Raw genomic sequence first — 72089 nt, 5'->3', positions numbered from 1 at the left:
TGGAAAGGTAGCAGTGCGGTGTTGGGGTGCAAATTCCAGCATCCGTTTCCAGCGAATAGCAGTCAGCATGAGTGCATAAACCAGGCACCGCTGCGGAGCCTCATACACACTAACGTTCGCTGAACAGTCACTGTGGAGACTTGATTCATCTGGGTGGTCTGTTGCTCAACGGTTGCATGTTTATTAGCCCGTACACATCTCCACAGCTGTCGTTCACCCCTGTCATCTATGGCCCGTGGTGCCCCACAGTCGCCTTTGCGCCAGTTTCGGATAGCATTTTGCTATGCATAGTACACTCCTGGAAATTGAAATAAGAACACCGTGAATTCATTGTCCCAGGAAGGGGAAACTTTATTGACACATTCCTGGGGTCAGATACATCACATGATCACACTGACAGAACCACAGGCACATAGACACAGGCAACAGAGCATGCACAATGTCGGCACTAGTACAGTGTATATCCACCTTTCGCAGCAATGCAGGCTGCTATTCTCATCAACTAACATCTTCAATTTATCATTAAATTGAACTAGAACATTCTTAGGATTATTATTAATCGTACGACTGTGTATCGTAGAGATGCTGGATGTAGTCCTGTGGAACGGCTTGCCATGTCATTTCCACCTGGCGCCTCAGTTGGACCAGCGTTCGTGCTGGACGTGCAGACCGCGTGAGACGACGCTGCATCCAGTCCCAAACATGCTCAATGGGGGACAGATCCGGAGATCTTGCTGGCCATGGTAGTTGACTTACACCTTCTAGAGCACGTTGGCACGGGATACATGCGGACGTGCATTGTCCTGTTGGAACAGCAAGTTCCCTTGCCGGTCTAGGAATGGTAGAACGATGGGTTAGATGACGGTTTGGATGTATCGTGCAGTATTCAGTGCCCCTCGACGATCACCAGTGGTGTACGGCCAGTGTAGGAGATCGCTCCCCACACCATGATGCCGGGTGTTGGCCCTGTGTGCCTCGGTCGTATGCAGTCCTGATTGTGGCGCTCACCTGCACGGCGCCAAACACGCATACGACCATCATTGGCACCAAGGCAGAAGCGACTCTCATCGCTGAAGACGACACGTCTCCATTCGTCCCTCCATTCACGCCTGTCGCGACACCACTGGAGGCGGGCTGCACGATGTCGGGGCGTGAGCGGAAGACGGCCTAACGGTGTGCGGGACCGTAGCCCAGCTTCATGGAGACGGTTGCGAATGGTCCTCGCCGATACCCCAGGAGCAACAGTGTCCCTAATTTGCTGGGAAGTGGCGGTGCGGTCCCCTACGGCACTGCGTAGGATCCTACGGTCTTGGCGTGCATCCGTGCGTCGCTGCGGTCCGGTCCCAGGTCGACGGGCACGTGCACCTTCCGCCGACCACTGGCGACAACATCGATGTACTGTGGAGACCTCACGCCCCACGTGTTGAGCAATTCGGCGGTACGTCCACCCGGCCTCCCGCATGCCCACTATACGCCCTCGCTCAAAGTCCGTCAACTGCACATACGGTTCACGTCCACGCTGTCGCGGCATGCTACCAGTGTTAAAGACTGCGATGGAGCTCCGTATGCCACGGCAAACTGGCTGACACTGACGGCGGCGGTGCACAAATGCTGCGCAGCTAGCGCCATTCGACGGCCAACACCGCGGTTCCTGGTGTGTCCGCTGTGCCGTGCGTGTGATCATTGCCTGTACAGCCCTCTCGCAGTGTCCGGAGCAAGTATGGTGGGTCTGACACACCGGTGTCAATGTGTTCTTTTTTCCATTTCCAGGAGTGTATATTTTAACCACGACGACACACGAACAGTTCAGAAGTTTAGCTGCTTCGAAAATGCTTCCAGTGATCGTGCCGTTTTGGAAGTTAGATAAGTAGCTGTGTTTTCGCTTCACAACAACGCATCCACCTCGACACGTTTTATATACCCTCAAATGCTAGTGTTACCACCTGCAGTCTGTGAGTGGTTACTGCTCATTGACATCGATCATAGGCGGTGCTCACATCAATGTGACTGGACTGTGTAATACGGCCATCAGTTTCATTACGTTGTAATTTTATTCTGCAAGTGCTCAGAACAACGTATTGCTGAATGTACGATATTATACAAAAGTAACCGAACGATCCTGAATTGCTTTTCACCTGAATAACATGCAGCCCACGTAACGCAGCTGTCTTGAGGGTCCTCGAACCTCTCTGCAGTGCAGTCGTTAAACTATACAAAGTGGATACCACAAGAGATCACTAGAGAATACTGTTTCTTCAGGTAATTAGTTCCGATGTAAATCAAAAAACAATGCTGCAAATAGTAGGAAACACATCATTAGAGATGAGACAGTACTTAACGCTTGTAAACTCACATCAGTCATTCCCGCTATCTTTAAGCAAAATTAAATATTCTTGTGAACAAGATATTTTGAGACTATATCTGGATTCAAAGTTCTCTGACAGTTCGAAGTATTTCTGCTCTTTAAAAGGTTTTCCCACACCTGCGTAACGTAATTTCTTATACGAGTCTTTTGCCATTAACTGTCGTTTGTCATAAAACTGGATGTTGAACTAACAAGTTACAAACAGTACGATTAACAGCGTACTGCGCTCTATGGAAACCTCAAAACTGACGTCATATCACGACTAATTATTTTTCCAAACGTCTGAAATTTAAACGACATGACGAACCTTTTTTGTTGTGGATCTCGATTGAAACCAACCACCTCTAGCCATTATCACTAAGCAAAGGTTTCGTGCGTGACCGAGACCTGATCACAGCAACGTTTGTCATTGGTGACTATACATAAAGAGTCGTGAAATATCGAAGTTTTTTACCAGTATCAGTTAGAAAATCTGAAATTGAAAACTTTTGTGCTGTGCCTGCAATTCTGTCACGACCCTTATCTTCCTCTTAACTAATCTCAAAAAACGTTTAGTACAATTTCAAGTAACAAAGTTTCCACGTGTTAAAAGCAAAATGCCATTACGTACAGTTTTGTGACAGGGAGTAAAACCCAGCACGTATTCAGATTGGGTCAAATGGCTCTGAGCACTATGGGACTTAACATCTAAGGTCATCAGTCCCCTAGAACTTAGAACTACTTAAACCTAACTAACCTAAGGACATCACACACATCCATGCCCGAGGCAGGATTCGAACCTGCGACCGTAGCGGTCGCTCGGTTCCAGACTGAAGGGCCTAGAACCGCTCGGCCACCAGGGGCCGACGTATTCAGATTGTTAGCTATGTAAGACCAGACATTAGAAATCTAACTTTTCCATCAGCAGCGAGATATTCGAATATGAAAGGAGGATACAATTTTCTTGTCTGAACGAGGATCGAACCTGGCACCTACGGCCGTTGTTTTCTGTCCACGAACTGTTTTCTCGCTAGCTGTGAGATGTGTGCATGTTTGACTACAATAACGCCACCAATCACTTTCGTTGACAACACATGAAGAGACATTAAAAATGAAAATTATTTATCACTTGCTGTTAAGTGAACATATGATAGGACTTGAAATGACGCCATGAATATTTTATTGCTGTTCATGATTTGAACCCACATACCTGCCGCGGAGACCTAGAGGAGTTTGCAGTCTTGGAGAAAACAACGAAATGATGAAACTATGTCTTTGTGTGTGGGTCGGATACCATGAAAGAGGAGATCCGAATTCGAATTCCAGTCTAGCACCAATTTTTTTAAATAAAATAAGAGCCCTATGACCTGACGTGACCATTAGCATGTTAAATAAAATAAAGTTTCTAGTGTAAGCAAGCTCACTGGCGACAGAGTTTGTGTTTGTCTTGACTTCCGCCTCTGCTTTGGCCCAACCTGAACCAGCTCTGCCCCAGTTGGTAGCGAACAGATGTGATTTTTATAATACGGATTCTAAACTACGGTGAAATCTGATGTCCTACACTTGTCTAGGACCTGAAGGAAATCTGTTTATATGTGTTTAAAGTACATGGCAGAAGTGGGAATCGAACTCATAACTTTAACTAAGAAACTAGGATCAGTCGGGGAGACTACTGGAACACAAATTTGATACATTTGCGATTCTGTCGTAACGGATGATGCGCTTATCTTGGAAATTAGACAACATAGAAGAAAATTATTTCTTTATTGACTGGTCAATTATCAGCAGGTTTCTGACTAGAGTCCTGCATGGCCGAGTAAGCGAGCACAAAATAAGAGATGGGGCGAGCACACCCTAACTGGATAGGTTGCCCGCACTAGTTCTAGTGACCGAGCATAGAAGCCGTGACCCAATACGTAGCACGTAACTTCAGACACATTACCCGTGTCATTATCCGTGTGAGACTGCAGCCAGTACGGGCTTCTCATTTGTGGTGTCTCTCTCTCTCTCTCTGTAATCATGCAGTGCGAGGAAGCCAGTGCAGTAAGACGTAAGACTGAAACCAATGTTTACACATTGAAGAGACGGGAAGGCCTAAAAAGCCAAGTATGGAGCACATTTTTGTTGGTTGTAGGCGAAAACAGTGCGTCTACAAGGTACGTATCGTGCATAAACTGCTCCACATTATTGTGTTTCCAATCGGGAACCAGTCATTTAAAGAAACACAGTTGCAAGAAACCTCACAAAGATACAACTCCTTCAGGAATACCGGCAGTAATAAAAAATAGTATTACAGCAAAGTGTGATGAAATGTGTGCTAAAGATATGAGATCTTTTAATGCTGTTTCCGGTGAAGGTTTCAGAGAACTGGGCCAAGAATTAATACATCTAGGTGCGCATTATGGAGAAGTTAACGTGGCAGATGTCATGCCACATCCCTCTACTATAAGCACACATGTCAAAGAACAAGCTGATGCAATACGAAACAGCATACTGCGTTCTGTTATTGCGGAAGTTATTAATAAAACATGTGCTGCGACAGTTGATATGTGGACTGATTCGCATAATCGGGTGCACTATTTGACGCTTACAACACATTACATTAGCACAGATTGGTCTCTTGTGAACGATGTTTTATTTACAACAAAATTCCCGGACGTTAAGAAGACGGAAGTAAATACTATAAAAGAAAGTGCTCTATGAATTTAGCTGTGTTACGTACCCGTTCTTGGAAACGTTACTTTTGTATTAAAAGAGAAAGAGAGACAGAGATAAATACATTGTGTGTGTGTGTGTGTGTGTGTGTGTGTGAGAGAGAGAGAGAGAGAGAGAGAGAGAAAGAGAGAGAGGCGTTGGATTTGCACAGTAGAGTGCAGCGAGCCGGGGCGAGGCGAGGTGAGACGTCAGCGGTGACCGGTCATGCTCGGTTACCCGCGTGTCCGGAATCCGGACAACAGACATGGCGCGAGTACGTGGTCTAGTCGAGTCGTATGGGGCCGGACACGAGCGGCTCGGTCCCCCTGTCAACAGGCGAGCAGTGACCGGTCAAACATTGAGCGTTGCAGCACTCTATTTCTGACACGGAAATCATGCTAGTCTCAAGTCAGTGGGATGTACAGACGCTTTTAAATGGTTCAAATGGCTCTAAGTACTATGGGACTTAACATCTAAGGTCATTAGTCCCCTAGACTTGAAACTACCTAAACCTAACTAACCGAAGGACATCACACACATCTATGCCCGAGGCAGGATTCGAACCTGCGACCGTAGCAGCCGCGTGGTTTCGGACTGATGCGCCTCGAATCGCTCGGTCACAGCGGCCGGCAAGACGCTTTTAGCGATCACAGCTTGCTCTGGAAGCTATCTCGAAATTTTCACTGTTTTATGAAATGTCATAGATCGAGGAACACCATTGCAGAGTATGAAGTTATCAGCGACTTCTATTACTGCTACCATCATCAATACTAGTACCTCATTCTGTTGTTGCTACATGCGTGCTCCAAGTAAGCATTTAATCCTTCTTGGTCATTTTTAGAATCAGTTGCCCAAAAACCGATAAATATTTATTTCGCAGCAAATGGTTGCGGCATTGTGTGTCAAATGTGCCATAACAAGTAGCTATTTAGTTATTTCCATGTCTATTGAATATTTTTCAGGTTAAATTAAAACTAAATTAACCTATGAAGACGTACTTCATTACAGAAATTGCACTGCATTGCTTTTTTTACTTGCTCTTAGCAACAACGCTTGTAAAATCCTAAAACGGGCGATAAACACCACTTTCAAAGCCAGACAATGATTATGACTGCTGTTAAATGTCAAGATCATTCTTTCTGTCTGCCCGCCTGGTTAGCTGGGTGTTAAAGTGCTTTCCTCGCACGCATTGGGCCCCGGTTCGATTCCCGGCAGGGTTGAGATTTACTCCGCTCGGGGACTGGGTGTTGTGTTCTTATCATCATCATTTCATCCTCATCATCGGCCGCAAGTCGTCCAATGTGGCGCCGACTGAAATAAGACTTGCACTAGGCGGCCGAACCCGGCCATCAATGTCATACAATCTTTTCATTCACTCTGGATGACTTGGTCAGCGTCACCTGTTTCGGGTATTACAAGTAAGAAAATATTGCAGAAGGGCAGACGCTTTCGATTGCAATAAACTCATTTTACGTGGTCCAAGTTCACATTTTCTTGGAATTACTCTAACTGTAGTATCCACTTCGACAACGTAGAAAAATATTTCAACGTTGCAAAACTGAAATCCAACTCAGAAGCTGTGAAATTAGTCGCCAACCAAAAATTCTAGGTCTGTGGATCACCAGTCTCAGTAAACTGATCTAGCGAAGACAATTTACCACTGCTCCTCTCACCAGAAATAGTCAATTGGTTTGTTGGGCTCTATAACTATAATGCAACAGTATTTGAATAAAACAAAGTATCCGCAACAGGAGTGTGCCTATATGAGCACGAATAAAATTTCCTTATTGATTTTCGATCTGACTGCCTGTAGTTCTGTTGCGAAATGACTGAAAATGTACGCTTAAGCGAGACTGCAACCCGGGACTAAAGCAGACCCCCTTTAAAGGTGACCAAGTTACTTCACAGGTAACGGGATACTGCAGCATTGTGCTCTTCCTTATTTCTCCAATACTAACTAGGACAGATAGGCTCACAGCGTAAAATACGAGATTAAGTGCAATTTCCACGTCGAATGATTTTCCTAGACTCAAAACCACCAGTTGATAATTTTATTTCACACCGCATGTGAAACACACTCAAATTAATTAATGGAAATGATATGAATATGTCAAATGAATTTTGTCGGCTAATTCTGTGTCGTACAGAAAGTAGCTCGTCGTTCACAGATTTGCCAAACTTATCCTGCATTGTTGCCAAGCTTCAGTTATATTTCTAGCAGGAAGAACACTAGCCTTGAGAGGTCAAGGAAGTGAGTACCGTTCGTGTCTGAAACACATGGCCGGCCGGAGTGGCCGAGCGGTTCTAGGCACTACAATCTGGAACCGCTCGGCCGCTACTGTCGCAGGTTCGAATCCTGCCTCGGGCATGGATGTGTGTGATGTCCTTAGGTTACTTAGGTTTAAGTAGTTCTTAGTTCAAGGGGACTAATGACCTCAGAAGTTGAATCCCATAGTGCTCAGAGCCATTTGAACCATTTGAAACACATGACGTCCGAGCGCCGAAATGCCCAATCTATATGTCAATCAGACTTACTTGTGTTTCTGTAACTGTGTTTAGGGACTAGAGCGTCATCATTAATAGTTCTCAGATGCTCCGACTGCAAATTAAAGAACACATATCATTAACTGTCGGAAGTATTTGTATGTCTCTGTTTGAAGCGTACTGGGTGTGTGTGTTCTTAGCATAAGTTAGTTTAAGTAGTGCGTAAATCTAGGGACGAATGGCCTCAGCAGTTTCGTCCCTTAGGAATTCACACACTCACACAACAGTTCACAAATGTGAGGCATTTCTCTTGTTGCGACTATATTAGCGCGTCAAATTTAAAAGAACGCAAAGTCCCCAAGACTGGCAAAGTTTTGCAGAAGCTCGAAATATAGCGCGTACTTCAATGCGAGATGCTTTTAATGATTACCACAACGAAATTCTGTCTCGAAATCTGGCAGAAAACCAAAAGTGATTCTGGTTATACATAAAGCACACCAGTGGCAAGACGCTATCAATACCTTCACTGCGCGATAACAACGGTGAAGTCACTGATGACAGTGCCACTGAAGCAGAGCTATTAAACACGGTTTCCCGAAACGTCTTCACCAAATAAGACGAAGTAAATATTCCTGAATTCCGATCAAGAACAACTGCCAAGATGAGAAACATAGAAGTAGTTATCCTCGGCGTAACAAAGCAGCTTAAATCACTTAATAAAGCCAAGGCCTCCGGTCCAGACTGTATAGCGGTCAGGTTCCTCTCAGAGTATGCTGATACAATAGCTCCATATTTAGCAATTATATACAACCGCTAGGTCACAGAAAAATCCGTATCTAAAGACTGGAAAATTGCTCAAGTCACACCAATACCCAAAAATGGAAGTAGGAGTAATCCGCTGAATTACAGGCTTTTGCAGTAGGGTTTTGGAACAATACTGTATTCGAACATTATGAAATACCTCGAAGAAAACGATTTATTGACACATAGCTCGGATTCAGAAAATATCATTTTGCGAAACACAACTAGCTCTTTACACTCATGAAGTAATGAGTGCTGTCTACAGGGGATGTCAAATTGATGCCATATTGTTGTATTTCCCAAAGGCTTTCGACACCGTTCCTCACAAGCGTCTTCGAACCAAACTGCGTGGCTACTGAATAACGCCTCAGTTGTGCGACTGGTTTTGTGATTTCCTGTCAGAAAGGGCACAGTTCGTAGTAATAGACGGAAAGTCATCGAGTAAAACAGAAGTAATATCCGGCGTTCCCTAAGGAAGTGTTCTAGGCCCTGTATTGTCGCTGATCTATATATTAACGACAATCTGAGTAGCCTGTTAGATTGCAGATGATGCTATCATTTACCGTCTTGTAAAGTCATCAGATGACAAAAACGAATTGCGGAACGATTTAGATAAGATATCTGTATGGTGCGAAAAGTGGCAGTTGACCCTAAATAAAGAAAAGTGTGAAGTTATTCACATGATTACTAAAAGAAATCAGCTAAATTTCGATTACGCGATAAGTCACACAAATCTGATGGCTGTAAATTCAACTAAATACTTAGGGATTACAATTACAGATAACCTAAACTGGAAGAAGCACTTAGATAATTTTGTGGGTAGAGCAGAACACTTAGTAGGTGCAACAGGTCTACTAAAGAGACTGCTTACACTACGCTTGTCCGCCCTATTCTGGAGTATTTCTGTGTGATGTGGGATCCGCATCAGGTGGGACTGAAGGACGACATCGAAAAAGTACAAAGAAGGGCAGCTTGTTTTGTATTATCGCGAAATAGGGGAGATAGTGCAACAGACATTATGCACCCGCCAGGGTAGCCGAGAGCGCTAACGCGCTGCTTCTTGAACTCGGGTAGGCGCGCCGGCCCGGATCGAACCGCCCGGCGGATTAACGACGAGGTCCGGTGTGCTGGCCAGCCTGGATGTGGTTTTTAGGCTGTTTTTCACGTCCCACTAGGGGAATACTGGGCTGGTCCCCACGATCCGCCTCAGTTACACGCGTCGCAGACATTTGAAACACGTTCGCACTATTTCACGATTTACACGAGATGCAGACAGCTGGGGTACACTGATTCCCTCCCTGGGGATACGGGGTGGCGGCAAGAAGGGCATCCGGCCACCCCTAAAACTAGCCTTGTCAAATCCGTTCTAACCACGCCAACCCTGCCCTCGCTACGGCACTATGGCGTAAGCAAAAGAAAGAAAGAAGTGCAACAGACATTATACGTGAATTGTAGTGGCAGCCATTGAAACAAAGGCGTTTTTCGTTGCCACGGGATCTTCTCATGAAATTTCAGTCACCATTTTTCTCCTCCGATTGCGAAAACATTTTGTTGGCACCCATGTACATAGGGGGAAACGATCATCACGATAAAATAAGAGAAATCAGGGTTAGCACAGAAAAATTTAAGGGCTCGTTTTTGCCGCGCGTCGCTCGAAAGTGGATCGGTAGAGAGAGACAGCTTGAAGGTGGTTCATTGAACCCTCTGCAAGGCACTTTATTGTGATTTGCAGGGTAGTCACGTAGATGTAGATGTATTTTATGACACTTGGACAATGTTCCTAAGTTTCAGGCAGGCAAAATCCATATCGTAACTGCGGGATAAATACGAGAACTTCAAATAAGAAAATGACTGTTGATAAATACACACATAGCGTCGCGACAAATTCAGCTGGTCGGAGGTGTCTCATGGTAGTGGAAGGCGTATGGTCGGTTGTTGGTAGCTGATGCGGGCTAAAGAAACCCCCCAGCGTAAATTGTTCTGATCTATACGCAAGCCGGCCGCGGTGGTCTAGCGGTTCTAGGCGCTCAGTCCGGAGCCGCGCGACTGCTACGGTCGCAGGTTCGAATCCTGCCTCGGGCATGGATGTGTGTGATGTCCTTAGGTTAGTTAGGTTTAAGTAATTCTTAAGTTCTAGGGGACTGATGACCATAGATGTTAAGTCCCATAGTGCTCAGAGCCATTTAAGACATCTATACGCAACCACGAGCTGTTTGGCAGAATTGTGTCTGTGACGATTTGCTACTACAGGTGGATCAGAAAATGAAACAAATTATGTTTGAGGCTCCATCGCACCGATAACATAAGCTGTACTTGATGTGAGAAACTAAGAAATGGAGTGGACTCAAACATAAGACTTTATGTTTACAGAGCGGTAAGCTTACCAGAACAGTTCAAATGTGTGTGAATTCGTAAGGGACCACATTGCTGAGCTCATCGGTCCCTAGACTTACACACTACTTAAACGTATGCTAAGGACAACATGCACCCACCCACCCACCCACCCACACACACACACACACACACACACACACACACACACACACTCATGCCCAAGGGAGGAATCGAATCTCCGCCGGGAGCGGCCGTGTAATCCGTGTCAAGGCGCCTCAAACCACGTGGCCAGTAAGTGCGCCAAAGCTTCCCATTTGACCACGAGCAGATACGTTTTCGTAACAGCTCGAGAATACTGACAGACCTTACATATTCTTCCACAGCCTACAGTGTTGCCAGATCATGCATATGGCCAGACAGAATTCTGAGCGGTGGTTGGGAATATTAGTCACCTTAAGTAACTGACTCGGACTTTGTCTCTGCGGCGGCTGGCCAGGGGCCAGTTTTATATACGATACAGTACCTTCTTGTCATTTCAGTGAAATATTCTGAATGACTTCCATTTAAGGTGTGACACCGAGCTAGTAGAATTCATCATTTGAACCCAGATTTGACGTTTGGCACCTGAGCTACGACTACTCTCTGTCACATTGAGAGTAACGTACATAAGGAAACACGGGCACAGTAAAAAAAGGTTTATCACAGCATGTGTCATGTTGGCTTTGCTTTACCACGCTCAATTTCCAATGCGCTGGTTGAATGCAAGTCGATTTGGATATCGCTGGAGAGACGCTTCCGTTTGCCAGTGCTTCTCTCGTTTCCTTTGCTCGATCTGAAAATGGCCAAAATAAAATTCAGTGACTAAATGATAAGACAAGCTGTGCATCATAAGCCATCTCACAACCTTCATTCAGTTCAAATGGTTCAAATGGTTCTGAGCACAATGGGACTTAACTGCTGTGGTCATCAGTCCCCTAGAACTTAGAACTACTTAAACCTAACTAACCTAAGGACATCACACACATCCATGCCCGAGGCAGGATTCGAACCTGCGACCGTAGTGGCCGCGCGGTTCCAGACTGTAGCGCCTAGAACCGCTCGGCCACTGCGGCCGGCTTCATTCAGTACATTGTAGGAGTGAGCAGAAGTGTCTGTTTTGAAAATACTGAGTTACTTCACAAGAAAAGCTCGGAAAAGGTTCAAAAGTACAATTAATTTGTGTGTAGCTTGTCATTTAATGAACCATCACCCGAGACAAACGTTACGGAAGCAGTGAAACTACTGAGATAAATCTGGGGATGAAACACGTATTGAATGGCAAAACTGCAAGCTTTTTCATGTCTTTCTTTTTGTATCAGAAGAGATACAGTTTCTTTGTAAATATACATTTTGATTGCAGGGTAATACACTTGAATCATTTCACAATTGTGACTGAAATAAACAATTTTCTTGCATTGCATCAAACTTGCATCCTAATATACATATGCTAAGTGTACAATTCAAGTGCATTTTCTGATACATTTCAATCATGGAGGTAGAATGTATGCTTCGAAATGTTTGAAGCCATTTACTACACGAGCAGTTGTCACGTGAGTAACTTTGCGATCACTGTGTAGAAATTTTATGACTCTTGCAGCTACTAAGTTCTCATACTCTCCCAGCCACGGCATCTTCAAAAGAAGCAAATTTGATAAAACCTAGCAGAATACTTACTGTATCACTTTCAATGAGCTCGCGTTCTTCATAACGCCTTTCATGGAGTTCAGAGTCAGATGGACTGTGCATTTTCGTCAAATCCTGCTACTTCTACGAATTTCAGTTCTTTGTGAGAGTTATTACTTTAGGAGGACAACGAGAATTATTAATTATTCATAACTTTAAAGAATTGATAAGTATATAACTGACGATGTAGTAGGCTCAAACGCTCGACTACATCAACGCCGCCGGCCTTGCATCACTTTTTCTCTTTTTTTTATTGAAAAAAAAGAAACAGGAAAAGAGAGAAGACAAATGATTTTTCCTCTTCTTCGAGGGGAAACGAAACGTTCATTAGTCATAAACAAATTTTTCTCTCTAACAACACAATAATTCAGTAAAGTATCCACTTCCGTTCTCCTTTACAACTGCATTTAGCCACCTGCACCTAGAAGCAACAAGATCGCGAATGGGTCTGTTGTTCCTTGACACCCCTTCCCATGCGCCATGAACTGCTTCGTACAGCGCTGGCTTAGTTCTCAATGCTGGTCTTCTACATCCAATAATTTTCTCCATCTCTGCCCATACATGCTCTATAGGACTGCGGTCAGCACTTTCGTGGGGCCAGTCGAACAGCTCAACGTCTCCGGTCATTTGAAACCAGTGTTTTACACAGTTCGCTGTGTGACAAGAGAACGATCATGTTGAAAAATTATTCTGCTCCCGAAAATCTCGAACGAAGAGAATGAAGTATTACCCTCAACAGTATTTCGCAGTAGTAATGACAAGAAAACCGACTGTCCAGTTGCCACAGGACGCCGACACTTGCTGATATCCATCCCCAAATCGTGACAGCAGTTCGGCCCCAACATTGCCTCTGATGGACACATTTGCTGTCGAATCTCGCTCCAATTAGTCGATATACGTGGACTGAAGTATTAGGTGCAGTAGAAAACCCCTTCTTGGTCGTAAATATAACTTGCTCTCAGCACGACAGCGGTTTCCTTCAGTACGCCTGCGAGAAGTTAAATCTGGCAGCATTAAGTAAGGCACTCTACATTTCCTTAACGGCTGATTTTCGTCCACACCTTCCTTTCTCGTTAAGACGACGACGAATGGTCGACCTGCTCACACTTACCTGGAGGATGTTCCTAATTTCTGTGCTAGTCTTGAAAAGGTCTTCACCACTGCAATGGAGTATACTATTGTCTTGATCCTCCCTGGTAGTCCGTGGACGTCCAAGGCAACGACGAGGGTAGACGTGGCCTCCCTCCACCATACTTTTCACCCAGATATATCGTAGATTTTCTGTATCCTAGGGTACGGAAAATGGCACTGATACAGTGGCCTTCCTCCGCCATACTTTTCACCCATATATATCGTAGATTTTCTGTATCCTAGGGTACGGAAAATGTCACTAATACAGTATCCATCTTCGTGAAGGGCAAGAATGTGGCTTTTATCAAATTACTTGACCTGTGACCTTTCTCAGGTAAGGACCTACTGACAAGTCAGGATGAAACTAAGTGCGATATACGGTGGAGAGTTCTCCCTTCGCCTCAGAAGTCAAATTCATTCCCGATTACACAATTAGAAAAAAGATTTAATAAATCAGTTCCTTGTAAGTACTGTTAAGAGTATTGTGTAAATTTATTTTGCCTCTAAACATCATGCATAGTAATAATAGTGACACAGTTTTCAGAGATTAAAGGTAAAATTTAGATTCAGTTTGTGATGCAGGTCATATTGCTCCGGTTATCGTACAGGCAAGTGTGTTACTTCACATATTCCACCACGGAACTCTGCAACAGCGTTTCACACAGTGGAAGGATAGTGGAGTAGATAAAACAACGAGTTTGTGATTCCTTGCTATAGCGTTCGAGTTCTGGCGCTTCTACAAATTTTAATTCGTCGTAAACAAAGAATTGTTAATTTACGAGGACAAATTCAACTGTAACGTTTAAAGTAATCGTAGTGTTGTAAACATTAGTATATATGACTTCCAGTGCTCATTGGAGGAAGGCTAAGTATACAATTTGCGTGCTGCTAAAACTCAGAAACGAGTCCCGGTACTATCAATGTTGGATAAAAAGGCCAGGTTTGACCCTAAAGTTATAGGCAACCAACTTACAAATTTTTGTAAAGCGTTCGGACATGTGACTACGATAAACTTTACAGCCTCCTTAGCAAAAGACCATTGTATTACCAGCTTTGGGACTGCAACATACAAATACAGAACGGTTCGCGTATTTGACCATATGGAAGACTGTTTAAGTCTTTTAGACTCTAGAAAACAGTATTTACAATGTGCTTCTCTCTAGTATTATCATCTTAAAGTTTCTCAGCATAGTGAGTGGATTAGAAAACTTGTAGAGTGAATGCATATCATGTGTTTGAAACATGTTTCCTGTATTGGAGTATTAACAGCGTTTCATTAAATGTAATGTATACTGCCACTACGAACATCATAGTGAACGCATTATTGTAGCAAAGATAGACACGAAGCCCAAGCCGGAAACGACACTCCTTTAACATTATAGCAAGTGCGGAACTGTGTAGCCTTAGGAGAGTATGTTTATGTTCTAAGACCCGATACCTTCTTGGTATGGAATCCAAACAATACAAGAGTTCTACAGAATTACTAGCACGAGTGATTTATACAAAATATTTCTAACTCCTTCTGTCTGAAGCTCTATTATGCATAAATAATATATTTCTTCCTCTTATTAACTGTCTGTTATATCACAACAATACTCTCAAATGTATCAGGCTCATATCTACTACACCCCAAGAAGAAGCACTAAACTCCTCAGCATGCAAACGTGTAGAGAGATCGTGTGTAATTGGAGGAGTGACGTGATTAGGACTGGTATGGAACAGTCTTCGCAGAACGGCTGTTGCAGTAGCGGAAAGAGAATACCACCCACATCACTGACGTCGGTCAGTACAAGTTTGCGAAAGCAAAATTTCGACGTGTATTAATTGTTGTATATAATGGAACTCAGCTCTTTCTGTTGTTTCACGAGATGTCTAATGCAGCGGGCATAGTACCCATTTACTTCTAGTCAGTGCCAAATTAAATCGAACATAATTATGCAAGGAGGGTTGGTTAAAGACAGGAATAGTTACGACATGCGTAGGGAGAGGCCAACTAGAAATTTGCTCAGGGTTAATAGTCGATAGGTTCAATGAAGGGGTAGCTCGTTACGAAATATAAGGCAGAGTGCTAGAACTTTGAATCTTTATCCTACGAACGTGAGAATAGTTTGTGATTACTATCCACCTAGGGACAGATGGTAAACCGTAATAAAATCTTACCGAGTCTATAAAATGTTTCGGCTAAGGAACAGTATTTGTGTCATATGCTGTAGGCAGTGTAGCAGAGTTCGTAGTATGTTCACATGTATATGACTTTCACAAAGTAATAGAGGCGGTGGTTTAGCAATGACACAGATATTCAGAACCGTGCTGCATTGTCATTGGATGATAGCATCACGAGATCGATGCGATGAGACGTTTTGTTGATGTGACAACTCACCTAGAGCGGTGGTTTGGACCTCGTGCAATTGAGTAAATCGCGTTGAGATTATGGAGAATGTGATAAAATTTCGAAAATTGATGGAAAATACCTAGAATTTATGAAAATATGACAAAAATATGGAGTGTTACGGGTATATACATGCTCGCCTAGGTGTATAAGAAACATTCCATTCCACCACCACTGGGATTGACAACTGATGGTGCATACTATTCATGCTCTATGGATCCAACTTCTGTATAATACCCCCTTGTTACACATGGAGTTATGCATTGTAACTCATGAAAATGAAAGACGCAGTGTCCACAGATTTGGGGGTTACAGCGACTACCACCTAGGACACCGAAAAAATCATCACATACCTTGGTGTAGTATGTACTTCCTACAGGAGGAATCAGTGCTCTGGGTCTCTTCGAAAACAGATCAGCAGGACGTCTGCTACCCCGTCACTGTGGATGATGGGATTAAATGTAGATGTTGTCACCTTTGGATAGCTGTTTAGAAACGCTCCAAAATGCCGCAAATTCTTCTTATTTCCACATACCGATGTGTCTTTGTCAATGAGAAGCATCCATTTGGTCTTTTATTTCTACCATTCTGTGTGTTGTGAGAGCAGCTTAGTCGTGACACAGACCTCAATGTCATGACTGAAAAAGAAAATATATGGATGCGTAGACATCTGCAGTCATACGCAGAAAAAAAGCAGTGTATCAAGCTCCTTATGAAACAAGAACACAAGAATCCTGAACTGTCATTGATAGTCTGTGGGATGTACACAGGTCCATGGCACTGGAAGCGACTTTGATTCCTGCCCACCTGCTCCTGTGGACCAATACTTACATATATAATGGGTTCACCACAAATAATCTAGGTGACGTTAAGAAAGTCTTATATTTTGTAGTTTTACTCCTGTCGCATTTCTGCTGAGGTAATCATGATAATACATGCGAATATGATACAAGAAATTATGATATGTACAGGAGGATATTTATAGACTGTCACTTGGTATCACCGAATTGTAGGTGTCATGCTTCTGAATTTTTTTGTGTAGTCCGTGCATACTCTACGTGGTTGCCAATTTCCTCCTGTACGTTAGCGTGCTATTTTTCTTGTTGTGATAGCTGTCTACCTAGTCAGTGACGGGCGGAGGGCTAGACAGTTATGCTATTGGAACATGATTAGGTGTGGTCTGTGGTTTGGCTGGGGGTATAATTTCTTCCTGCTATTTCAAATGTCAGATATCGTACAAGAACGTAACATAAATGAAAGATGTGAGGGCTTTTTAATTGTACTTGCGCCCTCTATTATTCGACAAATATGTGATAACGACGATGTGGCTGGAGGGTTTTGCTACCGGAAAGCTATGGTAGACCATGCGAAATGACATCCCGCTCGTGTGAGTGTAGCCTCCGTACCATAACTTTTCGAACGCTGTACACCTATAAATGATAATCACAATACTTGTCAGGAATTTTATGCTGTTGGAATGTAATGTTAATGTGATCAACGTTCTGGCATGTGCAAAGAAAATGACTATGTCCATTCGTAAGGGAGGTATAGATCTGATGTAAGAATTTGCGATTTTAATGCGTCGATAGTCGTAAGGATTATGAAAGATTTTACGCGGAAAATCATCTCCAGTCATAACGAGGATACAGGATTGCATGGGAAGTTGATATTTCCAGAGCCACAATCGTCGGGAGGAGGTATTTCCATTACTTTGCTCATTTTCGAATGGCACCAGATAGGTGCTGCAGTCATAATGTTTAATTGTAATTAAACTGATAAATATGTTGTTAGTTTCGTAGGACGACACAGCTTGGCATGCTGGGTGCGAGGCATGGGAAACTGGTGGCAGGAATGAGTGGACATTTCTGGCTTAAGGCAAGAGGCACCGCTAAGCCTCCTGAAGTAGTCAGGCAGAGAACAGGGAAGCAGTTGACCTAACAGTGTCTCCCTGTGGGTGGGCGAATAGCGAACTATTACTCACAAAGGAAACTCCCCGTCGCAAACCCCTCAGATTTAGTGGCCCTTTGGATAGCCCGTCAGAACTGAAAATAGATCAAGCATGAAAACAAGCGCCAGCCGTTGTGGCCGAGCGGTTCTAGGCGCTTCAGTTTGGAACCGCACTGCTGCTACGGTCGCAGGTTCGAATCCTGCCTCGGGCATGGATGTGTGTGATGTCCTTAGGTTAGTTAGGTTTAAGTAGTTCTAAGTCTAGGGGACTGATTACCTCAGATGTTAAGTCCCATAGTGCTTAGAGCCATTTGAACCATGAAAACAGGAAGAAAACGTACTGAACTGTGATATAAGGAAGCAAAATAGAAACAGTGACCGATGCAACTTTAATATGTGTAATATCTAGCAGTGTTAACAGCTGTCATGTCGTAGTTGTCTGGTCAGGGTGTTAGACTGCGACGCAGATGATTATGGTTCAGATCTCTATTATGCCCCCCCCCCTTTTTTTTTTTTTTTTTTTTTTACCAAATTGCGAACTGTCCATCCGCTCATTGACGTGTCTGTTCGCTGTATTCAAATTTGTGTATGTGTCATGGCATAATGTTCGTCTGCAACAGGGAAACCTAACGAAGGAACCTCCAGATGTACGTACCTGCTATATATTCTACACAGGTACCACATGTTGTGGCAGAGTTCACAGCCATTTATTTGTTACTTTTGAATGCATTACGGGAACAGCAGTGATCAATGTCTTATAAATAATTACTGTTAAAAACATTCTTGATCACGATTTATTTAACAAGGTGACCGGTTTCGACCACTACTGTGGTCATCTTCAGACCATTGAGTAGGAACCTCTTTCTGTTGGAGAATCATTTATTTGTTGTTCTCGTATCTGTGAGAGGCCTATGGGGCATCTTGCCTGCTCTCACAATTCATCACATTTAATTGTGACAGTAATATATTGTCACCACATGACTCATATTCTGTGATGAATACCGTTCCGGCCATCCGGTACACCCTCCACAGCCAGGCTGTCCTTCCGGAAGGTGAGGTCTGGCTACAGGCCTGGCGCAATCACTGAGATGTGAGTCCACTACAGCAACCAGCGCTGCAAGATTCTCTCGGTTGTGGTGTTGTGTGTGGACATTGAGACAGGAGCGCACGTGATGTACAAGTGTTTCAGTGATGTCCGACGTCTAACCGTGACAACTACTACTACAGAATCGAACATGGTTTAAGTGTCTGGTGTTTACTGGCTTTCAATACACTCTAGTGATGATGATGATGTTTGGTTTGTGGGGCGCTCAACAGCGTGGTTATCAGCGCCCGTACAATTACCCAATTTTTGCTCAGTCCAATTGCGCCACTTTCCTGGATGATAATGAAAATGATGAGGACAACACAAACACCCAGTCATCTCGAGGCAGGTGAAAATCCCTGACCCCGCCGGGAATCGAACCCGGGACCCCGTGCTCGGGAAGCGAGAACGCTACCGCGAGACCACGAGCGGCGGACAATAAACAATACACTCTAGTGGAGTCTGTCTAGCAGCAGAAAGGTGGGAGTGGTATTTGTATTATCATATCGCATGGCACAATCTTCCTCTTCCACCTTCTCAGTCTTCGTTCTGATGTAGAAGAGAAAACGAAATTAGGGTTGATATACTGCTTTAAAAACCAACAGAAAAGTCAAACTCCCGACTGACCAATTTATTGTTTCCAATAGTGGTGTTGTAAGCACACACTCCAGTCAAACCCCTGCCTCTGTCAACTGAAAACTGTTTAAGGACCTAGAACAACTGAGCAGAAATGTGAAACTTTCACCTACCTCCAACATACTGGACTTCCTGCAAAATTACCTACCTCTGCCAGTTTGCACCAACAGGGTGTAAGGAAAAAATCTGGAAGGGGGAAGAGTAGTGTTTGGAAGCCGGGGAGTTGTGGGATGAAATCCTGGAATTTCCCGCCAGTTCGTCCAGTCCTAGTATCCACCAATAGGAAGCAAGAGATAACTGTCCCACGTAGGTGGTATCGATTTTATTAAGTAGTGAATCAATTTGATAAAGTGGGGTATAGCAAATGGACAATTTCCAAGACATCCACAGACCAGCAGTTTTAGAGAGAGGGAGAGGGAGAGGGAGAGGGAGAGGGAGAGGGAGAGGGAGAGGGAGAGGGAGAGGGAGAGAGAGAGAGAGAGAGATAATATGTGTTTCGAATTTCTCAGGTATCAGCATCAAAGCGTCGCCGCCACCTGATGCATTGGTCGACAGAAAGTAACTGGAGAGGTGAGGAGGAGGCAAGGAGGAGATTGGATGGGTGGAGAGGTTGCTTAGCCCAGCGTTCTCTGCCAATGGTATTGTGAATAACTCAATCAGCATCTGCATGGCATGGCGAGCAATAGAGCAACTGCTTCCACGGACCTGGTATGGAAGGTGTGTGTTTGGGAGTATAACAAGAAGTGAATCTGGTATCAGACGGATATCAGAACCTGATGCTTTGTTTGGGGATTAAGTAGCGTTCGACCGGAGGCTGCTACCGACGGTGTCCCAGCACTCCAGCAGTTGCTGCCCACTATTCAACGCACGTGCTGCCGGGACCCTGTATCGCACGGTAGTCTGCAGATGGAGTGCATGATGAAGCAAGTGTGTGCAACTGGATATTTGTTTTTTCGTCGGATATGTTTAGCGTAATCTGTAACAGTGTAATTATGTCCGGTGAGTCATGTGAATGGTGATTTCATGACAGTATTCCTTGCACTATTGGTAAAAAGTGATCCATTTACATATTTAATTAGATTTTTCAGTGTATTTTACAATACTTGCATCTTCCAAAACAGCAGAGAATGATAAGGTCGTCTCGTGAAACAAAAGAGGGTTCCAACATCTGCAAACTGAATTTCATAATTAATTTCATAAATAAACCATGTTGTTGTTGAATTTCCTGTCAAGTGATCCTTACAGTCCAGCAGCTCAGCGACTTTGGTTCAAATGGCTCTGAGCACTATGGGACTTAACATCTATGGTCATCAGTCCCCTAGAACTTAGAACTACTTAAACCTAACTAACCTAAGGACAGCACACAACACCCAGCCATCACGAGGCAGAGAAAATCCCTGACCCCGCCGGGAATCGAACCCAGGAACCCGGGCGTGGGAAGCGAGAACGCTACCGCACGACCACGAGATGCGGGCTCAGCGACTTTTCCCTCCAGCTTTTCCTGGGACAGTGGCGAGGGATTGGACGAGGGCTGGGGGGGGGGTGACATCCTCTGGTGGTGGCATTGTGCACTAGCTCAGTCAATCCTTGCTCATTAAGGTGAACACATATGTGAAAATTTTCTAACAAGACAACACTTCCAATCTGTAGCAATTTAATTACGCAATTAATACGTGTACTTGGTGGACAGGGTAATACTTGCACCTTCCACCCCAACAGATCTGCACAGTCTGAGTGATTTTCCCACCATTTGTTTTCTTGGTGAATGGGTGGGGAAAAGTGGGGGGGGGATGGGAGAGGAGGGCTGGGGAATTTCCCAGGAAGTGAATGGACAATTAGTTCAGCAATTTAATTAATTATTTAATTAATTTGATATCAAAAGTATGCCTCTATTTTCGAGGGGAAGGAGTGAGAGTTGCGAATTTTCCAGAAGGGTGGGAGATATGGAGGGGGTGGGGGGCCGGATGATGGGTTTATGAGAAGGACAGATGATCTCCAGGGAATCATAAACCATCCTCAGGGGTCATGAATCAATTAGTACAACAATACGTTAAGGAGAGAGGGGGATGGTCACAGATCATCCAACTGTTACAATTTAATTAATTTGCATTTCAATTTGATGTCAAAAGTGTGCCAGAACCTCCTTTGCCCTACTGCTATACTACGCCATGTTAAGTGCAGTCTTAGCCTCTGATCCCTGGGACTGACAACATTCCTTGTAAGTGCCGAAGCAGTTACATACGTCAGCACATCTGCACCATTTCTATGCTGCGCACAACATCATCGTCATATCACCAATAGTGAACTGGAGAAATTTTCAGTTGCTGATCACAGCCTTAAGAATGACCACATAATGCTGTTTGACGAAACAACTTTCGTCCCATGCTTCTACATACTGGGATGTTGTATATAAAGAGGTTATAGAACTAAGAATTTGTGAGAACTTCAACTGTGACACCAGATATAACATCAGTGGTGAATGGAAGCGAGCTCTCGATGCAGAGAAGAAACAGGGACATTCTTTCGCAATGTTGACGCTACTATTGGGGCGGTGGCGCCACCAGTGCAGACCTTGACACCACCTGCAACAGCATTTGCTGACTGTCATTTGCTCCTGACGAAGACGAGGAAGTCATTCTTCGAAAGTTCGAGATTTTACCTTGAACTGATGCTTCAATAATTCCGAGAGTGATTTATACATCAGATCCATCGCAAAAGGCTGCGTTTTCATTTCTCACAACTGTTCGAAAGTTCTAGTTTTTACATTACGTACCTCCTTAGATATTATTTTATGGCGTGAATAAGGGGACATGTAAGGGGACGTCAAATGAAAACGAGACGGATGGAAAAATAGTAAGTAGAAATTTTTCCAATTCATGGCAGAATGATACAGCAACCAGTGATATATGTTTAAAAGATGAGCAATCTTGCTTTCAAAACAGTGTTTATTGTTTTATATTATGCCAATAACGCGGTACCCCTTCTTTAATGCATCTTCAGATTCGCCTAGAAAGAAAAATCAGCTTTTCTTAAAAATGGCATGACCTCGATTTAGTACAACTTTGGACAACCAACAATAATATTAAAACCAGCTTACTGACACAACAGTTGTTGAACATATAGACTGGTGTCTATGCAAATGTTTCAGCAGGCTACCACAGTTGTCATTATTTTAAAAACTTGCGTGCTTCCCTTCAAAATAAAAATAAATGGCATAAAATAGCCGAAAGTATTGGCTCTGAGCACTATGGGACTTAACAGCGATGGTTTTCAGTCCCCTAGAACTTCGAACTACTTAAACCTAACTAACCTAAGGACATCACACAACACCCCCTCATCACGAGGCAGCGAAAATCCCTGACCCGGCCGGGAATCGAACCCGGTAACCCGGGCGCGGGAAGCGAGAACGCTACCGCACGACCACGAGCTGCGAACAGCCGAAAGTATTCATAAGCGAGTAACTGATCTTGTCCATCAAAGATACCAGCAAACGTAATAGATAAAAATTTTTAAAACGACTTACTCATGTAAATAATGTTGAGTACACGGGAAGACACTTTTAAAATACATAAAAGACCTCAGTAGATAGTTGCCCTTGTCGAGTTTCAGGAGACTTCACGCAGTGCCCTATTAAAATAAAATGAAGCAAAAGATAGCCTAAATGGCATTCAAAGCTAGTAATCTGCTTATGCCTCTAAGCTATGTGCTACAAAGCAGGAAGGTAGTATATTACCATGTTGAGTATACAGCGCAGTCAAAAAGATACCAAAACAGGATCAGGCCTACAGAAGTATGTCATAAAACGTAAACATGTCAGAAATGTCGTTATAGATATTCTGGTCCCGCAAATAATACTGATTAGTGGACTAAAAGAGATGTGTAGCTCATGTGCACCACTCGCAGTAGGTGGCGCCACGGGAAGAGAATTAGGACAAAGTTTTCGTAACAGCCAAATGTAGTGACGAGATAAGGAAACGAACAGTGGAAAACTAATAAATTTCCTTCTGAAAAATGTAAATAATATACTTATTTAAATGAGTTTTAATGAGCAGAGGTGAGTAATGATTTAAAAATTAAAATGTATGATGTGTACACTGTGGTATTGCATGGGAGTAAAAATGTGTGAAAGAATGTTGAGAAGTAATTTTTAGTGGATTCATCGGAATACATCTGTGTAGAACAACAGCATTATTGTTTCAAAAGTAAACACCATAACTGTTTACATTTGTCCCATTGTGAGATAAGATGATAAGTGCCTTGATGGAAAAACGTTTGTGGTTGCCTCCGGAACCAAGATTGTACCCAGGCGTGCAGCTCTTCGTCCAAAGCAAATTGGCGGCCTCGAATGTCTTTCTTCTGGGCATCAAAAACATGGAATTCACATGGGGAGAAATCGGGTTTTAACGAAGGGTATTAAGGGTTTCCTAGCGAAACATCTATGGGTACTTGATACAATCTGCCAACGAAATGCCCGCTCAAATGTTGCTAAGGTTGATTCGAGTACGCTGTACAGTCCCGTTCTCTTTCATACGCGATTTCCACATTTTTGGAGCCCAGAAGGCAGACATCCTCAGCCCCACATTTGCTTCGGACGAAGAAGTACACGCCTTGGTACAATAACAGTTTCGTAGGCAACTGCAAACTTTTTCCGTGAAGGTACTGACAGCCTTGTCTCATCGTTGGATAAATGTTAAGCCGTCTACTTTCGAAATAATAAACAGTTTATTTACATTTTTTACATTTGTCTCGTTTTCATTTGATTGCCTCTGATACAAGGTGTTAAAAACCCCGTTACAAATGTAAGTAGGTTGTTTAGGTTCTTATGTTGGTAACGCCACGTAGCGCTCTGTACGAAATTCACTGGCTGTGCTGTGTGCAGTCTGTGGCTGGTTGGCATTGTTGTAATATTCGCTATTGTAGTGTTGGGCAGTTGGATGTGAACAGCGCGTAGCGTTGTGCAGTTGGAGGTAAGCCACCAGCAGTGGTGGATGTGGGGAGAGAGATGGCATAATTTTAAGAGCGTACGATCTGGACGTGTGTCCATCAGAGACAGTAAATTTGTAAGACTGATATATATATATATATATATATATATATATATATATATATATATTATGACTTTTGAACACTATTAAGGTAAATACATTTTTTGTTCTCTATCAAAATCTCATTTGCTAGCTATGCCTATCAGTAGTTAGTGCCTTCAGTAGTTATAATCTTTTATTTAGCTGGCAGTATTGGCGCTCGCTGTATTGCAGTAGTTCGAGTAACGAAGATTTTTGTGAGGTAAGTGATTCATGAAAGGTATAGGTTATTGTTAGTCAGGGCCATTCTTTTGCAGGGATTATTGAAAGTCAGATTGCTTTGTGCTAAAAATATTGTGTGTCAGTTTATTGATGATCTGAATAAGTAAAGAGAGAAATGTCTGTGCACGCTCAGTTTTGCTCAGCTGTTTGAAAATCAAATAACGTAAGGGGTTTATCAACACTATCATTCATAAATTTTTCCAAGGGGAGGTTTCATACAAACTTCTAGGACTTGTAGAGGGGAGTGAGTACGTAACATTTTGAATAGGAACCCGTGTTAGAAAATGTACAGTTTCTGTTCTACGATGATTTTAACGCAGATGTGTGACGCTTCAGCTTATGCTAATGGAAAGAGAAAAGTTTCAGAGCTGTTTGTCCTCGTATGCAGTAGGACAGACAGACGCTCGCTTGATGTCACTTAATGTCTGCCTTGCCGCCACACGTATTCAGTGCTGTGCCTCTCCGATACTACGGTCGTAAGTTCGAATCCTGCCTCGGGCGTGGATGTGTGTGATGTCCTTTGGTTAGTTAGGTTTAAGTAGTTCTACGTTCTAGGGGACTTATGACATCAGCAGTTGAGTCCCATAGTGCTCAGAGCCATTTGAAACTCTCCGATACAGTTAAAATGTTCGGTACTCGTTTTCGGAATACGCAGACATGCTCCTTGAGTGTGGCGAAGCTCGAGGTAACGGAAGAGCTGCCAGTCGGCCGGCGGCCCAGTCGGCTGTATCACGAACGTTTTCCGCAACGTAGCGCTCCACCGCACAAACTTTTTGCCCAAGCTACGCTGCGGCTCCGAGGAACAGGTACCTTCACTGTGAGGAGGCAGGAGTGTGGCGCTCCACGGCAACGCTGCACGCCCGAGGATGTGCAGCGTCGCGGTGAAGCGAACCCCGTCAAGGAGTGCTCGAACAATTGCACGTGCTGTGGGTGTTAGTCACAGTATCGTCTGGGACGTTCTGCACGAGCAACAATTACATCCGTATCACTTACAAAGGGTACAGGCTATAGGTCCACCCGATTTTTCTCAGTGCGTAGCCTGCTGCACGTGGTTCCCGCAGCGGTGCATCGACGCCCTCCTGTTTCCATGTCAAGTTGTGTTCTCAGACGAATGTAAGTTACTACGGACTGTGTTCTGAATTTGCGAAACAAACATTCTGGGTAGACGAATACTCTCGTACCACCACCGGTTTCGAATTGACGTGTGGGCAGGTATTCTCTACGGTCATATGATTTGGTCATACCTCCATCCACTGAAACTGACTGGTTATGCATCCTGATCTTCCTACAAAACGTATTGGGCCCGTTCTTGGAAGCTGTGCCACTGAATGTCCGCCAGGAAATGTGGTTTCAGCACGATGGCGCACCACTTCACTTCTCACGTGCAGTTCTAACAAGGGAACCTCCCCATCGCACCCCCTTCAGATTAAGTTATAAGTTGGCACAGTGGATAGGCCTTGAAAAACTGAACACATATCAATCGAGAAAATAGGAAGAAGTTGTGTGTAACAGTGAAAAAATTTAGTAAAATATACAAACTGAGTAGTCCATGCGCAAGATATACAACATCAAGGAGAATGTGAGCACAGGAGCGCCGTGGTCCCGTGGTTAGCGTGAGTAGCTGCAAAGTGAGAGGTCCTTGGTTCAAGTCTTCCCTCGAGTAGAATTTTACTTTCTTTATTTTCCCAAAGTTATGATCTGTCCGTTCGTTCACTGACGTCTCTGTTCACTGCAATAAGTTCAGTGTCTGTGTTTTGCGACCGCACCGCAAAACCGTGCGATTAGTAGACGAAAGGACGTGCCTCTCCAATGGGAACCGAAAACATTTGATCTCAAGGTCATAGGTCAACCGATTCCTCTACGGGAAAACACGTCTGATATATTCTATACGACACTGGAGACGGAATGTGCGTCACATGACAGAAATATGTTGTCGACCCACCTAACTTGTACACTTGGCGAATGGGTAAAAAGATTCTTCTACCTTGCCCGATTTAGGTTTTCTTGTGGATGTGATAATCACTCCCAAAAAAGTGGTAAAAACATAAGAGTTTGTCACATAAACTGAAAATAAAAAGTTAAACTTCTCACTCGATGGAAGACTTGAACCTAGGACCTCTCGTTCCGAAGCCGCTCTCGCTAACGACGGGACCACGGCGCTCCTTCACTCCCAATGTCCTTGATGTTGCCTATCTTCGCATGGACTACTCAGTTTGTATATTTTACTAATTTTTTTCATAGTTCTACACAACTTCTTCCTGTTTTCTCGATTGATCTGTGTTCAGTTTTTCAAGACCTATCCACTGTGCCAACTTATAACTAAATCTGAGGGGGGTGCGATGGGGAGGTTCCCTTGTAAGACATCACAACAGACCATATGGTGAACGATGGATAGGCCGAGGTGGCCTAACCGGATGGCCGCCACGATCACCCGATTTAACTCCTATAGACTCTTCTTCCCCCCACAAACCATGGACCTTGCCGTTGGCGGGGAGGCTTGCGTGCCTCAGCGACACAGATAGCCGTACCGTAGGTGCAACCACGACGGAGGGGTATCTGTGGAGAGGCCAGGCAAACGTTTGGTTCCTGAAGACGGGCAGCAGCCTTTTCAGTAGTTGCAGGGGGCAACAGTCTGGATGATTGACTGATCTGCCCTTATAACACTGACCAAAACGGTCTTGCTTTCCTGGTACTGCAAACGGCTGAAAGCAAGGGGAAAATACAGCTGTAATTTTTCCCTAGAGAATGCAGCTTTACTGTATGGTTAAGTGATGATGGCGTCCTCTTGGGTAAAATATTCCAGAGGTAAAATAGTCCCCCATTCGGATCTCCGGGAAGGGACTACGCAGGAGGACGTAGTTATCAGGAGAAAGAAAACTGGCGTTCTACGGATCGGAGCTTGGAATGTCAGATCCCTTAATCGTGCAGGTAGGTTAGAAAATTTAAAAAGGGAAATGTGTATGTTAAAGTTAGAGATAGTGGGAATTAGTGAAGTTCGGTGGCAGGAGGAACAAGACTCCTGGTCAGGTGAATACGGGGTTATAAATACAAAATGAAATAGGGGTAATGCAGGTGTAGGTTTAATAATGAAAAAAAGTTCGAGTAGGGGTAAGCTACTACAAACTGCATAGCGAACGCATTATTGAGGCCAAGATAGACACAAAGGCCACGCGCACCACAGTAGTACAAGTTTATATCCGTAGTCTCGGTTTAGGCAAAATAAAAGTTGCAGAAAATCCCATGGTCCCAGCTGAAGAACTAAACCGATTCTTCACATTACCTGCAACCAAAATCGATCCGCAAAAAAAACAGAGAATCATTGATTACTTCATTGGGATGAACGACTGTAGCAAAGAGAAATTCTATCTACAGCACGTCACTTGCAGCACTGTCAAGAAAGCCATAATGCGGATTAGATCAGCATCTACTGGACATGATGGTATCACTATCCAGATGGTAAAACTTATTATTGACCAACTACTGCCCTCTATAACAGACATTTTCAACGATTCATTAATCACAAGTGTTTTCCCTGAGGCCTGGAAACTGGGACAAATTAAGCCACTGCCTAAAAAGGACATCGCCACAGCAGCCTCTGACTACCGCCCCATCTGCCTTCTTCCTGCACTATCAAAGGCCTTAGAATATATAGTTCATGACCAGCTCACCAACTACCTAACTACTAACAACCTACTAGACGAATACCAATCAGGTTTCCGTAAACATCGAAGCACAACATCCGCTCTGATAAAGGTGACAGATGACCTGAAACTTGCCATGGACAGACAAGAAGCGACTATTATTTGCTTCTTAGATTTCAGCAAAGCATTTGATACTGTCGACTTCGACATCTTACTAGCCAAACTTAGCGGTCTAAATTTCTCACAAAGCGCAATGCAATGGTTTCGCTCATACATGATGTCTCGTCAGCAACGCGTCCTGTCTGGGGATATAAAATCACAATGGCGGCAGGTAGTGTCAGGCGTTCCCCAAGGCTCAGTATTAGGTCCTATACTCTTCTCTCTTTATGTCAATGATGTGTCATCGGTCCTGACCTATTGCAAATACCATATGTATGCTGATGACCTTCAGTTGTATCTAAGTGCGAAACCAAGCAATCTCAAGAAAGCTATTGAAAATTTCAATACTGACCTCGATGCGCTGTCAAACTGGGCACAGGACATAGGTCTAAAACTAAACCCATCTAAAACCCAAGCGGTACTTGTTGGTCACTCTAAGCTCATTAGCCCAAAACATCGGGAATCCGTACCACCTCTTATCCTAAATGGAACAAATATTAACTTCTCGCCATCAGCAAAGAGTTTGGGAGTAATAATTGATGAAAATCTAAATTGGACAGAGCACGTAACTGCAGTGTGCAAAAAAGCATCAGCATCCCTTCATGTCCTACAAAAATATAAAAAACTCTTCCCTTTCGATCTGAAAAAGAAATTAGTACAAACGCTTATACTCCCAATCATTGACTACAGCGATATTATCCTACAAGGCCTCTCTCAGGAAAATTCCCGACGTCTAGAACTGGTCACAAATGCCTGCGTCCGATATATCTGTGACGTTCGACTTTTTGATCACATTTCACCAGCATATGCAAAATTGTCCTGGCTGCGTGCAGACAAACGCAGAGATTTCCATACACTCTGTCTCATCTACTGCCTTATAAATGTACACTGTCCCTCATATCTCTCCTCTTCCCTAACACTCATGTCGGAACAACATGACAGAAACACACGTTCCCATCATAATAAAATCCTCTCCGTTCCACTGCATCGCTCAGTCACCTTCTCCAAGTCCTTTACAGTAGCGGGAACCCGACTCTGGAATAACCTCCCTCGTTATGTTAGAGAACTTAAAAACATGACCGGCTTCAAAAAACAGTTAATGACGTATCTACTTAAGCAACAGTAATGCCTTCCTCTGTACATGAGTGCACTTCACCTCATTACTTCCCTCTCTCCCCCTCCTTAAACCTCCCTTACCCAAAACTCGCTATACTAGTAAACATCTACTTTACACACCAATATATTAATGTACATCTGCACAAACCTTCATTATTATTGCCACTCTTTCTCATGTTTGTCATTATTATTTGATTTTTTTTTACTGTTATTATTATTGCTTTCACCATAATCTGTATGTATAGCACCTGATGTAAAAATACTGCCAGCATTTACTTTATTAGGTCTTAGTCATATTCATCATTATTATTTGATTTTTTGTTTTACTGTTATTATTATTGCTTTTATCATAATCTGTATGTATAGCAACTGTTGTAAAAATACTTCCGCATTTACTTTATTAGGTCTTAGTCACTACTCTTTATTCATATTGTCACTAGAGTAAGCTAATTTTCTCATTTAAACTATGTTCATGATGTAACTCTGATGTGTGAAATGTTGCATGTGTGAAACACTGGTCCGATGTAAGAGAGGGCCTGATGGCCCTAATCTGATCAGGTTAAATAAATAAATAAATAAATAAATAAATAAAAACTAGCTCCGCAGATGATGAAGAAATTTATGAAATGTATGATGAGATAAAAGAAATTATTCAGGTAGTGAAGGGAGACGAAAATTAAGTAGTCATGGGTGACTGGAATTCGATAGTAGGAAAAGGAAGAGAAGGAAACGTAGTAGCTGAATGAAAGAGGAAGCCGCCTTTTAGAATTTTGCATAGAGCATAACTAAATCATAGCTAACACTTCTTTCAAGAATCATGAAAGAAGGTTGTATACATGGAAGAGGCCTGGAGGTACTGGCAGGTTTCAGATAGATTATATAATGGTAAGACAGAGATTTAGGAACCAGGTTTTAAACTGTAAGACATTTCCAGGGTAGATGTGGACTCGGTCCACAATCTGTTGGTTATGAACTGTAGATTAAAACTGATAAATTTAAGGAGATGGGACCTAGATAAACTTAAAGAACCAGAGGTTGTAGAGAGTTTCTGGGAGAGCAATGGGGAACGATTGACTGGAATGGGGGAAAGAAATAGAGTAGAAGCAGAATGGGTAGCTTTGAGGGACGAAATAGTGAAGGCAGCAGAGTATGAAGTAGATAAAAAGACAAAGCCTCGAAGAAATCCTTGGGTTACAGAAGATATATTAAATTTAATTGATTGAAGGAGGAAATATAAAAATGCATTAAATGAAGCAGGAATACAAATGTCTCAAAAATGATATCGACAGGAAGTGCAAAATAGCTAAGCAGGAATGGCTAGAGGACAAACGTAAGGATGTAGAGGCACATCTCACTAGGGGTAAGATAGATACTGCCTACAGGAAAATTAAAGATACCTTTGGAGAAAAGAGAACCACTTGTATGATATCAAGAGCTCAGATGGAAACCCAGTTCTAAGCAAAGAGCGGAAAGCAAAAAGGTGGAAGGAGTATATAGAGGATCTACACAACAGCGATGTTCTTGAAGACAATATTATGGAAATGGAAGAGCATGTAGATGAAGATGAAATGGGAGATATGATACTGCGTGAAGAGTTTGAAAGAGCACTGAAAGTCCTAAGTCGAACAAGGCCCAGTGAGTAGCCAACATTCCATTAGAACTACTGAGAGCCTTGGGAGACACAACTCTACCATCTGGTGAGCAAGATGTATGAGACAGACGAAATACCCTCATACTTCAAGAAGAATATAATAATTCCAGTCCCAAAGAAATCAGGTGTTGACACATGTGAAAATTACCGAATTATCAGTTTAATAAGCCACTGCTGCAAAATACTAACACGAATTCTTTACAGACGAATGGAAAAACTGGTAGAAGCCGACCTCGGGGAAGATCAGTTTGCATTCCGTGGAAATATTGGAACACGTGAGGCAATTCTGACCCTACGACTCATCTTAGAAAATAGATGAAGAAAAGGCAAACCTATGTTTCTAGCAAGCTTTTGACAATGTCGACTGGAATACTCTCTTTCCAAATCTGACGGTGACAGGGGTCAAATACAGGGAGCGAAGGCTACTTACAATTTGTACAGAAACCAGATGGTAGTTATAAGAATCGAGGGTCATGAAAGGGAAGCAGTGGTTGGGAAGGGAGTGGGATAGGGTTGTAGCCTATCCCCAATGTTATTCAATATGTTGAAAGGTCTCTGTTGGATTCCTTTCATGTTTAATTTCTTAAATCTGTTGCCATTTATGGAATAAATTCCTCTTCTAAATGTACTGTGGCGTTTCTGACTATCTGGGAGGAAACTGAGCAGTGGAACGTGTTACTTTTACACATAAACAAGAACGATCTGTCACACTACTACACTTTAAAGCACAGTTTATATGTAATTCTTATATGTAATTCATGTCACACAGTCTCATACGGAACCTACATCCGCTTTCTTTTATATACTGTATATGATAAGATACTGTCATCCCCCTTCCCTCTTGTGTGAGAGGATGAATGAGCATATGTATTTCTAGTTGCATGCTTGAGGGTAGCAGACAAGGCTGTCTGCTAGAGAACAGTAGGACCAACGTCGGAACAGGTAGCTACGCTTCCCAAAAGCAAAGAGGTTTCTATCCTTAGTATGGTCCTGTCCGTCCGTTGTCATGTTGGTATAGGAAGCTGCCCCTCTGGCCACTTCCGTTGGTCTTTGTGAGCCACGCTCAGGAAGCACGCTGGGCAGTAGGCAGTTGCAGGGTGGCCGTGGCGAGCGTCTGAAGTGGTAAGATCTCCGGCTAAGCGCGTGTCTGTTAAGTCCGTAGGACAATGGATTTCTTAAGTTCAGCCTAACTGAAAATTTAATCACTTTTATTTCGGGTTTAGGTCTAAAATATCCGATGTTATCTTAAATTGCAGCGCAGTGTAATTATCGTGTGAAGTTCAGATTATTTTTCGGTAGTTGCTTTGTTACTACTTTGTGAGTAAAGTGGAACCACGTGTTGATCAGTAACTCTAACTAAGTTCATCAATCTTAAATCCGAATGTGCGTGAGATTATAACGTCTCGTCTTGAGAATATTTTTTTAATATAGCAACTTTTCTTTATGCTTTTCTTTATGTTCAACCCACGTGGGGTGTACTTTGCGAGACCAGTACCACGTGCTTATATAACTGTTTGACCCATCAGGTTAATAGTAAGACGTTAGTAACCAGTTCAAGGTTTTTCTTTTGTCAATTGCTTTTCGATCTAATGTATTTTAATTATCAAAATTATTGTGGAGTTGTACGCTTTGTGTAAACCAAGTTGACCACGTGGAGCATGTGGTGTAATCATCAAAGTAGCCCTCAGCTATTCTTTTTGCGAAGACTTCACAATGAGTTAATATGAATTTAGTATACCAGTGTGTGGTAATTACATGACGGACAGGATTGTGGTATGAACGTAATTTCTTTGGGTAAAAACTGAATCTGTTGGTTGTGGTTAATTTCTTCTTGCTTATGTTTCAATGTTCTTCGTGTGTTATTTTATGAATGGAGTGTTGTATGCAGTTTTCCAAATCTTGGCTCCATATTTTATGTGTTCCGTAAGATTACAATCTCACATTCTTTTCAATCGTAAATAAGGCACCAGCTCAGTTATAACTCACGTATAATATGCTGAAATTTCAATGAACAATCTTAAAATAAATTTCCAAATATAAACTGATTTCTTTCTTTTTATTTAAATTCTCCTTTTTATATATATATTTTACCGGTTTTGTATGACTATTAAAAGATTATCATTAATGTTAGTCTGCTTGGTAAACCTAGACTAAATATCTGATGAAACAGTTGCCCAGTAATCCACGGTTAACGTCCCCAGACAGATCACGGCTTTTAACCCACTTTCATTGTCTATTAGTACCGATTTCAGCATACCAAAATAAGAGTAACAATCTTACACATGGCGACCCTGTTCTGTGATTCCGCTAGACTCTGGAATCTCTGAAATGTTAGATTGCGAGCGTGTTATAATCTTAATTTTTTTTCCTACAGCGCTCAAACAACTTCTGCATTGTTTCCGAGCAGACTTTCAAAAGATTCACGGCGTTGTTGATCGGCGTTGCGTTGTTTGTCTTGTTTTGTTTTTTATATTTGTGTGTTTTATATGTCTGTGTGTTTTTTTTTCTCGCTTGTAAATTCCACTTTTTCGATCAAAGATAAAAATTTGTTTTGCGTGTGAAAAAGTGTGTACTAGGTTGGGTATCTTTCGTGTGACTGTCGTAATTTTTGTGGGACACATTTATTTTGATTAGTGTGTCGCATACCGGTTATAAATTGCACTAATGCAGACACGTAACCAAACTAAAAGTAAGCGGTCCAACAACCTAACCGACATGGACCAAGGGGATAATTTAATTTCGAATGTTAACGCGTCGGGCGGTTCCGAAAATGCAATGGGGAATACTTCAGACGAAATGCAAGACAGGACGAACGGGCTCACATCAGAGCCACAAATTAATTTGCCTTTAACTTACCAAATTGATGTAGCAGAACTCATGAAAGCCTTATTGCAACAAAATAAAGAAAACGCAGAGAAATCCGAAAAATCGATCCGCGAGCTAGGCGAACAAATAGACAAAAAACTAATCCAGCAGACAAATAAAGTCGACAAGTCGATGCAGAGAGTGTCCGATGATATCTCACAAAGAATAAACAATCTGGCAAGTGAGATAAAAAGTGATATTATGAAAGAATTAGGCCGTACATTTGAACAAATCAATGATCGTCTGCAAGCTTTAGAACAGAGCAAGCGGAGGGGCGATACCAAATCTAAAGAAAGCGAAGAACGGCTACTTAGGAATTTCCAAGAGCTGAGGGAAGAATGCCAAAGGGAACACCAGCAGGTTATCTCGAGGGTCCAAGAGGCGGAAACGCATTGTCCCACGTCCGTTAGCAACACAATAGCGGACAACAGTTTAGCGATCCACGCGTTGGAACAGCAAATAGAACAATTGAAGCAGACTGGGGCGGAGGACAAGAGACAAATTGATGATAAGATTGCGGCATTAGCGGACACTGTAGGCACGATGAAGCTGACGGAAAGCGAGAACAATACTACACCGGTAGCGGCCGCAGAGACCGAAGAAGTGCGTTCGCTTCTTAGATTTCAGAAGGGACAGTTTGAAGTGAACAGACAACACAAAGCTGTAACAGGCGAATTACAAGAGCGCGTGGCGCATCTGGAAAACCGCATGGCGTGTGATTCCGAACTCGCCAATAGCACTAAAAATAGCCGTACGAACAGTGCAGAGAGGGACTCCGGCCACGAGGGAGATTTTGACGACAGGGAAGAATGTAATTTGAGGGGCAGACATGAGAATAATAGAAACATTCAAGGGCCTCGCCAGGAGGAAATGCGGGGATTTGATTTCAAACATTTCCTTACGGTGAGAAAGTTTGAGATATTCCGAAATTCGCAAAAAGGAATACATCCACGAGCATGGCTCGAGCAATTTGAGTTCTGTCTTCCTCCCGACTGGGCAAGTTCACATAAGATAATATATATGTGTGGCTATTTGGAAGGCGAACCGGCGATTCGCATGAGGTCGGCAGCGCGTCACTGCAACTCCACTCGGGAGTTTCGACAAGCCTTTCTGTCCGCCTATTGGTCGGAAGCGGCACAAGATAGGGTCAAACATGGCATAATTATGCTGCCAAATTTGAACCAGTCTGGTTTCGGCAGCCCTGCACGCCTATTCGACCACATGCTGCAGGCAAATCAATTCCTATACGACCCATACGGGCCTGCGGAACTAATTAGGATATGCATCACCAAATTGCCGATGCACTTGCGGCACGTCATTCTTGCGGGACGATGCAAAGAGGACGTGGAAACGTTCAAGACGCTTCTCCAAGAGTTGGAATACAATACAGGAGAATGCCCGCCTAGTCAGGCACAAAGTTATTACGGGGCACAGCAGCGCGACTGCAGTCGTGGCCGTATTACTAATCAACGGCGTGACTGGTCGTCGCGACGCGAACGGAACAATAATCGGGACCGGCCGTATAGAAACTGGGGTGACAGTCGCGAACACAGGTGGAACAACAGAAATGATCGAGGACGTGGACAAGATCGTGAACGCTACAGGTACGGCAACCAGAATCGATACGATGAATACGGTGGGAATAGGACTGTAGGCGGAGCACCTCATGATGTCGAAATTCGGCCGGCCAACCTTAGAAATAATCCGGCAAATGCAAATGAACAAAACCGGCAATGACAAACGATCTGTGCAGAAGGCACCCAATCGGAAGAAATGAGCGACATGGCAAATGACTAGAAATGACAGTGAGAAGTAGAGAGGACGGTGAGGAGAAAGAATTGATTAGTTTAAATTTGTGACGTATGCATTTTCAATAATATGTTGGTAAAAATTAATGATAAAGATGTTTCTATGTGATGGATTGAAGTGATGTTTTAATTTTTTTCTCTCCTTGTGCAATAAGGATTTAGTTTGATTCAAACGTGAAGATAAAAGGTTTCTTTGTGAACGAGTAAAATGCTGTTTATGTTTTTTTTGTGTAAATTGAAAAGAGTCGCTCCTGAGAGAAGCAAGATCTGTGCTGAATTAGTGCAAAAAAAAAAAAACTCAGGGGAATATCCGATCTGTGGGTATTATGGGTCTGGCAAACCCAGGTCCCCAGCTGTTAGTAGCCTTGTTTCCGATTTTCTGCTTTCAGTGCTACTATCTATGTATTACTATTCTATATCTGTCAGTATAAATGAGGATCTCTTACTATAGTATGCGTGCTGTATGAATATTTTAAGATAGGAGAACTCTGAGAAAGGAATGAGTAAGTTTGGAATCTTGAAAACAGGATGCGATAATACGATTGTTGAACCATTGGCTTCCAATATGCGATGATATGTTAATATTGATGATATATGTCTTTTTTGTTCTTTATAGCTGAGTACGTAAAGTGCTGTCTGTGGATTTCGTAAGTATATTGATTCCCTTCAAGGTGAAAGAAGAATTGTGGTTTGTGTAATTTACGTGGCTCTGAAACATTATTGTGGTAGTCAAATACGAGCAGCTTTTCAGCAAATGGAGAATGGACCGGAAATATGGATCCCTTTTGTAGTCTTGATTGATGTTGAGCCAAAGTCTAAAAAATTATTCTGCGTTAATACTTGTCCTAGAAAAGCGACGTTTATGTATTTTGCTGATGCTGTGAGCATTACAGCTTACTGTTTTCGCTGGTGCGGGATGCACTGCAGCCTATATGATTTGTACTGAGGAAATTTCCCTGTTGAAGGTAGAGGATGATTAAATAATTTTGGTTATGGGAACGAAGGAAAGCTTGGTTTAAGGTAATAAGGATAAAGCAAAACATTTGTCATTTAAACTACAGGAGGATTCGGATCTTTTGTGTCTGTTGTAAGTTCAATATGTTAAGATGATACTGTTTTACAGAATAGAGGTGACCACAATTTTGCCATTCATGAGAAATGAATCCAGAATAACCACCACAGGCGAAATAACTGATTTGGAAGCGAAAGGTAACGTAAAGAAGGAACGAAATCGCAGCAAAACGGGTAAGAAAATGTAATATAACCTGTATAATGCAAATATTTTTAACCTTCTCAGAGTCATCTGCGTGATTAATTGTTGTGATAACGTAATTTTAGGTGAAATTTTCTTACTGTTTTATGTGTGAATATATGAGTATGATAAATGTATAATTGCGAGTCTCTTTTCAGGTGTGCGAACCGGTATTAATGTTTTGGCGTGTAAATAACCATTGTTCTTTTTAATGTGTATATTTAAGGAAAGTTCTCCATATTTATCATGTGACAAGACGTATGCCGCGAGCGTCAAGAAGAGGACGAATTAGAACAATGTTGTAGTGGTATATACACGGTGTTGAAATAGCATTGAAGTAGCTTATTGGCTTAACTAGTAGTGGATAGAAGTAGAATATTGAGTAATGCATGTTTATGGGTAGTTAGTTTGTAGAATAGACAACAGGTGTGCATGTATGTGTGTGTAAATAACATGTGAACCCTATGCTGTCCTGACCTATACTTGCACAAGGCATAATCCTATTCATTTTAGTGAATTAATAAATAGCATTTGATTTATTAAAACGTAAGTGAACCACATTAGTGATGTGGATTTAAATATTATATTGTCAGTTCATTTAAATTTTTATTTTTATACTGTCAGGTCATTTCACTTCTATTTTTTTTTTACATTGTCAAGTCATTTAAATTTTATTTTATATTGTCGATTCATCTAATTTTTTTATTTAAAAAAAATATTAAGTCTCACTTTGTTCTTAAAAACTAAGTGGTATTATGTATGACATTGTGTAATCACATAAGGATGATGAAAAATTTCTGTGAATGCAGTTGAGAACGTGAAAGCGAACCGGCAAAACTCTTCAGAGACAGCGGGAGCAGCCGGACTAGTTGTAAACTGGCGGGTTTCCTAGCAGGACACGCTGTCAGCCAGGCCACTTTGGGAGCGCGGCCGACAACAAAAGAAGGTACGCGGCAAACACTTTCCCTTGTACCTGGAGCTAATGGGCGGCCGCCCCGGGCGACCCTTCCGCGAGGCGATGACCTGAGATGGGCGAGCGGTCCACCGCGCGGAAATCCATCTGCTGGCAACGCACCACACGCACGCGACCGTGACGAGACGGCCGCGGTGAAACAACACAAGGGGCGTGGAGCCTTTTGACAGGTACTGCTCAGAGAAACTTCCAGACGTCAACGACGCCTATCGACATTTCCTGATGGATGCCTACTGTCAAGCGACAGTAAATCATGGTTCGATGTTCTCTGGTCGCTAAGGGTGGCACAAAAGAAGAGCCATTAAGTGTCATCCTTGCCCAGGAATATCAAATCGGCGAGCCAATTGAGGATAACCCAAGAATGTAACAACACAAAGGGCGTGGAGCCTTTTGACACATACTGTCCAGAGTAACTGGCAGACTTCAATGACGCCTATCAACATCTCCTGACGGATGCCCACTGTCAAGCGACAGTAAATCATGGTTCGATGTTCTCTGGTCGCTAAGGGTGGCACAAAAGAAGAGCCATTAAGTGTCATCCTTGCCCAGGAATATCAACCTGGCGTGTCAAACGAGGATACCGCACGAATTTGACAACACAAACATGGAACCAAATCGAGATGACGTGACACGGGAGAAACTTCATGAGAGGGCAGAGACGGCGGGATCGCACGCAACAGATGGACAAAAAAATCCCTACTGACAGCTGCAGCGACGAACCCCCCCTCTTTCCCCTATATTGTGCCTCGGAACAGTGGAAGTACTGAGTGTGTCAGTGAACAGTGATTATACGGTTCTTAGTCCAGTGCATATACGTGTGTTTCTGTCAGAGAAACTCTGACTCGTGTGTTTTGCAGGAGTTCGATTTATTGGTGTTTATTAGACTGACTCTTGTATTTTGCAGGTGTTCTATTTATCTTTTTTAGACTTTGAATCTTGTGTTTTGCAGGAGTTCGATTTATTGGTGTTTATTAGACTGACTCTTGTATTTTGCAGGTGTTCTATTTATCTTTTTTAGACTTTGACTCTTGTATTTTGCAGGTGTTTTATTTATAGGTGTTTTTGTTTTGTTTTAGATGTTGACTATTGTACTGTTTTATTTATCAATGTTTGTTTTTGTGTGATGTATTAGATTTGTGATATTTTGTTTCGTAAATTCATTGCTGTGGCATTGCTTCGTTGATCAGTCAGATAGCTTTTTATTCTCATTGAACTGTGATCGATTAGCCTTTGCATGGGGCATATTTACTGTGAGGAACCCCTTAAGGGTAACAATCACATAATTATTGTAGTTTCAGTATAATGACACAGTGCTCATTGTTTGCTAGCTAAATGAAATATAGTAGAGTGATTAAATGAGTGCCACATAGTTATTTTAATTCTACAAATTATTAGTTTTATACGATATAGAATTTTTTTGCGATAACCACTTTGTAAAACATGTTTTTTCTCTTATCATTTTGTTGCTTTTGCAGATTGTGCATTGTTATGTTCTGCTTTTTAATACCGATGTTATTTGATGTTCTTTTTTTTAATTGCTGTGGCACCTTTGCTATTTTCATAAATTTTGCTTGTTAATAAACAGTCATAAATTTTCCTGTGATCAGTTGACTCTTGCAATGAGCAAATACTGGTGAACTCCATAAGGGTAACAACCAGAAATTGTTTTCATATTAATGACACAGGAACCATTGTTTTTACTTGCTGACCGAATTAGGTCTACACTACCTTGTAAATAGGTGTCACAGATTGTGTTTTTTTTCTGTTTGAAATTGGTAGATTCTAAAGATGTGTTGAAATTATTGTGTTTTAGCAAGTAGCTGGTGTCCTTTTGCCTTTTCTTTTACACTTTTGGTTTAAGTAGGGTGTGAGAAGCCTGCTTGGGAATGTCCTAGCATGGCCAGAAAATTCCCTGCACAGTCTTTTCCCGGAGCGTTGGGGTTATGAAAGGTCTCTGTTGGATTCCTTTCATGTTTAATTTCTTAAATCTGTTGCCATTTATGGAATAAATTCCTCTTCTAAATGTACTGTGGCGTTTCTGACTATCTGGGAGGCAACTGAGCAGTGGAACGTGTTACTTTTACACATAAACAAGAACGATCTGTCACACTACTACACTTTAAAGCACAGTTTATATGTAATTCTTATATGTAATTCATGTCACACAGTCTCATACGGAACCTACATCCGCTTTCTTTTATATACTGTATATGATAAGATACTGTCATCCCCCTTCCCTCTTGTGTGAGAGGATGAATGAGCATATGTATTTCTAGTTGCATGCTTGAGGGTAGCAGACAAGGCTGTCTGCTAGAGAACAGTAGGACCAACGTCGGAACAGGTAGCTACGCTTCCCAAAAGCAAAGAGGTTTCTATCCTTAGTATGGTCCTGTCCGTCCGTTGTCATGTTGGTATAGGAAGCTGCCCCTCTGGCCACTTCCGTTGGTCTTTGTGAGCCACGCTCAGGAAGCACGCTGGGCAGTAGGCAGTTGCAGGGTGGCCGTGGCGAGCGTCTGAAGTGGTAAGATCTCCGGCTAAGCGCGTGTCTGTTAAGTCCGTAGGACAATGGATTTCTTAAGTTCAGCCTAACTGAAAATTTAATCACTTTTATTTCGGGTTTAGGTCTAAAATATCCGATGTTATCTTAAATTGCAGCGCAGTGTAATTATCGTGTGAAGTTCAGATTATTTTTCGGTAGTTGCTTTGTTACTACTTTGTGAGTAAAGTGGAACCACGTGTTGATCAGTAACTCTAACTAAGTTCATCAATCTTAAATCCGAATGTGCGTGAGATTATAACGTCTCGTCTTGAGAATATTTTTTTAATATAGCAACTTTTCTTTATGCTTTTCTTTATGTTCAACCCACGTGGGGTGTACTTTGCGAGACCAGTACCACGTGCTTATGTAACTGTTTGACCCATCAGGTTAATAGTAAGACGTTAGTAACCAGTTCAAGGTTTTTCTTTTGTCAATTGCTTTTCGATCTAATGTATTTTAATTATCAAAATTATTGTGGAGTTGTACGCTTTGTGTAAACCAAGTTGACCACGTGGAGCATGTGGTGTAATCATCAAAGTAGCCCTCAGCTATTCTTTTTGCGAAGACTTCACAATGAGTTAATATGAATTTAGTATACCAGTGTGTGGTAATTACATGACGGACAGGATTGTGGTATGAACGTAATTTCTTTGGGTAAAAACTGAATCTGTTGGTTGTGGTTAATTTCTTCTTGCTTATGTTTCAATGTTCTTCGTGTGTTATTTTATGAATGGAGTGTTGTATGCAGTTTTCCAAATCTTGGCTCCATATTTTATGTGTTCCGTAAGATTACAATCTCACATTCTTTTCAATCGTAAATAAGGCACCAGCTCAGTTATAACTCACGTATAATATGCTGAAATTTCAATGAACAATCTTAAAATAAATTTCCAAATATAAACTGATTTCTTTCTTTTTATTTAAATTCTCCTTTTTATATATATATTTTACCGGTTTTGTATGACTATTAAAAGATTATCATTAATGTTAGTCTGCTTGGTAAACCTAGACTAAATATCTGATGAAACAGTTGCCCAGTAATCCACGGTTAACGTCCCCAGACAGATCACGGCTTTTAACCCACTTTCATTGTCTATTAGTACCGATTTCAGCATACCAAAATAAAGTTTCAACATTACAATGTATGTTGAAAAAGCAGTAAGGGAAACGAAAGAAAAATTTAGACTAGGAATTAAAATCCATGGAGAAGAAATAAAAACTTTGAGGTTTTCCGATGACATTGCAACTCTATCAGAGACGGCAAAGGACCTAGAAGAGCAGTTGAACGGAATGGACTGTGTCTTGAAAGGAGGATATAAGATGAACATCAACAAAAGAAAAACGAGAATAATGGAATGTAGTCTAATTAAGTCGGGTGATGCGGAGGGAATTAGATTAGGAAATAAGACACTGAAAGTAGTGAATGAATTTTGCTATTTGGAGAGCAAAATAACTAATGATGGTCTAAGTAGAGATAATATAAAATGTAGACTGGCAATGGCAAGAAAAGCGTTTTTGAAGAAGAGAAATTTGTTAACATCGAGTGTAAATTTAAATGTTAGGAAATCGTTCTTGAAAGTACACTCCTGGAAATTGAAATAAGAACACCGTGAATACATTGTCCCAGAAAGGGGAAACTTTATTGACACATTCCTGGGGTCAGATACATCACATGATCACACTGACAGAACCACAGGCACATAGACACAGGCAACAGAGCATGCACAATGTCGGCACTAGTACAGTGTATATCCACCTTTCGCAGCAATGCAGGCTGCTATTCTCCCATGGAGACGATCGTAGAGATGCTGGATGTAGTCCTGTGGAACGGCTTGCCATGCCATTTCCACCTGGCGCCTCAGTTGGACCAGCGTTCGTGCTGGACGTGCAGACCGCGTGAGACGACGCTTCATCCAGTCCCAAACATGCTCAATGGGGGACAGATCCGGAGATCTTGCTGGCCAGGGTAGTTGACTTACACCTTCTAGAGCACGTTGGGTGGCACGGGATACATGCGGACGTGCATTGTCCTGTTGGAACAGCAAGTTCCCTTGCCGGTCTAGGAATGGTAGAACGATGGGTTCGATGACGGTTTGGATGTACCGTGCACTATTCAGTGTCCCCTCGACGATCACCAGTGGTGTACGGCCAGTGTAGGAGATCGCTCCCCACACCATGATGCCGGGTGTTGGCCCTGTGTGCCTCGGTCGTATGTAGTCCTGATTGTGGCGCTCACCTGCACGGCGACAAACACGCATACGACCATCATTGGCACTAAGGCAGAAGCGACTCTCATCGCTGAAGACGACACGTCTCCATTCGTCCCTCCATTCACGCCTGTCGCGACAACACTGGAGGCGGGCTGCACGATGTTGGGGCGTGAGCGGAAGACGGCCTAACGGTGTGCGGGACCGTAGCCCAGCTTCATGGAGACGGTTGCGAATGGTCCTCGCCGATACCCCAGGAGCAACAGTGTCCCTAATTTGCTGGGAAGTGGCGGTGCGGTCCCCTACGGCACTGCGTAGGATCCTACGGTCTTGGCGTGCATCCGTGCGTCGCTGCGGTCCGGTCCCAGGTCGACGGGCACGTGCACCTTGCGCCGACCACTGGCGACAACATCGATGTACTGTGGAGACCTCACGCCCCACGTGTTGAGCAATTCGGCGGTACGTCCACCCGGCCTCCCGCATGCCCACTATACGCCCTCGCTCAAAGTCCGTCAACTGCACATACGGTTCACGTCCACGCTGGCGCGGCATGCTACCAGTGTTAAAGACTGCGATGAAGCTCCGTATGCCACGGCAAACTGGCTGACACTGACGGCGGCGGTACACAAATGCTGCGCAGCTAGCGCCATTCGACGGCCAACACCGCGGTTCCTGGTGTGTCCGCTGTGCCGTGCGTGTGATCATTGCTTGTACAGCCCTCTCGCAGTGTCCGGAGCAAGTATGGTGGGTCTGACACACCGGTGTCAATGTGTTCTTTTTTCCATTTCCAGGAGTGTATTTGCATGGAGTGTAACCGTGTATGGAAGTGTAACATGAACGATAAATAGTTTGGAAAAGAAGAGAATACAAGCTTTCGAAATGTGGTGCTACAGAAAAATGCCGAAGATTAGATGGGTAGAGCACATAACTAATGAGGACGTCTTGAACAGAATTGGAGACAAGAGTAATTTGTTACACAACTTAACTAGAAGAAGGGATCGGTTCTTTGGACATGTTCTGAGGCATCAAGGGATCACCAATTTAGTATTGGAGGGCAGCGTAAAGGGTAAAAATCGTAGAGGGAGACCAAGAGATGAATACACTAACCAGAATCAGAAGGATGTAGGTTGATGTAGGTACTGGGAGATGCAGAAGATTGCACAAGATACAGCAGCATGAAGAGCTGCATCAAACCAATCTCTGGACAGAAGACCACAACAACAACAACAACAACAACAACAGACACTTATTGTGGGGTCTTATGTAAAGTTGAACTCACCAGATTGCTGTAGAGACAGAGGAAGATCTTCTGGCACAAGTTCTCGTCTCTGCTCTAGAAACTGAAGACACACCAAGTTGGATGGAAGGTGTGTACCAGCACATGCTTCGTAGGTACAATGTCTAACACAGTTGGTGGCCGCCACATCGAACCGCTGTTGCTTTGCTTCAGTGCAATACTGTAGGTAAAGTATGCTGTATTATTTTTTTTTGCTTTTAACAATATAAACTTGTAATGTTTAAGTGTTAATACAAACAAATTTGCTTAAGTGATGAATGGGTGTTTCGTTATGTTTCCTTTCGAATTGTTACCTATACTGCGTCACGCCTAATTCAGTTCCTCGGGCAGGAGTGGATGAGTTAAACATCTGAACCGAAACCGTCGTAGAAGGGAATGGTATGTTTCCGGACATGGGTTCATATTCAAAATATTATGTACTCACTCCCCTCCACAATTCCTAATGTTTGTAACGGGAATTTCTGAACACACTATGTATATTATAGTTCACAGCACGTGCTCAGTGCCAAAAACTGTCCACTTAGTGAAAACGTTGCTTCATTGTTCAAACAAATGGCTCTGAGCACTGTGGGACTTAACATCTGAGGTCATCAGTCCCATAGAACTTAGAAGTACTTAAATCTAACTAACCTAAGGACATTACACACATCCATGCCCGAGGCAGGATTCGAACCTACGACCATAGCGGTCACGCGGTTCCAGACTGAAGCGCCTAGAACCGCTCGGTCACTCCGGCCGGCATTGTTCAAACATCGTACTTTACATATTACTTTGTAAATATTAATGTAAATATGATAGTATGACGAGAAACATTCAGACTTAAACTTCACAGACGGCGCTAAGCATCAAAACCACTTCGCTTAGCAAACCTGTCTCTGCATTCTTCTGATTTCGTAGATTTCACATTCTCATTTTCTGAGATAATGGTTTATAGCAATAGTCACTTTGAAACATGCTTTCATTAAATTCATAGTCCGTGCTATACACCGGAAACATAGTTCATGACGCCGCTGCTGTGAACACGCCGTTACCTCATTTACATACCAAGGTAATGTTTCTCCGCTTCCCTCCAGACTCCTCTGTTACCGTTTCATATAGCAGCTTCTCTCGCAAAATATGACAAGATCACACTATTTCATGGACGTAGAATATTTTTAAAATTATGAACATATTGATGGATTTGTAATTACTATAAAGTAGAAAACGAAAAATAATTCCATAGATAACAGTTGCAGAATGTACAGAGGAAGACAAAAATATGGAAACACCAAAAATGCAACACATTACTATGCCTAATACGGTGGAGGAAACCCGTATAGGAATTCAAAACAGCTTCCAAGTATCTTGGAGTGGATTAATACAGGTTCTGTATGGTTTTCAAGGGAATCTTGTTCCATTCTTCCTGCGAAATAGTGGCAAGTTTAGGTAACGGTGATGCAGGTGGATAGCGAGCAGGCACGCTTATCTCCATATTAAACCACAAAGGCTCAATAACATTGAGATCTGGTGACTATGGCGGCCACGGGATACACGGCAAATGATCCTCGTACTCACAAAACCAGTCCTGGACGGTGGGAGCTGTGTGAACAGAGACAATACAGTCTTGGAACGGAGCATCAGTATTGGAGAAAAACCGTTGTACCCTGGGAAGGACCTGACCAGACGAAACGGTCACATAATCTTTGGCAGTAATGCAACCCTGTAGAACAACCAAGAGGCCCATGGAATATCACGTTATGGTTACAAAATCTTACCGAACCTATCCTTGTTTCACTCTAGGGACGTAAACTCTGCCAGAAGTTAGAAACAGCGAGCAAAAAGACACATCCAAGCTAAAATCTTTCTTCCATTGCTCCATAGTCCAGATTTTATAGCTTCGGCACTGTGCTTGCCTGTTACAGGCATTTCCCTCACTAATGCGTGGCTTTGGAATTCCACCTTTCCCGACAATTCTGTACTTATATAGCTCCCTTCGTGTTGGTTTCGTGCCATTGTTCGCGAGTACGACTTTCGGTTTCCCAGTGACTTTTGCAGCTGTCGTCTTTTCATTTTTACTCACAATCCTCTTCACCTGTAACGATCACTCAGCTCACTGTTTCGTCGGCGTTGTAATTTAGTGGATGATGTATTTCCGTTTTCCCTGTATAAGGTGTCAACCATAGGTAAGGTATCTCTTGAACCACCAAACACATGTTTACGGACGCAGAAACGCTACGAGCACCACAGTTTGCCCACGTTCGAATTCACTTTCCTCCTATATAACGTGCTTATAACTACACAGAACATTGTTCTCATCACGACTGACACTTTCAACGTATGGAGGACATTGCATACGCGCCGTTCGTAGACAAATACAACTGCTGAATCTGCAGTTTTGGTTAGAATCTGCATTTGTGTTCAATCATGCATTTTTCGCGATGTCTCCATATTTTTGTCCAACCTATGTAGACACAGAGTGTTTTAAAATTATTATTACACAATTCTAGAGGTTGTAGAGGGGACTGAGTAGACGTCCTCTGTTTGCATCTGCCTTGTTTTCACGATTCCTGGTGATGCGTCAGTTGACATTATGGCGACCAGTACTGCAGGAACAGGATGCTTGAGCACGCCTTCAAAGAACACCGGTATGTTGTTAATTTACGGTGAAGCTCGCAGTAATGAAGAGACGTTCAACGTATTTACCACGAGCACTTTCCAAATCGTGTGATTCAATCTCATCTCATGTTTGCCACAGTAGAACAACGGGTGCGGGTATGTGGGAAATTCACAAGCAATGAAGCAGACTATGGTGCTCCAAGAAGCCGGCGCACTGTCATATTGGAAGAGGAAGTGCTTCATGAGACTGAAGAGAACGCATCGACGAGTTCTCGAGACACTGCACGTGGCCTGCTTGTGTCTCACTCGTCCGTCTTGCGTATTCAGTAACAACTCCGCTCGCATCACTCAGAGAGGGTACACGCCATGCTCCCTGTGGGATTTGTGCCACCTATACATATCTGTACTTGATTTTTACACCGTTGTGAGGATTTTCTCAATTTCCAAGGCGAATTTTGTTCACCGACGAAGCATATTTCAACAGAGAAAGTGTTTTGAAAGCTCGAAATAGCCACGTTTGGGATCAAGAAAATCCCAAAGCCACATGTACGCGATGATTTTGTAAGTAGGCTGTTTAGGTTTTCTTAGCGCTCTGTATGAAAATCACTGGCTGTGCTGTGTGCAGTCTGTGGCTGGTTGGCATTGTTGGAATACTCGCCATTGTAGTGTTGGGCAGCCGCAGCTGGATGTGAACAGCGCGTAGCGTTGCGCAGTTGGAGGTGAGCCGCCAGCAGTGGTGGATGTGAGGAGAGAGATGGCGGAGTTCTGTAATTTGTCATGAACTGCTATATACATATTATGACTATTAAGGTAAATACATTGTTTGTTCTCTATTAATATCTTTCATTTGCTAACTATCCCTATCAGTAGTTAGTGCCTTCTGTAGTTTGAATCTTTTATTTAGCTGGCAGTAGTGGTGCTCGCTGTATTGCAGTAATTCGAGTAACGAAGATTTTTGTGAGGTAAGTGAGTTCTGAAAGGTATAGTTTAATGTTACTCAGGGCCATTCTTTTGCAGGGATCTTTGATAGTCAGATTGCGTTGCGCTAAAAATATTGTGTGTCAGGTTAAGCACAGTCGTGTATAAATTGTTCTAAGGGGACGTTTCATATGTCGACCCTTAGCCTAGGATACCTCACTGGAATCTTCTGATTTTTTCTTGTAGTTTGTGTATTTAGTGTAGCTTTTGTTTATTGCTAGCGCGTAATTATAGAGAGAATTTCCTTGGTAGTTGTGGTTTTTCATTGTTGTACAGTAAAACAGTTGTGGCATGCATGTAGATTTGCACCAAGTATTTCGCAGCTACGCTTGCAATTAACTAGATATTATTTTCAGTGCTATGTTAATGTGTTCTCTTATTTTTGCTCTTCAAATTGTGTTTTTCTGTGTTATCGTGTGAAATATTGTTACAATAATGGCGTGTGAAAAACGTAACACTAGGTTCCAAAGTAAACTGAGAAATAATAGTGACGACGAGCGTAGCTTATCAGCACCACTGTGTAGTGAATTAACAGACATTCCAAGTAGTAATTTGGTAATTGTGCATAGGGAAATGGAGCGGGCGGCAAATAATGGTGTAGACAGTGAAACAGGTAGTAAACAGGGAAGCATTATCGATCGATCGGTCGGCAACAGCTCGCCTCAGGAATTAGGAATGACAGAACACAATATTACAAATACTGTAGATTCAGGTTTTGCGTCCTCACCGTTTTATCAAATAAGTCAAGGCACATTTTCTGCTTGTCAAAATGTGAATGTTGCTGGTGCAAATGCACTGCCGAAAAGCGTAGAGGAACAGATTCCAGACACTAATGCATTGTTATTACAATTAATGCAACAAATGGGACAAAATCTTCAAAAGTTAGACACAATGGAACAAAATCAGAGACAAACACAGCAAAAGCTTCAAAAGTTAGACACCACACTTGAACAAACACGTGAAGATTTAACTACTGAGTTACATAACATCGAATCGAAATGTCAAAAGGTCTGTAATGACGTAAAAACACAAATTTGTGAGCATTTCCAACCTATTTTTTCGCGTCATGAAAATGCATTACAGAATCACGAAGCAGCCATAAAAGAACTGCAAACTATTGCTCATGAAAATCACGAGACCTTGCAAGCTAAAATTGACTCAGTTGCATCTACCGATTCGGTTACGCAACTTGCAAAAACTCAGGAAAATTTAAAGGACACAGTAGATACCCTGAAAATTGGTTCAGAAAGACACATGGAGGAAATAAGTACACTATCGGAGAAAGTAGCCGAACTTTTGGATCAGGTCAATAACTTATCTACAAAGGTAGATGATGATCTGAATGACACAAGACCCGTAGCCTTCACTGACACAGAAGAGTATGAACAAATAAGAAAATTCAAACAAAATCAAAATCAAATCAATACACCGTACAAAAGAGAAATCCGGGAACTACAAGATCAGTTGACGCAGGTAATACAAGAATTACATATTTCAGAGGACACTCGCGCTCCAACACGGGAAGAGGAACTTAGAAATACAGAAAAGCCACAAAATAATAACACAGGGCATTTCGGTAATTATGAAAGAAATTGGCAAGGTACACCGAATTTTGAGATGGAACCGCCCACACGACGTAACAATGACCGATATGCTACTTGCCGACACGATGATTTTGACTATAAGCTGTTCATTACTACACGTAAATTCAAAACATTTAAGAATTCTGCCAACGACATTCATCCACAAGCGTGGCTCCATCAATTCTCTCATTGTTTCCCTCCCAACTGGTCAGTGGAGCACAGGTTAGAATTTATGTGTGGCTACTTAGAGAATGAACCAGCTGTAAGAATGCGATCGGTCATTCACGATTGCTACAGTGAAGGAGAATTTTACCATGCCTTCCTCTCAGCATATTGGTCTCAAGCCACACAAGACCGAGTAAAACATGGCATTATAATGATGAAACATTTCGAACAATCTGAATTTTCCAGTCTTGTGAAATATTTTGAAGACATGTTGCACAAGAATCAGTACCTATCAAACCCATACAGTCCCTCAGAACTCATCCGCATTTGCTTAATCAAACTGCCTGAACATTTACGACATATTATTTTAGCAGGACGTTGCAAAGACGACATTGAAGCTTTTCAGGGACTGTTACAAGAACTAGAAATTGACACTGACAGTCGCATAACGCGAAAACTGGAACACAACAACTACAGGTCACATCCGTCGCAATTCCGCGATGAAAGAAATAATAACTGGACACGACAAGGCTATTCTCACAACACAAATCATGACCAAAACAGACACCACCCGTATGATAACCATTGGCAGAGTAGTAATAATTACAGGGAAAGATCACCTCTCCGCAGTAATGACTATCACAGAGACAATCAGAGAAACAGACAATATGGGAACCAAAACAATTATTATCAAGGGAGACAGAATAACTTTAGACGCAACGGTTCAGCGTGCAGTTACGACTCAGGGAGAAATTCTCCACCACGTGACCGACAAACAAGAAACTATGTCAACTACCGACAAAACGACAGACCTGAATTTCATCAGAACTGGCGAGCTTCAAAAAGAGCAGGCCCCTCTCGGCAAGGCGAATTTGTAGAAGTTAGGTCTCCAAATCCCAATAACGACGCGCGCCAACAAAGGAACAGACAATGACTTGCACCACAGGCAGCCACCTGCGCCCGCTGGCTCAGGGAAAAATAACATAGACGCTAACCTTGAGAAAAATTCCAGTATTCTTTACCGATGTATACCACATGATAATTGCATTGAAGTTGAAACTCTGCGTACTAGGAAGAGTAAAGGTTTACACCACATTTCACATGTAAAACCATTTATTGACAGGTAATCTGCTTTTTAACTTAGTCTTTGCAATTTTCACTTCACGCTACTTGTACAATTTGTCACACTGAGAAACTGTTAACATGCAACAATGTTTTGAAGTTCAATATCCACTCAAGAACCAAGAGAACTTATTTAAACAGAAATTACGAATGCATTGTTATTGCGAACAGACGACACAGTGTTATTGTGTGTGTACATTCTTGCTTGTTAGTTGCACGATTATGTAACGACTATGAGGCTCACATACTTGGAACATATACCGGCACTGCTAATGAGATTTTCATCCATCATTTTGGTTTGCTTGAGAGTGGATTCTGGATTTGAAGTACTTTCTGTGAGATACTAGATGAGAAAGTAGTTAGTTTATGTGACAGATACACGATTTTATCACGACACTACTAACGAGTGACAATTTACAATGTTGCTTTTGCGGTGTTTCTGTTTCATATCTGCACAGTTTTTCTGAATTATTCTGGAATGTAAAACATGTTTTAGTAGTAACTTTTGTGGTATAGCTACAAGGAGACAGCCTTTTCTGTAGCACAACAATACGTTACAGCACAGTACTTTCATCATCACAACAATAAGCGTAATAACTAAGATATCTATACGCAAAGCATTTCACTTTTGTTTATCTTGAGGTAAGTACATTGACTTCTGCAGAACTTAGCTTTTGGAGGACAATAACTACGACACTTCCACAGAGATTATCTTACAACAAGATGAACATTTAGCGCTACAGGATACGCATTTGAGTGCTTAATTTTGTACTTAAACCATTTATTCTTCAAGATTTTTGAAATACAAAGAAAGTTTTCTGTGATACATTTCATTCCATTGCTGTAATCTGTAACACTTGAGGGTATAATTACATTAATCCTCAGGGGGTACACGCTTACTTTGTGTACCATGTGTTTGGCAAGCACAAGGAGCCCTAGCTAATATGGTATATGCTTATACAACTTTACACATCGGTACCATATTCCTCTAACACATAAATTACACAGCTATCTGATCATTTAACTGAGAGATAAACTTTTTTTTTACATCAGTGACACATGTTTACACAATTACACAGTTGGGTAACTTCACACTTACGAAATTGTATTTTTTCTGTACTGTGTGAACTCTTCATATTTTTTGGTACCATTGTGATACTATGAGAGCTTTGAATGATATATTTGGTATGGGATCACGATTTTTAAAGTACATTTGAGGTAGATGACACTATTGAAATGAGCAGAGAATTTTCTTTAGGTTTTGAAATTATTGCAGGAAGCTACGACGCTTTTGAGATTTGACTGAGGTGTTATGATGTTATTTTTAAGACGACGATGTGTATTATGCTGTTGAGGTATATTTATGATCAATAAGCCGATGTTATATGAGGAACATGATTATGCTACGTATGTATTATGGTCAAATATTGAAGAAGTGTCGACGAATAAGGTAAGGAATAATGAGTAGTCGTTAGGGACGCTGATTTGTGAAAAAGGATGTTGGAAACCAAGACTTGTACTTTAAGAGTTATGAAATTTGTGTGTAGATGCGTGAATGTATCACAATTCCGGCGAAAATTTTTGGACACTGTTATATTCTTAGGATTTTGTTTCTACACATTTGCAACGTAAATTCTCGACCTGTGAATTTGTTATATGAGACTGCCACTGTAGCGGAAACTGCTGTAGTAAATATTTCCGTAAGAAAGTTAAGTGACCACCTGCATGTGCGTCGTGGGCACACAGCTGTGTCAGACACCTGGAGAACAAGCCTTTTCAGACGCTCAGGTAGAAAAAAAAAAAAGGGAAGCCATTATCCTCGCTTTTGACATACCTTTGTAGAAAGCATCGCAAACACGACACGCTTACATCTGCACACCTGATTATGACAAGCGTCTTTCTCTAGAATTGAGGGAATTTTTACTGCGTTATGAAATGCCATATGGCTAATTAATGATGTTTCATGCCGTCCTTTGTACATATTTGCTCATTTTCTTTAATATCTAGTTTCTAGCTGCACTGCAGCATTGGTTAAAATAAAATTTAATATATGTACTAATATAGTTATTTTATGCCTACAGATCCAGTCAATAAGAAATTTATGATTTACTTCCAAGAAAACGAGGGCACATAGACATTTCCCTTCACAGGAATTGCATAAATAATTTCTTTACGATTTGGTAACTTATCTGCTAGTGTAAGTTCTCGTGATGCATCACTTTAGTGTTAAGATGTGACATAGGTATTAAACATGGCCATTTTTACTGTAATATTTTTTCTGCTTGAGCTTTGTCATATATAGATATAAGTTTTATATTTTTTATATTTTTTATATTTGCTGCTGTTGTTTGCCAGGCATAGTGCTACTGAATTTTAAATTGTGTTACTCTGTTAAGCTAGTTTTACTACTGACTTATTTTTCTTGTTACTGCACATTGGCTCATATTAGTTGTAATGTTGCATTGCTTGCTAATTTAGATTTACTGTAGCTTGCTTTGCAATTTTCCATTTTTTTTTTGCATTGCTGTTTGTGTTAATTTGTTATGTGCTGCTGCATTGCCTCGTCCCTTACTTTAGCATCTGAGCTCAGTAGATTTAAGTTAGCTTAAGAGGAGTAGACTATAAGAAACTAACTATGATGAATTTATAAGAAATGCATTGAGAAGCTATCAGAAAATGGTCTGGCAAAAAAAAAGGATACTGTACAGTGGAAAAAAATTATTTTGAAAGAAATATGAATAGAATACAGGAAGGAGGTATAGATAGGACTTTTTGGGAATAATGATGAATGAAGGGAGATCTCCAAGAAGCAAAGAGAGTTTTGTTTGCAAAATACTGCAATGAAACAAACCCTGTCCTTTCCTTTTGTGTTATCCTACTATGTGTTTGTGTACCCTTGTGTATTTGTTTTCTTCCTGTCTCTGTGTAGTTTCATAGAATTTTTTCTTCTTCTAATACTAAGCTATATTCACTATGATGAGGAATACTGTTATCCTCAAATATAATTGGCATTAATAATATGTTATTTACCTTGTAAAGATGTTTAGACATTATTTATTCTGTTTTGTTTTAATGCTCATGTGTAAAGTTGATGTTTCAAAAGTTATTCTGATCGTTTATGTATTTACTTATGTCATAATTCCTGTAACACTGATGTATATGTTTATTTCTATTCTGTTGTAAAGCCTGTATTACTACAAATGTTATCTGTATTGTTATGTTTTTAATTATGTATTTTGTACCTTTGTCATTGTATTCTCATGTTATAATATTGTAATTGACACCAGTTCATCAAATTAAGTAACTTGTAAGCATTCGTTTCACTGCACACATTTCTGTTGGTCATAGTAATGCACAATATGTGAGAAGTTGGGACTGTTAGTGTTTGCACGGGTGTTAATAATTCAGCAAGGGACTGGTTAACAGCATTGCTGGTTATAAGGACAATTAGAAAAAAAAACTTTGTGAGTGCACGAGTGGTGGTTTATGGACTTGCTATATTATCCGCAAGACTCTTCTATGCTGATTGTGCACCTGCACAGTCACAACAGATGGCTGCTGGCCATCTCTACAAGGACTGCAGTGGGTCTGCATCTTTGATGACTCACCAATACCATTATTTCTACAAGGACTGCAGTGGGTCTGCACCTCTGGTGGCCCAACAATACTCTGTACCAGGACTGCAGTGGGTCTGCTCTGTGATGACCTACCTACCAATATTCTTCAAAACTTCGACTGACTCTGCTGTGGGTTTGCTCTGTTGTGGCCCATTACCTGACTGCATGTCAAGAGTCAGCACTGTCTTTCCGTTGGAAGGACAACACTACTTCTTCAAGACTGCATGGAAATCCACTACTTCTGTGTGCAATTTCTTTTACTAATGAGACTTTGTGTTGTGGCGTAGCAAGACAGCCACACCACTCTGAGGTAGCCGAAAGGCACGCTAACTAATGCAGACGGGCGTGAAGTCTGAAACAGGATAACTATTGAATGGTAGCAAGAAAAGTACGTAGTTGCTTTATACTTAACTTTAATTCATCCTTGTGGTACATCGCTATTGACGATACAAATGAGTATCTCCAGATACGGTTAATTACAATCACTGTAAGGCTAATGGCGCCTTGCTAGGTCGTAGCCATGGACTTAGCTGAAGGCTATTCTAACTATCTGCTCGGCTAATGAGCGATGCTTCGTCAGTGTAGTCGCTAGCAATGTCGTCGTACAACTGGGGCGAGTGCTAGTCCGTCTTTCTAGACCTGCCATGTGGTGGCGCTAGGTCTGCAAGTACTGACAGTGGCGACACGCGGGTCCGACATGTACTAATGGACCGCGGCCGATTTAAGCTACCACCTAGCAAGTGTGGTGTCTGGCGGTGACACCACATTCCTCCCCCGCAAATCGGCGAACGGTCGTGTTATAAGGCTTCCGCCCGCCGTGGGGAGGGCCCCATGTTGACGTATGCGATGAGGTGGGGAGCCTAACAACAGGCGAGGCTGTGCCACCCGCACCCGGCCATTCGGTCCGAGGGGAGCTAGGAAACGCCTGGAAACCTACTCCAGGGTGCACGTCAACATGCGGCGTATGCGCCCGTAATGAGACAGGGTCGACCTCCATTGCGTCGGGGTATCCGACACGCGATGACGCCATGTGGTCCGGAGCGGGCCAGAGGTCCAGGGCGGACGACAGCTGGTCACGGGAAGCGATCGGCGGCGCGTGACCCAGGGAGGCGGTTGGCGGCTGCAGCGAAGAGTCCTCTGCGGGCGGCAGCGGCGGCGCGACGCCATGGGGCAGAATGGAAGGCATCGTCGGTAACACCTGGGGATGAGGCGAGCCAGTAGATGGGTCCCCAGGGCGCTGACCGGACGGCTCCGTCGCTGAAAGCAGACGGGGAGCGGCAGAGCCCAGGCGACGACAGAGGCGCGGCTGATTGAGATGCCGACGCACCTCACCAGAGGCCCCCATAACCAAATACATCGCGCGGCCGAGGCAGCGAAGAATGCGCCCTGCGAGCCAACGCCTTGAACCGCGATAGTTGCGATATAATACAGCGTCGCCAGGAGCAAAAGCAGGAGTCTGCCGCTGCACAGGAACCTGATGCGGCGGATGCAGCAAAGACATCAAGGTTCGATGAGGACGACCGTGAAGCAACTCAGCCGGCGAGCGACCATCGCGGGGCTGAGAGCGATACGAAGACAGAAAAAGCAACAACGCGTCCTCCCGAGAATGCGACTCTTTCAATTTCAACATCTGTGACTTAAAAGTCCTGACCAAACGTTCAGCAGCACCGTTTGACTGAGGCGAAAACGGCGCGGATGTCAGATGTTGAATACCATTGGCCTGGCAGAAGGACTGAAATTCTGCCGACATGAATTGTGGGCCATTGTCGGAAACAATAGACTGTGGAAGACCTTCCACGCAAAAGATAGCAGACAACACTTGGATGGTGGCAGATGACGTCGTGGAAGACATCCGGACAACAAAAGGAAAATTACTGAAGGAATCGACAACAACCAACCATCGAGCATTCCAGAATGGACCAGCAAAATCTATGTGTAAGCGTTGCCAAGGGGAAGTGGCTTTCGGCCATGCAAAGAATTTCCGCGGCGGTGCGGATTGTTGTTCGGCACACACCATGCAAGAAGAGCACATATTCGTAATCGCAGCATCGATTCCGAACCAAGTACAGTGCCGACGAGCAAGTTGTTTCGTACGCACTATACCCCAATGTCCTTGGTGGAGAAGCTTTAAGACAGAGGACTGTAGCGAACGTGGGACCACGACCCTAGACTGATCATTATCAGAACGCAACAACAAAACACCACGTCGTACAAAAAGTCTCTCCTTGTGAGCAAAAAATCGGCGAACCATCGGATCCTCGATCCGTGACTTCGACAAGGGCCATTGCGTAGTAACAAAACGCAAAACGGTAGCAAGGACAGGGTCTGCAGCTGTGGCTGTAGCTACACGACGAAAATCAATCGGAAACGATTCGACCACGTCATCAGTTTCCGCATCAATGAACATGCAAGCAAGTTCGGAAGAATCGAATGCTTTATCCTCGGCAACAGGCAAACGGGACAACGCATCTGCGTTTCCGTGCTTAGCAGTGGACCGGTACAAGATATCGTAGCGGTACTGCGAGAGGAAAAGAGACCAGCGAATGAATTTCTGCGCTGTACGTGGAGGTACAGGCTTGTTCGGATGAAAAAGCGATGTCAAAGGTTTGTGGTCTGTAATGATGGTAAAGTGACGACCATACAAGAAATCGTGAAACTTCGTAACACCAAACACGAGAGCCAAAGCGTCTTTCTCTATCTGGGAATAATTTCTTTGCGCTGACGAGAGCAATTTGGACGCAAAGGCAATAGGGCGATCATGCGAACCATCTTTGTGCGCAAGCACAGCACCGATCCCGAAATCCGATGCATCTACCATCAACAAAAGGGGTTTCTGGGGATCGAATGGCGTAAGGCAAGTATTTGAAAGCAACGCCGATTTCAATTGGCGAAAGGCGCGTTCGCATTCCGTCGACCAGACGAACGGAACACCTTTACGGCGTAAGCGATGAAGCGGAGCTGAAATGGAAGAGGCATTGCGCAGAAAGCGATGATAATAATTAATTTTTCCCAACACACTCTGTAGCTGCTTCAAAGTTTGTGGTGCAGGCAAGTCCTGTATGGCACTGAGGTGCTCTGGACTCGGATGGATGCCTTGGGCATTTATGACATGTCCCAGATACGGCAAGTCACGAGCAAAAAACACACATTTGTCCTTCCGCAAGCGAAGACCATTCTGTCGCAAGACCTGAAATAGTGTTCTGAGATTTTGTAAATGTTCTGCTTCTGTCTTTCCTGAGATCACTATATCGTCCAGATAGTTAGCTGCAGTAGGGACCGACGCACAAATAGTTTGTAAATATTGCTGAAACAATGCAGGGGCGGATGCACACCCGAATGGCAGTCTTTTGAATCGGTACAATCCAAGATGCGTGTTAACCACCAATACGCGCTGGGATTCTTCGTCCACCGGTATTTGCAAGTACGCATCTGCTAGGTCCAACTTTGAAAAATATTTTCCCGGGCACAGTTTGTCAAAAAGATCTTCCGGGCGGGGCAAAGGAAAAGTAGCAGTCACTAGTTGTGGATTCACTGTTGCCTTGAAGTCCACGCAAAGTCTCAATTTTCCGGAAGGTTTTTGCAAAATAACTAAGGGTGAGGCCCAGAGAGAAGCCTGCACACGTTCAATGACACCTTGGGATTCTAAATCGTGTAATGTTCTTGCGACCTCGTCACGCAATGCATGGGGAACATTGCGCGCTCTGAAAAATTTCGGTTGCGCGTTGACTTTTAGTTCCAAATGTGCTTCATAGTTCTTAGCGCAACCAAGGCCCGGTGCAAAAATGTCTGCAAATTCCTCACATAGACTAGAAACACTGGCTGAAGGCACAGTCTGGTTCACTGAGAGAACCTGATTCACAATAGACAAGTTAAACAATTGAAATAAATCTAAACCAAACAAGTTCACTGCAGCAGAAGAACGAAGAACGTAAAACGACACAAGTTTTGTTTGTCCCTTGTATGTTGCAAGAAGGCTGCACTGTCCTAACACAGGGATATGCTGTCCTGAATAACTAGTGAGCTGAACTTTTGCGGCACGCAACGGCGGTGCGCCCAGTTGTTTGTACGTGGCGTGATTGAGCAATGAAACTGCAGCTCCGGTATCGAGCTGGAATGGTATCACTTGTCCGGCAAAGTCCAAATCTACAAAAAGTTTATTGTCCTGCTGACGACAAGAGCGACTGTTTTGTGCAACGTGAACAGACACTGGTACAGAATCACTTGCGACGTGACGGGATTGCCGTCGACGTCGACGCACACTTTTTGTGGGACGAACACAGTCACTGTTAGAAAGAGTAACACTGGGCGGAGTGGCATTAACTACGTGAATGTCCATGGGCGAAGGTTCCCGAGCCTGAGTGTCCGTGGTTCGATTCCGGCGCGAAGCAAAGGGCCTGGAACGGTTGTGATTGTCTGATCTGAGCTTTTTCTGGCAAACACTTTGAACATGTCCTTTCTTGTGACAGTAAAAGCAAATAGCTTGGCGTGACGGGCAATTTTCACGCGAATGTCTAGTAGCACACCGCGGGCATGATTTCACTGCATTTGCGGGCTGGCGAGGCACACCTGGTTTAGAGCGCGGCGTCAGCTGCGTCGAAGTGCGCGAGGGCCGGTTACCGGGCCGCGCAGCGCGTCCAGCGGGCCGGTTAATGTTACACACTGCTGGCGAAGCTTCAAAAGATTCCTGAGCACAGTCAAGTGTGTCTTGCCAATCCAATATGTCTATCACTTGTTGAAGGGAGGGATTAACTAGTTTCAAAATCTGTTCCCTTATGCGAACATCAGAAACGTTCTGTGCTATTGCATCACGCACCATTGTATCTGAATAAGGAAGGCCACAGTCACACTGAAATTCACAATCCCTAGTAAGGCCTTGCAAAGTTGCAACCCACTCCCTATTAGTTTGACCGGCCGTACGTTTCGTACGAAAGAACGTATACCGTTTTGCAACCACATTAACTGTTTCTTTGAAATAGGCATCTAAAGCCGACACAATTTCTTCGTAGGACAGAGTAGCTACGTCGCGTTGGGGAAACAATTTCACTATCACACGGTACGTTTGCACGCCGACACAAGACAAGAAGTGAGGCTGCCGCTCGTTACCTTGAATTCTGTAGGCTGCCAGATGAAAATCCAGCTGTCGGGAATATTCCGCCCAAGATTCTTGAGTGGAATCGAACTGGCGAAACGGCGGTGCAACTGCATGTTGTGGCTGCGGTAGCTGTGAGGAAGCGGCGGCGGCCGCATCGTTTTGCAGCGCACGTTGACCCTGGACGAGCTGTCCCAGGGCAACCAATAACGCCTGCGTCTGCTGATTCTGCAAGCGATAAAATTCGGACAGTACATCTGGAGATTGTGGCGAAGCCATGACACAAGCAAATCAAATCAGAGCAAAACAAGTAGGAAGAACACGTTGACTCGTCGCCAAACTGTTGTGGCGTAGCAAGACAGCCACACCACTCGGAGGTAGCCGAAAGGCACGCTAACTAATGCAGACGGGCGTGAAGTCTGAAACAGGATAACTATTGAATGGTAGCAAGAAAAGTACGTAGTTGCTTTATACTTAACTTTAATTCATCCTTGTGGTACATCGCTATTGACGATACAAATGAGTATCTCCAGATACGGTTAATTACAATCACTGTAAGGCTAATGGCGCCTTGCTAGGTCGTAGCCATGGACTTAGCTGAAGGCTATTCTAACTATCTGCTCGGCTAATGAGCGATGCTTCGTCAGTGTAGTCGCTAGCAATGTCGTCGTACAACTGGGGCGAGTGCTAGTCCGTCTTTCTAGACCTGCCATGTGGTGGCGCTAGGTCTGCAAGTACTGACAGTGGCGACACGCGGGTCCGACATGTACTAATGGACCGCGGCCGATTTAAGCTACCACCTAGCAAGTGTGGTGTCTGGCGGTGACACCACACTTTGTGAAAAACAAAAACTGTAATTACTATTATGATGAATGATCAGGACTATCTTTATGGACTGTGAGAAAATTCTAGCTTTTGCCCAACATTGTATTAATAAGTGTGTGCATTTGATATCTTTCTTACTGTAATTATGAAAAAAATTTTCAAATCATTATTGGCCACTGCCCAAAAATATTTTGTAAAATTTTTTGTGGGGAGCATGGGGGCTATGTAAGTAGGCTGTTTAGGTTTTCTTAGCGCTCTGTCTGAAAATCACTGGCTGTGCTGTGTGCAGTCTGTGGCTGGTTGGCATTGTTGTAATACTCGCCATTGTAGTGTTGGGCAGCGGCAGCTGGATGTGAACAGCGCGTAGCGTTGTGCAGTTGGAGGTGAGCCGCCACCAGTGGTGGATGTGAGGAGAGAGATGGCGGAGTTCTGTAATTTGTCATGAACTGCTATATACATATTATGACTATTAAGGTAAATACATTGTTTGTTCTCTATTAATATCTTTCATTTGCTAACTATCCCTATCAGTAGTTAGTGCCTTCTGTAGTTTGAATCTTTTATTTAGCTGGCAGTAGTGGTGCTCGCTGTATTGCAGTAATTCGAGTAACGAAGATTTTTGTGAGGTAAGTGAGTTCTGAAAGGTATAGTTTAATGTTACTCAGGGCCATTCTTTTGCAGGGATCTTTGATAGTCAGATTGCGTTGCGCTAAAAATATTGTGTGGCAGTTTAAGCACAGTCTTGTATAAATAGTTCCAAGGGGATGTTTCAATTTTAGCACAACTTAAGCATCAACGTCTGGGCAGGTATCTGCGATGGTCGTGTGACTGGGCCGTACATCCTTCCTACCTAACGGGCTCCAGGTACTTGATATTCCTGCAACAAGCACTGGCGGAGTTTTTGGAAAATGTGCCATTGGACATTCGGCACGAATTATGGATCCAGCATGATGGCACCGCGGTACACTTCGCAGTTCGCGCCCGAAATCATCTGAACATAGATTAGGGGTAGGTGGATCAGTCGAGGTGGACCACATGCTTGGCCGGCAAAACCCCAGATTTAACCCATTTGTACTTCTTCGTTTGGGGCCACATGAAGATTCTTGCTCACGAGACCCCTGTCCAGTCGGAGAATGATCTGGCTGCACGGATCATGGCTACAGAAGAAGTGAGTAACCACACACCACGCATGTTGGACAGAGTTTATGGTAATTTACTGCGCAGATGCACCGTGTGCACCGAATTTGGTGGTCGTCATTTCGAACAGCAGTTGTAATGTCGCAATAAACAGGAGCGAAATCTGTACATCTTGTTTTCCTTGTAAGATGGAAAAAATTTGGAAATTTGTGGTAAGGTCTTATGGGACCAACCTGCTGAGGTCATCGGTCCCTAAGCCTACACACTACTCAATCTAACTCAAACTAACTTACGCTATGGACAACACACACACCCCTACCCGAGGGAGGACTCGAACCTCCGATGGGGGGAGCCGCACGGACAGTGACAAGGCGCATAAGACCGCGCGGCTGTGTAAGATGCAAACGAACCGTTTCTGGACAAGGGTTCCTATATAAAACTTGATCTACTAAGTCCCCCCTACAACCTATAGAAATGTGTAACATGGATCTGAAACAACATGTATACTTCGAAACTTCGAAAGTACCCACGAAGACTGTAAATCAAATGATGAAGTAATTGAGGTACAACCATTAAATTATTGTGGGCTTCAAAAAGTGACAGTCTTAGATGACAAGTTAGATGGTTGTATAGCCCAGGGACTGAGTACCACGTACAAACTAAAAGAAATAAACATTTGGCATTTGTCATTATTTTAGGGAAATAGGTTTGGTTACCGTAAGAAAAAAGGGAAGTCTCGGGAAATTAAAACGGGGATGGCCGGACGAAGATTTAAACCGCTGCCCTCACGCATTTGAGCCCAGTTTATCGCCACTGCGCCACCTCGCTCGGAGAGAAACGGAGTGCGTGCCTTCGGCAGGGTCGGTATCAACGTACTCATACAGCCTGATCACAGTCCTCTTATTCGTGTTGCTTTTGTTCATTTAGTTCGCATGCCTGTACAGCTGAGTTCTTCGAAAGTTTACAAATTTCATTATATTTGAAACCCATGTCAAGGCCTCTTCTACAAGCCACGAACGTTTGAACACTTTAGCACGTTGCCAAGCAACATTGCAGTAAATCCAGACAAGGTCGCAAAAACAATGAGACGGATTTGGCTATCGTTGGATGGTTGTTGTACCTAAAGCAGAGAGAGATTAAACATTTGTGAAAGGAAAGTAAAGATTTTGATCCTAAACGTAATAGTAAAAAAGTACCCCAGGGTTGTATGTCGTGCATTTAAAAGATACTCTATTGTAAAATCGGATGATTATTTCTAAAATGAAAATGTACTAGTCCTACGCGTAAGTTATACATCTACATCTACATCTACATGGTTACTCTGCAACTCACACTTAAGTGCCTGGCAGAGGGTTCATCGAAACATTATCATACTACTTCTCTACCATTCCACTCTCGAATGGCGCGTGGGAAAAAAGGAACACCTAAATCTTCCCGTTCGAGCTTTGATTTCTCTTATTTTATTATGATGATCATTTCTCCCTACGTAGGTGGGCGTCAACAAAGTATTTCCGCATCCGGAAGAGAAAATTGGTGATTGAAATTTCGTAAATAGATCTCGCCGCAAAGAAAACCGCCTTTGTTTCAGTGACTACCACCCCAACTCGCATATCATATCAGGGACACTCTCACCCCTATTGTGCGATAACACGAAACAAACTGCCATCCTTTGCACTTTTTCGATGTCCTTCGTCAATCCTACCTGATAAGGATCCCATACCGCGCAGCAATATTCCAGGAGAGGATGGACAAGTGTAATGTAGGCTGTCTCTTTAGTGGGTTTGTCGCATCTTCTAAGTGTTCTGCCAACAAAGCGCAGTCTTTGTTTGTTTCGCCCTCCCCACAATATTATCTATGTGGTCTTTCCAATTTAAGTTGCTCGTAATTGTAATTCCTAGGTATTTAGTCGAATTCACAGCCCTTAGATTTCTGCGATTTTTCGTATACCCAAAACTTATGGGATTTCTTTTAATATTCATGTGGATGACCTCTCGCTTTTCTTTGTTTAGTGCTAATTGCCACTTTTCACACCATACAGAAATTCTTTCTAGATCATTTTGTAATTGGAATTGATCGTCTGATGATTTAACTAGACTGTAAATTACAGCGTCATCTGCAAACAATCTAAGGGGGCTGCTCAGATTATCACCTAGATCATTTATGTAAATCAGGAACAGCAGAGGGCCTATGACACTACCATGCGGAACGCCAGGTATCATTTCTGTTCTACTCGATGATTTACCATCTATCAGTATGAACTGTGACCGCTCTGAGAGGAAATCACGAATCCAGTCACACAACTGAGACGATACTCCATATGCACGCAATTTGATTAATAGTCGCTTGTGAGGAACGGTATCAAAAGCCTTCTGGAAATCTAGGAAAATGGAATCGATCTGAGATCCCTTGTCGACAGCACTCATTACTTCGTTGGAATAAAGAGCTAGCTGTGTTGCACAAGAACGATATTTTCTGAATCCGTGTTGGTTATGTATCAATAAGTCATTTTCTTGAAGGTGATTCATAATGTTCGAGTACACTACATGCTCCAAAATCCTACTGCAGTGAAATGGGTCTGTAATTTCATGGGTTACTCTTATTTCCTTTCTTGAATATTGGTTTGACCTGTGCTACTTTCCAGTCTTTAGGAACAGACCTTTTGGTTCAAATGGCTCTGAACACTATGGGACTTAACATCTATGGTCATCAGTCCCCTAGAACTTAGAACTACTTAAACCTAACTAAGCTAAGGACATCACACAACACCCAGTCATCACGACTCAGAGAAAGTCCCTGACCTCGCCGGAAATCGAACCCGGGAACCCGGGCGCGGGAAGCGAGAACGCTACCGCACGACCACGAGCTGCGAACAACAGACCTTTTGTCAAGTGAGCCGTTGTGTATCATTACTAAGAAAGGCGCTATTGTGTCTGCATACTCTGAAAGGGACCTGATTGGCATACATTCTGGACAGGAAGACCTGCGTTTCATAAGTGATGTGAGTTGTTTCGCAACACCTAAGATATCTACTTTTATGTCACTCATGGTAACATCTGTTCTGGTTTCAAATTCTAGAATATTTACTTCGTCCTCTTTCGTGAAGGAATTACGGAAAACTTTATTTAGTAACTCCGCATTAGTGGCGCCATCATCGGTAACATTTTCATCGCTATCTCGCAGTGACGGTATTGACTGTTTTTTGCCACTGGTGTACTTTACATACGACCAGAATCTCTTTGGGTTTTTCACCATATTTTGAGACAATGTTTCATTGTGTAAACTATTAAAAGCATCTCGCATTGACGTCCGCACTAAATTTCCAGCTTTCGTGAAACTTAGCCAGCCTTGGAGATTTTGCGTTATTCTGAATTTGGCATGCTTTTTTCGTTGCTTCTGCAACAGTGTTTTGACGTGTTGTGTGTACCATGGTGGATCAATCCCGTCTCTTATTAACTTATGCGGTATGAATCTATCTATTGCTGTCGATACTGTATCTCTGAATCTGAGCCATATCTCGTCTACACTTACATAATTAGCTTGGAAGGAATGGAGACTCTCTCTTAGGAAGGCATCAAGCGGATTTTTATCTGCTGTTTTAAATAGATATATTTTGAGTTTATTTTTAGTGGTTTTGGTTGATATGAGCCTCGCTACAGTGACCTTGTGTTCACTAATTCCTGTATCCGTCATGACGCTCTCTACTGGATCAGGATTATTTGTGGCTAAGAGGTCAAGTGTGTTTGCGCAACCATTTACAATTCATGTGGACTCATGAACTAATTGTTCAAAGTAATTCTCAGAGAAAGCATTTAGTACAATTTCGGAAGATGTTTTCTGTCTTCCACCAAAAATTGCTATCTTAATACATGTAGAACATGTCTTGTAAAATGGAATGAGTCTCCTTGGAACTCCCTGTATTTTAATTAGCGTGCAAGGCTCAAATAAAAGTATTAGACCTACAACGGGCTGTGGATAAGGTTGTCTGGTGGAAGTAAAGATTAACGTATCATCCGATTCACATTGGTAGAAAAATGAAAGACCCAGCTGTTAGGTACTGCTAAGAGAAGTGTTGGTAATCTGTGCTACATATGCGTCCCACTTCTTACGCAAAGATGAGAGTAAAACCAGTGAAAACACTAGTACCCTGTTTGATAACGGTTTTATGAATGGTAGCGCTGAACAGAAGCAGGCTGAAGCTGGCGTATTTTAATGCGGGGAGGACGTTGATCTGCAGTATGCTACGCAGCTTCTTCCATGCTACCGACCACACAAGAATTAGTACGTGACTCAGAACGATAGAGTATATTCTTCGAAACTGTATGGTGAACCCAGTCAGTGCGGCCCTTCACTTGTTAATGGAAACGGCTGCTTTGAAGTGCTTAATCAGTTGTTCTTTGCTTCTCTCTCTCATATTCTGATGAAATGTGCTCATATCTTGCTTGTACGAGTACTTCGAGCCACCAATATTGACATTCAGTTACAACACCGCCGCATCACCGGCATTCGCATCCCACTTAGTTGTCTCCGTTGGCTCTTAACAAAAAAAATTTCCTGCAGCGACAATGGCTTTAACCTGGCACAAACTGAGCCCAGACAAGAAATAAGTGCGCATCATGCCATACTGCTTCAGTTCCATGTGAGTTCAGGAATCATACTAGTCGGTGAGCGTTGGCGGCGTAGACTGTCAACAATTCGTGACGAAATGTCCGCAATAGGTGTGAGATCAGCAGAACGTACAGGTCAGAATAACAGTTCGACTTCCTCGTTATTGAGGTAAGTCATGACACCAAAGGCAGCATGCAGTCGTGCATTATCTTGTTGAAAGATAACATGACAGGCACATCGAAGACACAGCCGCAAGTTGTCTTCTGACTATGAAAACCAGAGGTGGTAACGTTGTGCATATAATTGCCATCACGGCAGATGCTCTATCAATATGACGATGATGAATGTAATCTGGCAGCGTACGTTCTGCTGTGTCCAGTTTTGTCGTTGAGTGTACCACTGTCAGCGCACATCTCTCTACTGTTACATCAAGGGAAGCCGGAACAACGGTCGTCGTGGAGCATGGGCTCTTGTATTGCAGCAGACAAACACATTTCCTTGTGCTAGGTACGTGACTTGAGTGTTTTATTTGCACATCCGAGAGAACTACATACATTTCCTCTCAGGAGCAAGTCGTATTGGTCCATTGAGCACCTGTATGGCGTTGAGAATGACCCTCCTCAATCCACCGGTTACATATTCACATGAGAGTAATATAACCCCAACCAAAGTGAGTACCAATATCCTATAAAAATAAACCATAGTCTCAACAGACCGCCTGTCAAATTCCAGTTTGCGCTAGAGGATATTTCTCTGAGCACTATGGGACTTAACTTCTGAGCTCATCAACTTAGAACTACTTAAACCTAACTAACCTAAGGACATCACACACATCCATGCCCGAGGCAGGATTCGAACTAGCGACTGTAGCGGTCGCGCGGTTCCAGACTGTAGCGCCTAGAACCGCTCGGCCACTCCGGCCGGCCTATATGGAATCCACCTGTTGCCCTTCGTTCATGGTCCACAGGATCTCATGTGAAAAAAGGGCAAGTTGAGTTTCGCATGAGCTATGCTTTCTAAAACCGTGCTGATTTGTGAGCAGAATCTTTTCCTTCTCGAGAAAATTTATTATATTCGAACTGAGAATATGTTGAAGGATTCTGCAGCTAAGCAGCTTTAAAGATATTAGTCTGTAATTTTGCGGGCCTGTTCTTTTACCCTTCTTACGTACAGGAGTCACTTGCACTTCTTTTCCAATCGCTCGGCGAGAGATGTGCGATAAATGCAAGATAAATAAGGGGCCAATATCGTACAGTAGTCCTTGTGAAGCCGAAATGGGATTCCAATAGGATCTGGCGACTTATTTATTTCCAACACTTTTACTTGTTCCTCTACATCAGCTATGTTTATTACAGTGCCATCCATACGCGATTCTGTGCGATGTTTATATGATTCTCCTGCGTGAACAATTTCTTAAACGAAGAATTTAAATCCTACCTCCTCCCCCCTCTCTCCGTCCATCTGTTGCTTTCCACCTGTCTATTTCTTCCTCCAAATGGTTCAAATGGCTCTGAGCACTATGGGACTTAACTGCTGTGGTCATCAGTCCCCTAGAACTTAGAACTACTTAAACCTAACTAACCTAAGAACATCACACACATCCATGCCCGAGGCAGGATTCGAACCTGCGACCGTAGCAGTTGCGCTTTCTTCCTCCCCCACTATGTGCATCACCTACTCCCCCCTCTATTTTTCCATCTCTTCCTCCACCCTGTCTCTGTCCATCTGCTTCTCTTTCCTTTATCTATCGGCTCCTTCGCCCCCTGTCCTTTTTCTCTTTACACCTCTGCCAATCAGCTACACCCCTCTCTAAGTTCATGTCCTCCTCCCACTTCTAAGTCCATCTCCTCCTACTCGTCTACATCCTCCTCCCGCTTTCTCAGTCATCTCCTTTCCCCCCTCTTTCTGTGTTCTAGCTAATGTTACCCTCAGTTTTATTTCGAAATGATATAATTTTGCATGTACATTCAGTTGTATACGTGGATACTGCCTGAGATATGCGTTGCGATTAGAGATAGTAGTAAACAAGCAATAAATTAAAACGTATTGTAAAATGCGACTTATGATGCCTTATCTCCTGAACTATGTGTCGTACAATAATATACGAGGGTCGCTCCAAAAGAAATGCGCACTATTTTTGTAAAAATACAGTTTTCATTCTGGATGTATGAAAGTTTTACAGTGTGTAGATACATCCTCCCCGCTTGTTTTCAGAGTTAGTTCAACCTGTTCCCGTGAGTGGCGCCGTCACAGCATGTCTTCAAGATGGCTGCTACACTTGACGTTCGTCAGAAGCAACGTGCTGTCATAGAATTCTGTGCTGTGCTGTGAAAACGAGACAGTGGGAAACATCCACAAGAGGTTGGAAAAGGTGTATGGAGATGCTGCTGTCGATCGCAGTACCGTTAGTCGGTGAGCAAGCAGGTTACGTGATGAAAGCGGGCACGACAATAATGAGGATTGTCCTCGCAGCAGCAGGCCTCGTACTGCACTCACTCTAGACAATGTGCAGAGAGTTAACGAATTGGTGACCGCTGACAGACGCATCACAGTGAACGAAATGTCACGCTACGTTGGGATAGGGGAAGGAAGTGTTTGCAGAATACTCAAAGTGTTGGCGTTAAGAAAGGTTTGTGCCAGGTGGGTTCCCAGGATGTTGACAGTGGCTCACAAAGAAACAAGAAAAACGTTATGCAGCAACCTTTTGGAACAGTATGAGAATGGTGGAGATGAATTTCTTAGAAGAATTGTGACAGGTCATGAAACATGGCTCCATCATTTTTCACCAGAAATGAAGAGGCAATCAGTGGAGTGGCATCATGCAAATTCACCCAAGAAAAAAAAATACAAAACCACACCTTCTGCTGGAAAAGTTATGCCTAGAGTTTTTTTCGATTCCGAAGGACTCTTGCTTGTGGACAGCATGCCAAGTGTAACCACCATAAATTCTGATGCATATGTGACGACACTGAAGAACCCTCAACCTCGACTGAGTCGTGTTCGACCAAATCGGCAAAAACAGGATGTTTTGCTGTTGCACGACAATGCACGGCCACATGTGAGTCAAAAAACCATGAAAGAGATCACAAAACTCGGATGGGCAACACTGAAACACCCGCCTTACAGTCCTGACCTGGCTCCATGTGACTATCATCTCTTTGGGAAACTGAAAGACTCTCTCCGTGGAACAAGATTTGAAGATGATGACTCCCTTGTGCACGCTCCCAAACAGTGACTCCAACAGGTTGGTCCATAATTTTACCGTGCGGGTATACAGGCGCTGGTTCCAAGATGGCGTAAGGCAGTTGAGAGGAATGTAAATTATGTGGGGAAATGAAAATATTGTTCGTAAAGGATGTATCTACACCCTGTGAAGCTTTCAGACATGTAGAATATAAGATGGATTAAAAAAGTAGTGTGCATTTCTTTTGGAGCGACCCTCGTATTTGTTCAAATACAGTATTGACCAAAAATATTATGACCACCTACTTCATAGATTGTTTGTCCGTCTTTGAAACGAAATACATAACTGATTCTGCGTATCAAGGACCCGACAGCTTGTTGATAGGTTTATGGACGTATGTGGCATTAGATGTCTACGCACATGTTTTGTAATACGTGGACAGTTGATATGCTTACGCGAAGATGGCGACTGATAGCTACCCAGGTGGGTTCCATAGGATTTACATCAGACGAATTTAGTCACCAAGACATCAGCGTGAGTTTACTATAATGGTCATCAAACCACTATAGTACGTTTCCTTCTCCGAGACACAGTTATACTGTTGAAAGATAACATCGGCGTCGGGGAAGACATCAAGCAAGAAAGGATACAGGTGGTTCGCAGCTGTCAGGGTGTCTTCGATTACTACCACAGGTCCCTTGCAAGCGCAGGACACTGGCTCCCATAGCACAATAATGCTCCTACCAGCCTGCGTCTGTCGCGCGCTGCACGTTTCAAGCCGCCGTTCACCTCGATGACGGCGTTTGTAGAGACAACCACCGATCTAGTGTAGCAAAAAGGTGATTCGTCCGGAAAGCCGACACATTTCCGTTTATCGACGCTCGAATCGCTACGGATCCATGCCCACTGCAATCGTAAATCACGATGTCGTTGGATCAACATGTGAACACGTACGGGTGGGATGCAGGGGAGCTCCAAGTGCAACAGTGTACGAGGGAACTACCTGCTCTGAAACATCAGCACTGCGAACTTTCGGCAAAGATGCCACAGATCACCATCTATCCTACTTTGAAGAGCAGATAAACCTTCAAACCCCACGTTCTGTGAAGAGCTGTGGACATCCTAACATTTACCGGCTAGTGGTAGTTTCACTGTCCTTCTAACTCTTTCGTAGATTCGCACTACAGTAGCACGTGAACATTTGACTAGCTTCGCCGTTTTCGAGATACTCGTTCACAAGCTCTGTCTAATACTAACCTGCCCTTTGTCAAAGTCTCTTATGTCGATGGATTTCCCCATTTGTAGCCCATATCTTCGCTAGGGTGATTAGGCAATAATGCAGGTTTGTCTTCAAAATCGCCGCTCCTCCAGCAGGGCTGACGAAATAGCGCCTCGTCAGCGGCAGACTCTCAGTACGGCCAGCGCAGCGGCGTCTGTTGGCGGTTGCCACGTTACCGGGCGGCCGGTGACCGCGGACTCCGGCGGCTTCCAGCTCTATGTATCGATCGCCAAAGATTTCCACTCAAGAATCTTGCCGCAGGTCCACGTAAAGTACTCGCTGGATCGCAGAGGGCGCCTCTCAGCCCCCATTTAGCAGATAGGAGCTGGCAGCACTGGTGTGTACTACAGGAACCGGGTGAGCAGCAGCAGTGCCCCTGCTGTTGAATGCGTACGACGGACGGCATCCATGTCACGCAGGTCAATTTTCCAGTGAGCCTGCAGGGTGATGGTGGCCTTCAGTGCTGGCTAAGAAGTTGGCAGTGCAGTTGGCAGTAGCAGCGCCCTTCCAGCTGGACTCGTGGTTCCTTAGACGATCGAAGACAGCTGGGTATGCCGAGGGTCGAGCTCCATAGCATCGCTCTCACTGGATAGCTGCAACTGACTCAAGGGATGAGACTATGTACTGGGTAGTCGTCATTCGGCACACAGCTATCAGACATTTGTCTATGTTTGCGCTTCCCAAGCCCTCTGCGGCGGTGAGGGTGGTGATGACATCATTTTCCTAGTTCTTCCTCGACGTCAACTCTCTTATTATACGCGCAAACAAAGTTGGCACACGGCGCGGTGGCTGATGGGAGCGATTGTAGAGGCATTTCCCATTTACAGTCGCTCCCATCAGCCAGCACGCCAAGTGTGTACTTTGTTCACGCGACTAATAGTGACTTCAGACTTTTCCAACATCAGCTTTCAGAGATTCTTTTTCTGCTGGCTCGACACTCGAATTCAAGGGTTGCATTCTACCTAGCCTTCCATATGAATCTTTGCTTCATCACTAGTGTGACGGTATCTCTCGGCTTCCATGATGTCATTATACTTTGCTTGCAGACCTGGGCGCTCCGCCATTCCCCCATGCTGAGATAGCTTCTGCGTTTGCCGCAACTCGCTCAGCACTTCCCCCTAGCTGGCTGTCCGCTGGTCATTGACACAAACGGTTTCGCTTCTGGGAGCTGCCAAGGTAGAACTTAGATGAATTTTTAGTGTCTCCCAGGGATACTATCCTCCGTCATAACAATGCATACTTATCCATCCATATTTCTAATATATTAGCTGCGAATCAGGCATTCTCCTACCCCTTCTCAAATTAGGTCTCCTCCATCCCCTGTCTGTCCACCTCCTCCACCCCCACTCTCTGTCCATCCCCTCCCGCCTCTCTCTCTGCCTATGTCTTCCTCCCCCCCCCCCCCCCCTGTCTCTACCTATCTCCACCTGTTTCCTATCTCTGTCCACCTCCTCCTCCCCATCTCTCTGACCATTTCCCAATCTCACTCTCTCTGTCTGTCTCCTCCTCCTGCTATCTGTGCCTATTCCT

The sequence above is a fragment of the Schistocerca cancellata genome, chromosome 4, assembly GCF_023864275.1.
Source record: "Schistocerca cancellata isolate TAMUIC-IGC-003103 chromosome 4, iqSchCanc2.1, whole genome shotgun sequence".
NCBI lineage: Eukaryota > Metazoa > Arthropoda > Insecta > Orthoptera > Acrididae > Schistocerca > Schistocerca cancellata.
This window is presented reverse-complemented; position numbering follows the sequence as displayed.